Source organism: Rattus norvegicus, chromosome 13, assembly GCF_036323735.1.
Source record: "Rattus norvegicus strain BN/NHsdMcwi chromosome 13, GRCr8, whole genome shotgun sequence".
Taxonomy (NCBI): Eukaryota; Metazoa; Chordata; class Mammalia; order Rodentia; family Muridae; genus Rattus; species Rattus norvegicus.
The window spans coordinates 100,925,869-100,980,897 of NC_086031.1; the positions used below are offsets into that span (position 1 = coordinate 100,925,869).

The 55,029-nt window shown below is 43.5% G+C and overlaps 1 long non-coding RNA gene across 5 annotated transcripts; it reads left to right on the forward strand.

Moving 5' to 3' along the window:
- Positions 1-9,085: 9,085 nt before the first annotated feature.
- On the forward strand, positions 9,086-39,322 carry LOC103692383 (uncharacterized). 5 transcript variants are annotated; one of them, XR_010057129.1, is made up of 5 exons: positions 9,086-9,121; positions 9,419-9,630; positions 10,387-10,557; positions 17,193-17,320; positions 18,533-18,933. It is a non-coding gene; the product is annotated as an uncharacterized LOC103692383 (long non-coding RNA). The 5 variants fall into 5 exon arrangements; XR_010057128.1 differs by lacking the exons at positions 9,086-9,121; positions 17,193-17,320; positions 18,533-18,933 and adding exons at positions 36,429-36,545; positions 37,869-38,040; positions 39,198-39,322 and having other exon boundaries at positions 9,328-9,630; XR_595612.4 differs by lacking the exons at positions 9,086-9,121; positions 17,193-17,320; positions 18,533-18,933 and adding exons at positions 36,429-38,040; positions 39,198-39,322 and having other exon boundaries at positions 9,328-9,630.
- Positions 39,323-55,029: the final 15,707 nt, after the last annotated feature.

The window sequence follows — 55,029 nt, forward strand, 5'->3', positions numbered from 1 at the left end:
TCTCTTTTCCTCCAGTAGACCTTAGTAGAGTTAACTCTTTAAGAAGTATAGTTATTTGAGGATCTCAAACATGCATATGGTCACATTCTGCATTCCTTTATTTCCCTCCCATTTCTCCTCACACCCACACACACCTTTCCCCCTTCCAACTTCATGTCTTCATCTTTTAAAAAACAATCTACGCAGTCCAGTGTTTGCTCCTCATGTAGCCATCCACTGGGCTTAGCAGACTGCCAGGGGAACACACGCTTAAAGAAAATCCTCTCCCTGCTGGAGACTATCAACAGTCAGCGACTGCTCAGCTAGGAACAGAGGCTTCTGTGTCCATCGCCCCTCCGTCCGAGAATGCCAACTGCTTTGGTCCTGTGCAAGCTTTTGTGTTGGAGTTCACAGGTGCACTGTCCTGTCATGTTTTGTTCCAGTCCTCCATAAAACTGTGGCTCTGACAGTATTTCTTTTCCTTCAATAATGTCCCTTCCGTGGGCCTTGAGGGAAGAGAGTGCAACATAGGCGGCCTGTGTGTAACTGGAGGTGGGGGTACTATTTTTGTTTAGTGTCTTACAACCTTAATTTTTCTTTTAGAATTCCATACATGTATACAATGATATATCTACCCCCTATTTTTCTCCTGCAACTTGCCTGGGTCTCTCTACTCCTCCTATGTCTACCTCCTAACTTCATATTCTCTCTCTTTATTTTTTCTTTCTTCTTTTTTAAAAGTAACCCATTAAAGTCCATTTGGCACTGCCCATAAGAGCATGGGTTTCGGGTGATCCGCATGGTACCTGACGGTGACAATACTCCCAAAGAATAATGTTTCTCTCTCCCTTAGTATTAATCAACTGCCAATAGCTTCTCAGGTAATTCTGGGCTTCAGTTTCTCCCCTACCCGTGGGAGAATTTGTCTGGCTTGAACCTGTGCCTCATGCAGGCAACTTTAGCAGTTGTGGGTTCACGAGTCCCTGTTAGACCCAAAAGACATGACACAGCACTTTCCCACGTCCTCTGACTCTGAACTTTCTGCCCCCTTTTCTGAGATGTTCTGAGTACTGGCATGTATCTTCAGCTAGAATTTCCTCATTGAAAAATGTCATGTACATAGTAACGAACTATAGAAATGATCCCTGAAAATATAGTCTTGTACATAGTATTTATTAAAGTAAACTCACAAGTGACTTATTACTAGTGATAATCATGATTATGTGTATGTGTGTGTGCATGTGTGTGAACATGTGTGTTTGCATGTGTGTGCATGTGTGTATGTGCATGTGTGTGCATATGTATGTGTGTATGCACATGTGTGTGTGCATGTGTGTATGTGCCTATGTGTGTGCATGTGTATGTATGTGCATGTGTATATGTGCCTGTATGTATGCATATGTATGTGCATGTGTGTGTGTGTGTGTGTGTGTGTGTGTGTGTGTGTGTGTGTGTAGCTCTCCATTGACAACAAAGAAAAGACTTGGGTGTCTCTCTAAGAAAAAGATAAATGACACATAGGTAATGAGAGCTCAGGTGACCATTCAGCCCAACAGGTGAACATACATGTAGTCTTATTGTTGTTCCTTTAGCTAAAAAGTATCTACAAAAATTATTGGAGTTACTATCATAGACCACGAAAACAAATTGGGTGTATCTAGGCGGAGACTTGATTTTGCAATTGTACAGGTGAAACTTTGTTGTCTTAGTCACAACCTGGCTTGGGGTTAAAGACAAAACAAAGAAACAAAACCATGAGCAAGCATCCTACTGTTCAGAAGGAGATCTGGGGAGACCCGTTCAGAGCTGTGCTGCTGTAAGGGTGGATGGTGTGTGGGCAGCCTCTGCAACAGCTCACCTCAGGACACTAGCCCACACTCACAGGACTGGGAATCTACATGTTCATGAGGTCACAGCTGCTGTATCTGCATTGACAAAGGTAGAGAAGCTATAGCAAGCAGGGCCACTCTTTCTTGGAACCATATTTTCTTCAACTGACCAATATTTTCGAGAGGTTTTGACCAGAGAGTTTGCTGATTCAACATCTGAAACAGAAACATTAGAGAGATGAGGGATCTGTTGGAATTAAACTCATTGGTTATATAATTACCTAGAAGTCTCTAAAGCCTAGACAATGCCAATTTCCTGTATTCATTTTGACTGCATAAGGCATGAGCATGTTAAGTATCTACACGTTCATGCAATAATTGTTGGTCTTAACAACCATCTCCATGTCTCTAAGGACCGAAACACTAACCATAGTTTTTGAGGATATATCCTCGGCCTGGCTATTTCTCTCTCTCTCTCTCTCTCTCTCTCTCTCTCTCTCTCTCTCTCTCTCCCTCCCTCCCTCCTCTCTCCCCACTCTTCCCCTCCCTCTTTTAGGGCACATATGTGCACTGACACAGGAGTAGGCGTGGCATGGTGCACATGTGGAGTCAAGGAATGACTTTCTGGAGTCATTTGATACCTTCCACCATCATTTGGTTTCACAGGATCAAACTGAGGTAACCAGGCCTGTAGTGTAAACAGCTTTACTTGCTGAACAATCCTGCTTGCCCCACAAGCTGGTCTTCCTTTCCTTTCCTTTCCTTTCCTTTCTTTTTCTTTCCTTTCCTTTTTTCTTTCTTTCTTTCTTTCTCTCTTTCTTTCTTTCTTTCTTTCTTTCTCTCTTTCTCTCTTTCTTTCTTGTACATATTTGTCCTCACCCTGGATTGTCAAAGATGTCAAAAGAACTGGAGAAAATGGTCCGGTTTGCAGTGGTTTTTTTTTGTTGTTGTTGTTTTTTTGTTGTTTGTTTGTTTGTTTGTTTTTGTCAGGAATGACCTGTGATGCTGTAGTGCATCAGACAAGGCTGGGCAAGCATAAAACCAGCTAGGCTTGGTAACTCAGGTCTACTAATAGATGACCATTAGATGGATGGAGAGAGTTAGTAAAGATTTGTGTGAAGAACTTTTAAAGAGGGGTGTGTGTGTGTGTGTGTGTGTGTGTGTGTGTGTGTGTGTGTGTGTAAATATTCTATTTGGTGGAGGAGACCTCAGTAGCTCTTATACTGAAGCCACTTCTAATGGCGCAAGCCCGACCAGGAGCCACTGGCTGAGGAGGTATTGAGTTTGAGAGCTCTCTTCAGAGGCAGTGGCTTGGGCCAAGAGGAAAACCAGGAGCTGTGGTATCCATAGAAAACCCTCAACCTTCTTACCTATGGAATGGCTGCTTGAAAAAAAATAACAAAACTTTTTAGAAAGTTTGGCAGCATCTTACTTTACCTGAAATGAACATGGATTTCAAGACCATAGGTGGGCTCTCTGTTACAGATGGAAGGAAAGGGCCAAACACATACAATAAAGTTATTTGGCTTAGAGAACAAGTAGCCTTTGAATCGGCAAGGGAAGTGACCTCATTGTACAGCTCAGTAATTAACCAAATACCCGGATTCCTCTTCTGACTTCCTTTCTTGAAGCAACTACTCGCTGATCAAGACCCCTGGGTTTATAATGGCTTTACTCCCCGGCAGATTCTGGGCACATCCAGCAAGGCTATGGATGCCGGGAAAGAGCACACCTTCCCCTCACACTTCAGTAAAGACCGACTGCAGGTTCAAACCAAGCACTCAAGTGAGAATCAGCACAGCTAACGACCACAATGAAGCCTCTCTTCCAAAACAACCACGTTAGAGAGTTCCAGAACGATTTGGTGTCTGGGGCCACATCTGATAGGCAGACAAGTTTAGATTTCATGCGATAGGCGATGGGGCTGACTATAACCTTCCGTCGAATGGAGCAGTCACACAGTGTCACCACTGCTCTCATATTTTTGTTCTCTCTCAACCCGATAGCATGCAGCTTGGCGCTTCTCTCTGCTGTGATGTATGAGGGGCTCTTTACAGAGATAAAGGGCTCAGATCTGGCTCTCCCTAAGCTCCCTCCTGACCTAGTGTCATTAGTAACATCGATGCACATAGCAGATCTTCTGCAAACCAGGCCACTAATTTGATTATTAAAAAAAATACAAAAAAATGATTAAATGTAACTTTGTGTTCTGCTGGAAAATAATTATGATTCTCTAGACTTTTATGTGAAAATCAGTCCAGTTTAGCCACGGTGAAATAAAAGGCAAGATGCCCGACAAATGAGAAAGAATATCGAGAAAACTGAGCTGATGAAGAGAGCTGGGTGAGGGGAACCGTGAACACACGCTTTAAAGCAGTGCCCTCCAAAGGAAGGTGCCGGGCAGGAGCCCCGGAGTGCCCCTCCTAGGAGCACTAGCGACTGTCTCCCTTTGGGCCCCTGCAGTCTGGCTGCTCAGCTCAGCAGGGACGGGTGTCAGGGAGCTGCAGGTGTCGCTGAGGCGGTGAGTGATGGCCCCATCAGTTTCCCACCGAGATCCATCATGCGGCCCCAGCCGGTGAAGAATCACAGCCCCAGCAAGGTGCTGAGCCCGGCAACATATCATTAACCAAGGTTACCACCAGCAGATTTGTTCCCATGATCAATCTGGTCAATAACCGTTCCACCTCGTTGTACAATCCCTCCCCAACCCCCACCTTAAAACATAAACAAGCATTATGGAAGCGTTCGCAGAACAATGTAAAGCTTTCTGAAGTCTTCATTTCTCCCGTGGCATCCCCAAGCTTCTTGGAACACCCGTATAAATCATGAAAAATAACCTTTTCTACAGGATATACCCCCAGGCAGGCTCTCTATCCTAATTCCATATTTTATTGCCTGATACCGCCTGATTTTTTTTATTTCCAATTGATTACTGAATAGCAATGGGACAATTTCTTTTTTTATTTCCCCTCAAGTCTGCATAGCTCACTAGTTTCTTCCCTTAGGAGGTCCCAAATGAGATAGAAGTAAAACACTTAAAGCTTTTACTGCTCAACTTCAACTCTCGCGCTTTGTGTTAACCCCTTCGTGGGGTTCACAGAAGCATCTCGGCGGCATTGGAGCCTTGCCTCACAGGAACTGCATGGACACTGGAGAGCACGCTGTGGACTGGAGTAACCATGGACACGGAAAGGTTGGAAGGGGAACCGCGAGGATAAACCTGTTCGGGGCTTCTCCGTAGCTGTTGGTTTGCAGCAGGATCCCAGTTTACCTAGGACTTAAACATAAATCTTCTGGAAAGATCCGTCCAAGAATGATCCGTTCTCTCTGACCAAGCCCCTCTCAGTGGTTTCCAGCATTTTACATTTCTCTCATTGTATTTCGAAACAAGCGTAAGCTTATATGTTGAACGAAACGGAAACGCTAGGGGGAACAGCTCCCTCCTTGTTCCAGAGTTAAATTGTTTGTCACTCCAGCTACTCCTTCAGCTTGAGTCATTCGTGCTTGCGCGTTTATGTGCGTTTAATTGAAAAGTGCGTGTGCATGTCTTTAAACGGAGATGTACAGGTAACCTTGGCCTCGCTTGAGCTTGATTCTTTTGCTGAACAGAATAACTCTTTGTAGAGAAATGTAACTGTTAACACAAACACAAACTATGTAACAAGTTTTAAAACTCCCAATTACTCAAAATGTGATTTTGGTAGTCTTACCCTAACCCTTTAAAACTGTCCCAGATAGAGAGAATAGATTTTATTTTAGACTCTCCCCTGGAAAGGGCCTCTAAAAAGTCCCTCCCATGTGATATGTATATGTATGTATGTGTGTGTGTGTGTGTGTGTGTGTGTGTGTGTGTGTGTGTGTATGAAACTGAAGTTTCTCTCTCTTCTTTTCTGCTTTGAAAAATATTTATGAGTATGTGTGCATGTGTGCATATGAGCGGCCTGCGCCTGTGCATAGATGTGTGGGTGGCAGAGGTTACTGTCTGGTGTTGTCTTTTATTGCCTTCTATTTTATTTATTTGGTTTGAGCTGGGGTTCTCTCGCTGAACTGGATGATCACTATTTCAGCAAGGCTGCCTTGCCAAGAACACCCAGGGTCCTCTGTGGGTTTTAGTTTTATTTTTGACACCTCTAACAATAGGTCCACCACAAACACTTCACCCATTGAGCATCTCCTCAATCCTCCTTAATCTTTATTGTCAATCCACTCCTCCGAATCCCTTGTTTATCGCCTCAGAGCAGAGGAATCGTAGCAGGGATGCATCTCTGTGTAGCATGTCTGAGTATTCTTAGTCCTTCAGGATACACGGTCCTTCCTTCAACTGTCCATGGCTCAAAGAATACCATAGTCTCGTAGAGTGAACAAGTACTAGTGTTGTTCTCGTTGTGTGAAAATTCAGGTGTTTCTACACAGCGCAGCCCGTTGCTGGAATTCAAACATCTATCATTGTCAGTGCATGTGTACTTGACTGGCCACGCTGATACAGGTCTGTGATCTGAGCACTGGAGAGGATGAAACAGGAGGATCATGAATTTGAGGATAGCCTGGGTTGGAGAATAAGTTTTGGGCCAGCTTGGGCTACATAACAAGAGAGAGAGGAAAGAATTGTCTAATGTCTTATAATGGAATTCAAGTAATGTTTCTTTTAAAAAAAATTTATCCTTTGTCTACTTGTAAGTGATCTTAAAGTAACTCCGGTTAATAAAACCAGATTTTAGCATACTTACCTTTGTTAATATTTCTCCTAGGAGGGCACTTGGCCAGCGACATAGAAGAAGAGCATGTGTTGTTCTCAGAGAGGATGTATGGTAGCTTATTAATATTCTGGCTACTGTGAGTGCCACAGTGTCCTCTGGGACATCATTTCACACATCTGGTCTGATAAAAATGTATAGGTTTGGCAACTCTCGCTCTGCCAGTTCGCTTATAGGGAAGGTTTATAGCCTGCCCAGGTATATCTTTTTTTTTTTTTTAAATCTTTGTCGTGTGCCCACTGTGTGCAAGGCACTCGCTTTAGCTCCTCATAGGACCATCCCACGGCCGTGGTTGCACCGCTGTGTTGACAAGCTCCCAATCTGAGTCATGTGGTGGACACTTAATTTGGTTAAAACCGAGATGACTTATAGTCCGGACACAATATTCATGGCAGCTCCGTAATGGGCCTGGCTGGCTCTTACAGCACAGTAATGCAAAACTCGAAGGAAACCCTTGCTCCTGTTACACACTGTAATTTGACTTGGGCTCTGCTTAGGTACAGTCATCAATAACGCGGTAAAAACAATTTCAAATCTTAGCATCCGCTCTAATGACAGAAGCGCCTGAGCTCTGGAGAGGAAGGGGATGGGAAGAGTGTTTCCTTCCCGTTACCCATCAGCTTCCTTTTGTTCCTGATTTCACTAATGTCAGACTCAAATCCAAAAGGATGTAGTAAAAAAAATACGGAAATAGATTAGTTATGGGTGGACTTAACGTGTATCTTCATAGCATTTTTATAATCTTTATGGAATTAATTCACAAATAGCAAAACTGCTGGTAAATATGAGTGCTTTGTTTTTTACCCTGTCTATTTTCCACCATGTACATCAGGCTGGCCCTCTAGTACCAAGGGCCACATCTCCCGGTTTTCTATCTAAGAGTCACTTAAGGCCACCCTACCCTGAATATGAGTGTCCGGTGTGCAAGAGTGTTGGGATGAAGTTTATACCTTCCCAGTCTCTGCTGTAAGTGCCAGATCTGTCTCTCCACCCAGAGTGAAAGATAAGTACGTCTCAGAATCCTGTCAGCCCCGGCTTGTGTGAACTGTATTCTTGGTGAATACTGCAGGAGAACAGATTATATACGTTAAGTTTTTATCATGACATTTGTTACCTGTACTGCATTTAACCATTTTGAAATTTGTTTTAGATGTGTTTTATTTACCATGGGTTTGTTGTATGTGTGCATATTAACATGTGTGGGCACATGTGTGTGGCTGCATGTGTGCATGTTAACATGTGTGGGCACATGTGTGTGGATTTATGTGGAAGCCGAAGGCTGATATCAGGAGTCTGCTCTCTGCCTTAGTCATTGAGGCAGGGCCTCTCTTAATTCACCTCAAGCTTCATGGACTCAGCCAATCTAGCCTGCCTGCTTGCTCCAGGGACCCCTAGTCTCCTCCTTCCCTGCACGGGAATTCTGGGGGAGGTTACCACACCAGACATTTATGTGGGACTGGGGGCTTCATCTTGAATCATCACATTTGGATAGCACTGGCTCCTGGATATCCATTCTGGATATCTACTTATTGGACCACACCCATCTGTGGTTGCCATAACAAGGGTCAAGTAAAGGTCAAAGGGCAACCTAACAAGGCTCTTACCCTGCCAATAGCACCTACTTGAGGGGTCCCTATAGGTAATCTCCTGGATTTACAGTCCTTGAATGGCAACAATCTTCCAAATGTTGAGAACACAGGGTGAGAGCATGTTGCCTTTTCTATTACTATCAGAGGGACTCTGTAGCGTTTTTTGCTATTTCTTGATAGAGCTGTTCTCATCATGGCAAAACAAGACTAATTGAGTGTTTCCATGCGTCCAGTCAGCCATGATGCATTGAAGTGGCCAAGCACAAACAGCAGGAACCTGTAAGTTCAGTCCCTTGCAATTCATCTCGCTAGAGTGGACACCTTGCAGAAAATCCAGTCTACGAATGCACTAAACACTCTGGAGTGTACACAGGTTCCAAGTTTTGCTGGCTTACTTGTTTTATTCAGCAAACACGGTAGTGGCCATTTTAGGCTTCCTTGGTGACTAGAGATTCACAAGCATAGCCCAACACAAAAGACAAAACCCAACACATTATTTAGTTTTCTTGCCACTGAAACCAAGTATCTGACAGAGAGCAACATAAGGGGTGGGGGGCAGGTTAGTCTCAGCTCCTGGGTGAAGAGAGTAAATCCATCACAGAGGAAGGCATGGCAGAGGGCATGGGTGTATGAGGCTGGGGTTGCTTGAATCTCTGCAGATGAGGAAGGAGAGGGAGAGAGTAGATCGGAAGGGTTACCGTGTGTAGGCTTATGACCCACAGGACCTGTCCCTGAGGGATCCATTTTCTAAATATGCGATCACCTCCTAAGGCAGGTTCGATGGCAGGCACGCACATACCACACTCAAGCCTTAACAGCAGCACAGTGAGAAGGGATCATCACAGGATGTGTGAATGTGACATCACCATTGATGGGGTGTGTCCTGCTTGTAGCAGTAAAGGAAGCTATAATTATGAGGGCATTGGCTGAAGGTGACTTGATGGCCTGGAATTTGTGGCTATGGTAGCAGGTGATTTTAGAAATGGTAGAAAGGGCTAAAGTCCCTAGCAAGAGAGAGGGGGAGGGGAGGCAGAAGGGGAGGGGCGGGAAGCGGAAGGGGAGGGACAGGGGGAGGGGAAGCGGAAGAGGAGGGGTAGGGGAGGGAGAAGTGGGAGGGGAAGGGCAGGGGAATGGGGGGGTGGGGGAGAGAGAGAGAGAGAGAGAGAGAGAGAGAGAGAGAGAGAGAGAGAGAGAGAAAGTTGTCGGGAATGCTGCAGGGTATTTGGTGACAGTTGTCCTAGATAAGGACTGTAAATCTCAACTACAGTAGGAACAATGGTGAGCCGCTGTTAGAGGTCACTGGGTTTCAACTCCTGTTCAGGACCATCACAACTGCAGTCGGCAAAGAGAACAGTGAGTACCAGAGCAGAGGGCTGTCAGTCAGACACATCCCTGAGATCCTCTGCCTGCTGTACCTTCGTCTTCTCACTGCACCACAAACATTGCCCTGTGAATTTTGTTAGCAGCTCCAGAAATAAAGTAAGTTAAGGGAACTACAGAACAGATGTACTTGTTCATGTGTGTGAGTGCCTGCATGTGTGCCTGTGCTCCGGGTGCATATCCAGTGTCTGTGTCAGGCACGAGAGGGTGCTGGATCCTCTGGAACTGGGGTTACGGTCCACTGTGAACTCCCAAGTCAGTGCTTGGAGTTAAACCCTGCGCCTCTGCAGGAGCAACAAGTGTTCTTAATTGCTAGGCCATCTCTTCAGCCCCCATACTAAGGATATTTTTTGAACTTAAAACTTTCTATAAATGAAGCAATGCATGTGCACTGTTCTGAGATGGCCCAATCTGTACTATTGTATAACAGCAACAGACTAAAAAAGCTCACTTTTTTTTCTCCAAGGTTTATTGTTTTTGCGCTCTCTCTCTCTCTCTCTCTCTCTCTCTCTCTCTCTCACTCACACACACACACACTCCCACACACTCTCACACACACTCACACACAAACACACACTCACTCACACACACACTCACACAGACTCACACACAAACACACACACTCACTCACACACACACTCACACACTCTCTCACACACACTCTCACACACACTCACACAAACACACACACTTACACTCACACAGACTCACACACACTCACACTCACACTCACTCACACACACACTCACACTCACACTCACACACACACTTCTATGTATTGTGTACAATCTAATCTGTATGCCTTTCTAGTCTTTCAGTACTTTTAAATTTCAAATTAGTTTCAACTGTTCACAGGTACATGGACTTCCTTGGTTGGCCTGGAATTTGGAACCTGCTGTGTAGATCAGGTTGGCCCATGGATCTTTTACCCACACCACCGTTCCGTTTGGTTGACTGCCATTGCTAGTGCGGGGATGGGAAGGCATGCTGGGGAATGGAGAGGGCTGAGACGTGTGGCAGCTCCAGGTAAGGGATAACCATGGGCTCAATGTCTGTTCACCCTTCTGTTCCCTTAAAGTCACGGCCTCAAATGGGTGGCATCTGTGGGTGTAATAATAATTCTGCCTACTCTGGCTTTAAAGGTGAATTTTGCAATTTTTGAAAAGGTCCTTAGAATCACATTGCAGAATTAAAGGGTGTATTATAATTATCAATATCAATAGTAATAAAAGTTTATTAAAGGTCATTAAAATGAAAGGGGATGGCTCTAGATCCATCAATCTGAATTGACTCCCTCCTCGTGTGTTAATTAGAAACCTCAGATAATGGTCCTACGGGGGAGTCGAGGGAAAATTTAATTACGAAAGTTTAATGGGCCACTATCTACTTCCTGCCAGATTAAAAACTGATGATTTACACAATTTTAGATACTACCACAGGCTTCTCTAACAAAACATGTTGCAGAGTATTGGCAAAGTTTACCTAGAACCTTCTATTTGCTGTAAAGCAGTGCTAGCAGACGCCGCATTTGCGGGCTCCTTTAAAAATATTAAACCAGTGCGAGCTGTGTACATTCTCAGTCTACAAATACTCAACCTTAAAATGAGGCGTGATTAGCAGATGCAGGTTTTCTGTTTACATAAATTAGAAAGACAACCAGATCCTTTATTGTTATAGCCTGAGGAAAATGGATGCATGCTTTGGGGGAGACAAGTAGATTGTTTTCCCTAGGAAAGAAACTTCTTAATGCTTCCAACTTGGGTTTTTCATTGACTGTCCCCATCCTGAGTCCCAACACTGCCAGCATGGCCCTCACTCAGGGCTGCCTACCTCTCACTGAAGGTCAGGCTCCAAGGAAATCACAGCTAAATACCTTGATAGCACAGAGCGGATGAGATGGAGAGAGCTCATTCTTAATTCTGATTTGCTGTTTGAGGGATGTAGCACAGTGTCATTGAAAGATTGGTTTTCATTCTGCAATGAAATGTGGGCTGTCTGCATTTCCAAATGCACAGAAGGACCAGCGATACGGCCCAGTGGGAAAAGACATCTGCCACCAAGCCCGGAGACCTACGTTTGATTTCCGGGACCCATGGGTAGAAGGACAGACCTAAGTATGGTTGGCTGTCCTCTGACCTCCAGATGTGCATCATGGTATGTGTTCACCCATACATAAACACATACACACAAACACAAACACACCAACTAACAGAATCTAAAGACAATTAAAATAAGCAAACAGCGTCTCGCACATACAGTGATGAATTTGGGATTTGTTAGCCTCCTCAGTCTGTAGTGCTCTGTTTGGTAGCCACTACCTACCTATGCAAAGAGAACAGACGCTTAAAATGCCAATAGTCCTGTAGTGACAGCTTTAGAGTTATTGTTTCTTAAAAAAACAAAAAACCAAAAAAAAACAAAAAACCAAAAAAAAAACAAAAAACCAGAAATAGGAGCTGGAGAGATGGCTCAGTGGTCAAGAGCACTGCTCTTCCAGAGGTCCTGAGTTCAAATCCCAGCAACCATAGAGGCTTACAATCATCTGTAGTGGGATCCAGTGTCCTCCTCTGGTGTGTCTGAAGACAGCTGCAGTGTACTCATATACATAAACTCAATATGTAACACAGAAATATGAGGAAATTTTTGTTTTAATCCCAGGTGAGGGATATCTGCTGCTTTAGGTCTTTTGTCCACAGCAGCTGACTGTGATTTGCCTCATGCTCTAGCAGAGGCGTGGTCTTGCCAGCTGCCGATAGTTTCTGTGACTGTGTGACGTTTGGAGTTCTGGGGACTTTTCGGAGGGTCTCCCAATACCAGGGCCCTGAGAGGCAGGGTGGTTGTTGGCTGTTGTTGCTTGTGGCTTAATAAGGAGTTGTGCTCAAAGAAAGGAGGAGGAGGAGAGATCAGATATCCTGGTGGTGAAGCTCAAACTTAGCCAAGGAACTTGACACCCCCAATCAGCAGGGAGCAGTCTAACAATAATCACCCCCATTCTGACCCCTGATTTTATTGGGATCTCTTTCCTTTCCTCTCTACCTTTTTCTCTCTTTCTAGTGTTAGGATGTTGAGAGGATGGGCGTGAAGGGGTAGAAAGGGATGGAAGAAAGAAGAACCCACCAAGTAGCAAAAGCTAATCTGTGCCCTGATTATCAAGCAAACCCCAGAATTTGAAGACTTTGTATTTTCAGCACAGATGTCAAATAGCCAGTTCACAATTCTCTGCTCCTCGCCTGTTGAAATACTTTACCTGTTGGGTTAAAATGCTATCTTTTAAATTTTTTTTTAAAGATGGACTTATTATATATAAATACACTGTAGCTGCCTTCAGACACACCAGAAGAGGGCATCAGATCAGATGGTTATGAGCCACCACGTGGTAGCACATGTGAGAAGAAGAGACAGTGTTGGCTCTGGAGAAGGGGGCTGCTGTGTGGACTTCAGGAGATGCTCTCTGCAAAAGAGCTTCCTGCCGTGTCAGTGCCCCCTCATGTAATGACTCACCTGCGTGAAAAGTTCCTGGTCCTCTTACACTATATACTGAGCTATACATTAAATCCATTTAGTTCAACCCGAAACACAGAAATGCTTTTAAACTGTACTAGAATACAAACTTGAATATTTCCCCAGACTTAGGTTGGAAATTCTCTTTTAAAAATGTGTACAAAATGGACAAACCTTCAAAAGAAAGCGTGGATGCATTTGAGCAAATAGAGCTGTAAAGACATTTGGTTGGAAGTTAAACCATTAAAATGAAAGAACTGTTTAAAGTACATATGGCTGATAGAGGACCAACTCTTTACTCCAAAGAGCTGCTTTGAACGAAGAAAAATTAACCCTACTGAGAAATAGAATAAACTGATAATCCCAGGAAGGCTTTCAAAATTCAACTTGACACACAATCAAATAAATATCAATTAGATAACGACTAAATGGCATTATTTGTTTTTTAAAAAATGTAACCATTTCCTCAACAAGAGGTAGATGGTGTCAGGCACTGAAAACATAGCCAACTGCCCAGAGACAGTGTGTGATAGACCTTGGAGAAGAACCTACAGCCCGCTCCTTACTAAGCCAATAAGATCCCTAACTACGTTCTAAACCTGTCCTTATACCCACAGATAAATGTTCTCCTCACTCCTCTCAAACCATTCTTTGCAATACATGGAGACCATTACCAAAAACCACAACCAATCAAAATGCAGAGTTGTGGAGCTCACTCCCAACTAAACATCTATAATACAACTCCTGCACCCAAGGCTCGGGGATCGCTGCAGAAGAGAGGGCTGTGAAACGGTAGGAGACAGAGGAACAGGGAGTTTGCTGTGAGACTGTGTCTCCTAGTAACATCAGAAGCTCTGCCCAATGAAATTTCATCAACATGACAGCCTAAAGACGCACTCCATAATGACAGCACCATAGGAATACTAATGTGGATGGGGAGAGCCCCAGAGGCCTGGACTCTGGTCTAAGGACAACAGGCAATAAAGGAATGTGAGAATTGGAGAAATAGTCTTCCCAGTGAAGGAGCACACCGGTCACCAGTTACTTATCCCATGTCAAACGATCAGCCCCGGAAACATGCACATGCAGTAACACTACACAGCCTGAGCTGTTTGTGTGTGTGTGTGTGTGTGTATGTGTGTATATGTATGTATAGGTGTGTATTTATAGGTGTGTATGTATGTATATGTGTGTATGTATGTATATGTGTGTATGTTTGTATGTATGTATCTATCTCTCTATATCTATCTATCTATCTATCTATCTATCTATCTATCTATCTATCTATCTATCTATCCATGATGTAGTTATATGTAAACAATTACAGAAAAAGAGGCCATGAATTTGAAAGAGAACAGGAGCTATACATAGGATGGATTGGAGGAAGGAGAGGGAAAGGGAAAATCATCTAATTATAATATAATCTCAAAGAATTAAAAAATTATTTTTAAAAGGTAAATTATTAAAGTACACTTGAGAAAGTTATTAACAAAACAGAATTGTTTTATTATTCTTACTTGGAGTGTAGGAAAAAGATGTCACGGTTTGGGGTTTGAAGGCTTTTAAAGTCCTGTTTTCAAATACATTTTAAGGCAAGGAAAATACATGTAAGTACAAACAGGCTCTTAAATTACATACACGATATGGCCCAGGCTTATAAATATTAGTAAGTTTTATTGGTGAATATTTGATTGATGAAAGACAGAAAGCATAGAAAAACTTTCTTAGTTTCATAATTGCAAGTGTTTTTTATTTATGCTGCTCTGTTTGCCTTGAGTCCCGTGATGAGACTCTTCATTTCTTTCATGTGAAGTTACAGAAGGAAAATAGACAAAGGTGCTCGGTCTGTACCTGGCACACGCCTGGCTTCCTGGGTCTTGCAGGGCTGAGGCAGGGGAACCAGAGATCAAAGCTAGTGCAGAACACCAAGTGAGCGGAGCCTCGGTGTGACCTTCTCTCAAACAACCATTTTAGTTGGTAAGATACAATTGGTGGCAGGAGTGTGCTTCCCTTCTAGATGATCAGGGACTAAGAACCAGTGAGTGGCTGCGAGGATGATGAGACACAGTGACTGGAAATAAAGAGTCCGCGTATGGACAGCCACCCAACACAGCCCGATAGAGCATGCCAACTCTCAGAAGCACGTCTCAAGGAATCCACCTAAGCTTGGACAAAGATTTGTTGTACCAAACACCCCCTGAAATTAGAACAGGATGTGGGGAGCAACAGGGGTGACTTAATTCAGTAAGAGTCAACCATGCTATGGGCTACCAGACAGCCACCAGAAAGAAGTAGGGAGCGTCTAACAGCAGGGAAATACCAACTGCAGTAGTTCACTGACTGCAGGACTTGGAATATAAAACTATGTACGCTATCTAATTCTATTAGGCAAAATAATATGTTCTATAACGAAAAAAGAATGACGTCAACGGAGTGCAGGTCAATAGTTATTGTTCATTTACAAAGTTAATTAACATTACTCTTCACATTTACTTTTTATTGTGCTCCGTGTTTTCCATGGAAAATATGTTTTTGTATTGAGTTTACTGGGATATTCTCTAGGATGCTCCCCAAGGGTCAAGTTGAGTGGTCCAGGGATTTAAGAATCATGAGCTATAAGACAGAGAAGGACTAGTGGCTGTAGGAGCTGGGCTCCAGGGCTGCTGGCCAGAAGGGAGGTGGCTGTGTGGACACCTTCCCGAGGTGTACGGGAATGTCTCCTCACCCGAGACGGGGCAGCCACAACACAAGCAAAGGAAGGGTTCCAACCAGATCTAGTCTGAAGGAGACTGAGTTGACTGAGGTTATTGGCAGAAGCCTGGCTGAAGAGGTGCTTATAGGAGTAGGGGCTGCTTGTGGGCATCCCTCTCCGAGCAGCGCCATTCACTTCTTATGAATCTTCAGGAAGGGTGAGACCTTCCTGAAGTTAAAGGGCCCGCTCTTGTTCAGATCTCCTGGGGCCAGTCAAGCAGCTGGTGGCTGCAAGGGAGACTGCTATGTCATGACCAGGTGACAGGGTCTGGGACAGCAGCTCTGTCCAGTTGTTGCTTTTGGGAACAGCTCCTAGAAAACTTCTTTTTCACTTTGGAGAATTGCCTGGGGAGCAGCACGTGTGTTCTTCATACAGGGAGGTGACCAACACTCTCCAGTGGTTGCCGTCCTTTTCCTGTTTAATTTGTCTGTTTCAGAAGAATAAAAATTAAAGAATTTTCATGATAATATTTCTCCAGATTATATGATCTACCTATTAATCATCTCTCTATCCTCTATCTATCTATCTATCTATCTATCTATCTATCTATCTATCTACCTATTATCTATCTCTCTATAATCTATCTACTTATCTGTCATCTATCTATCTATCTATCTATCTATCTATCTATCTATCTATCTACCTATTACCTATCTATCAATCATCTACCTGTCATCCATCTATCTATCTATCTATCTATCTATCTATCTATCTATCTATCTATCTACCTATTACCTATCTATCAATCATCTACCTGTCATCCATCTATCTATCTATCTATCTATCTATCTATCTATCTATCTATCTATCATCTATCTACTATCTATCTATTATCTATCTCTCTATAATCTATCTACTTATCTGTCATCTATCTATCTATCTACCTATCATCTATCTGTCTCTATAATCTATCTACCTATCTGTCGTCTACATCTATATTCTGAAATCTGGAGATATTTTAAGTCCATTCAAGTTGAGGTTTTCAAGACGGATGTATCTTGGCCTTCAGGTACTAATAAGAATTTTTTGAAAAGAATGTTGGAGGAAAGTTACAAGTTTTATATATCTGCTAATTTTAAATCCTCCCGGCTTTCTAACTTGTTTATAAAATACACACCAGCAGTCTTCAACATTTTTTCCATAGTCTATCAGCCCCCAAATATTGAAAAAAACTTTTAAAAATCATTCTATAATAACATAAGAATGTTTCCACGAAATATATCTATATCTACACAATACACACAAATCTACATAAAGCATACATAAAATAGGAATATAAGGGGTCTTGTGAAGGTGTTTCTTTAAAAGCATTTATCAGTTGATGGCAGTGAAGGCAGAAGGTCACAGGGGCAGTGGTTGAGCTCACTTTGCTCATTTTGAACATCCTGGTTCATTCTTTGTCATGCAGGGACTAAAGGTTTTGTTCTCAAGTCTTTAGTTCAGTAAAGATCTTTAAGGATATCATCATCACCACCATCATCACCACCACCACCACCACCATCATCATCATCATCATCATCATCATCATCAGGAAAGGTAGGCCTCTCAAAGAAAGAGAGATCCGAACAGAAGTTTATTCTTGGCCATCTTACTAACTCATGGCACTCATATACAACCCCAAAGCCCAGTCATGCAAAGGCATCCGTTGTTGGCAAAGTTGTGGGCACAACAGAAACCTCTCACACCTTGCTGGTAGAAAGGTAAATTGGCACACCATTTATGAAGACAATTTGGCACTAATCTCTTTAAATTAGAAGTGCACCACATGTTTTTTGATCTAAATATTAGACCTCTTTAGAATTCGAGCAGCATTTATATAAGCATATGTGAAAACAGCACGTAAAATATGGTTATCCAATGTAGTGTTCTTTCCAATAGCCAAAGACTACAGTAAACCTAATCGACACTTGGGGACCGAGAATCCAATCAGGGATCTATACATGAGAATGGTGTAAAGCTACAAGACAGAACACACCTTTATGTACAGGTGTGGAAATGGCTCCATGACATAACAAGTGAAATATACTAGGAAAGCATGCTTACAGGCTATAGTTATTTCTCTTACAGAGGTTGAGGATGAGGAGTTACATGTAGCTGTAGCAGGCTGCTACACATGCGGGACACAGCTCTGTCAGGACCGTGAACTTCTGGGACTTCTGCAATCCCCAGACAGAGAGAGCTGGTGGTCTTGGTGGTTCCTGTCTGTCAGCTCAGCACTTGGGAGGTAAAGGCAGGATCACCAGGATTTCAAGGTCATCCTTAGCTACACAGCAGATTTTGAGGCCAGCCTTGCCTACAGGAGATCTCAAAACAGACAAACAAATAAGACAGCAAAACAAAAAGACAGACAGAGAGGAAGGTAGGAAGGACGGAAAACTGTGAGGGATTCAGAGGGGGACGTCAGGAGCGATACCTCCCTTCCGTCCCTATACTGTTTGCACATCAGGGATTTGAATTTCGTACAATGAAAGATTATCACGTATTTAAAAATTTGTTATATTATCATGAGTAATTTTTTTTTACAATGTTGATAATATCCTGTTGTGTGTAAACAGACACACTGTAGCCAAGGGATTTCATGTCTGCTGTGAGCTTCTCTCACTCAGCATTCAGCAGGTCTCAGGCGGGGGAGAAAGAGCCAAGAGTCAAGTGGTATCTGTCCTTGCCTGGGAACAGTAACCAACATGCTTTCTTAGAATTTCTTTGCAAAATATACATGAATAAAGTTGAATTATTATCATTTCTCAGCCCTCCAGGATTCCTTTCAATCCTCCTCATCCAGCCGTCTCGCTCAGAGAACTGACCATTGGTACGACTGTACAGCCGCAGTGTTAACTGACAAATCAGGCTTTAGTCCTGTGTCTGCTCACCAGCGATGCGACATTGCACCTGGCATAAACTCCGTGCGGTCTTTGCCTCAAGCTAAGTCAGTGAGAAGAGGAAGTTCCCTGAGAAGTCTCTGTTGTCTTCCTTTCGCACTACAGACAGTATGAGCTACATTCTGGTCACTCTGCACATTCAAATGAGATGCCCGCTTCTAGTTGTGATGACTATCTCAACATCTGAAAATTCTCTTTTTTTAAAAAAAATAGACAGTTATGCAAAGGACAAGAAGTGCCCAGAGCAAAACAGAGAAGTGGAAAAAGCCAGTTTGCATCCTCGCCTTTCTTGGCTTGCGTCTGACATCCCACACTACAGAGCCTCACATCAAACTGGCCCGGGGTCACCAGCCATGAACCCTTCTTTCTGAAGCAGCTCTCTTGCCCCAAGCCATCTGTCTATCTGACATCTGGACACCACTGGGTCCCATGCACACTCTTGAACATTTCAGTCCACACCAAAGTCAAACGCTGAGAAGTCAGGCTCTGAGCAGGTGGAACCATGCGACGGCCACACATGTGCATAACATCCTGGTCTTAACGTGTCACGCGTTCAACAGGGCAGAAGACAAACGAAACAAGGGTTGAATAGAAAACATTCCCAAAGCATTTTAAATGTGTAGAAGGGAGGATCCGTGCAGGGGACAGGGAATGGACAGTAAGGAAAAGCACTAGCCACCATCACAGAGGCAGCCAAAGACACACGGCCCTATGAGCTCTTCCTGTTTTCTTGCAAATATTAAACCAGATGTGCCCTTCCCAGAGTTTCTAGTTAATTTGTTTATGTGTGGAGGCCAGAGGTCAACCTCAAATATTCTTCTTCAGCCATTATTCACCTTGTGTCTTACTGGCTCGAAGCAACCAATTCAACTTAGCAGGACAGAAAGGCTCAGGAATCCACCTGCCTCTGCCTCCCAGGAAGGCACCACCACATCAGGCTTTTTTTTCTTTTAATTTTTATTTTTTGAGATTACAATACGATGACCTCATTCCACCTTTTCTTTTCCTTCCTTCGAACCCTCCTTGTGCTTTCTAATTCAGGGCTTCTTTTTCAATCAGTTGTTGACACATGTGTGTGCCTGTGTATATTCCTAAATATATAAATACAGCCTCTTCAAGTCTGTACAGGGTTCGTTGTAAGTACACATCCTCAGGGTTCACCATTTGATATTGAACAATCGACTCATGTTGTCTTCCCTGGGGAAGACCATCTCCTCAGCTCTCTACATCATTTAGTCGCCTGTAGTTCTCAGTGTAGGGTTGAGGCTTCCCGGGCTTCCTCCCCCACAGTCAGCCCCTCCCCACTCCTGTCCACATGAGCACATCTGTTGTTTCTGCTCACTTTTCCAAAGTGCTCTTGGTCAGACTTTACGGGTGTTGTTGCACCTATGTCTGGAGACACAATTTCCACAGGAAACCCCCAACCACCGGGCTCTCCCAATCTCCCCAGCCTCTCTTCTGCAACGAGGATACAGGGCTTGTTCTGTACATGCATCACATGCGACTGGGCTCCCATGGTAAGGGCCAGGATCTGAATTTTGATTGGTTGTGGATTTTTGTAACGGTCTCCATTTTGCAAAAATGTTTCCTTGATTCAGTTATGGTGAGCTTAAGAACAAATATTTAGGGTGTAGTTTTGGCTTATGCTGGTTAGGTAAAGTGGCATTCGCCGGGCCTCTTCATATATGGATTTGAACTCAGGTCCTCATGCTTGTGAAGCAGCCATATTGCAGACTGAAGCATCTCCCAGAATCCAGGCTCCTTAGTTATCAACGTGATTCATCTCGACCAGAACCCTCTGACTCTAGCTTTTCCGAAAACCTTCAATTCCACCCCAGATTAGCTTCTAAGAATACAGAATCAAAATCTCTTTCCTCCTCCCAGAATGTTCTTGGGCAATGTTACACGGGCAGATACACACTTGAACACGTGAACATGCATGGATACCCACAGAGCAATCTGGGACATGGGCAAGTTTGATTCTGAGTTTAGTGTTTGTAAAGAAAACCATGGAAAAGCTAGAACATGTGTCATTTGATCCAGTTCACGTACAGTAATTTTGGGGGTGTTTTGGGTTTCATGAAATGCCTAATTCTTTCTTAAATTTTATTATCTTTTAAAAACATTTTGTGTGAGTTTGCATATGTATATGTATATATATATACATATATAGTGTATGTGTGTATGTATATATAATGTGTGTGCGTATGCGTGCGTGCGTGTGTGTGTGTGTGCATGCGTGCGTGTGTGTGTGTGTGTGTGTGTGTCTGTCTGTCTGTCTGTCTGTCTGTTGGGGAGCGCCTATGCCATGGTGTGCGTGTGGACAGCTTGATGGAGTTCATTCTTCCCTTGCACCGTCATCTGGGACACAAGGATGCAATTCCAGTTTCAGCCTTGTTCAGCAAGCATCATTACCCACTGAGCCTCCTGCCAGCACCTGTCCAACACCCATGACACTTTCTTCTTGCTTTCTGGCTTAGTCTATGTGCCCGATTCTCCCGCTTAGAATGAAGTTCTCCTTTGAAAGCCACGCCCCCACCGCATTTGGATGAACTTCTCCAGCTAAGGCCTCATCGTCACGTTTGATTAGTGTTTGCTCTGCCTTACGGTTTTGGGTTTTGGGTTGTACAGGAAAAAAGAATTAGTGTGAGTGAGTTGTAATTTGATTTGATTATATAAACAGAGTTCTCTCCTCTCTGGCAGCGTGTTCCTTTCTTTTGTTTTCTTTCAAGCAGCGTCTCCCCAGCTCCTGACCCCTGCAGTCTCTGCAGCTGCAAACCCTCCATGCTGTGGCTTCGTTTTTGGACTTTATTTCGACTTCAGTTGAGGCAATGATTGGCACATAATTGCCAATGACCAGAAAAGAATGGACTGTGATTTCAGAATCATTTTCTCGAAGCTATTGAGTGATTTTCATCAAGAAAATTTCCCAACTGGGGGATCTATAGTAAACATGTGATGGTAACCAAGGACAACACGAGGGAAAACTGAGTTGGTAGGGTAGGTCCCTTGTGCCTGTCTTCCCAGATGTTTTCCTCTCAGTTCGCACAACTCCAACTGTATGTTATATTCTTTGTCTTGTCCTCGAAGTGATTTTTACCTATCTCAAGGTAAAAAGATGCAAAGGCAGTGAGGAATTTCATTTGAAAAGAAAAAAGCCCGCCTGACAACTTTAAAGAGTGATTTGGAGCTTCAAGCTCCTATGTGAATCAAAGTCTTTGTTGGACGAATGAGACTCTGTGGTCCTGGAAAATAAACCCGACAGGGAATCAGGAGATTGGAGTTTTCCTCTCAGACTTGCTCATTGCTGTCGTTTGTGTCTTGAGACAGGATTGGACGCTGTGGCTCAGGGTGACTTCGCACTTGAGGCAACCCTCTTGCTGCATCATCTCAAAGTTTAGAATGCCTGGCTCATGGTCTCCTCACGCTATAGATTGTTGGTACAAGTGGGTAGGCAATCTGTGTCCTCCCCTTCAGTAGAGTGTGTTGACACCCCAATCCCATTCTAAGATAATTGGGGAACAAAGGCAAAGTCCTCACAGATGATATTAATGCCCTTCTGAAGAAAACACCAGATGCTAACTAACTAGCCCCTTTCCTGCATCACCAGGAACCGACAGTTTGTTACTTGGAAGAGAGTCCTTGGCAGAAAGGTCAGACTGGCACCCTGACCTCAGACTTCAAACCCTCAGAAGTATGAAGATAAATTTCTGTTTGTTGATAAGCCACCCTGCCTATGGCATTCCTTACAGCAGCCTAGACTAAGTAAGATACTTGGGTCTATGCCGATCTCAGATATGAGGGGTGCACCATAATTGAACTGACAGGGTTTTTTTTTTATCAGAGTTCATAAAAATAATGGTTCATAATACATCTGAAAATGTGCATGGCATTTTAGAATCACTAAAACATATCAGATGTGGTATTTGGCAATTTACATAGACACATGTCCAGTCCTTCTTCACATCCCTCTCTACCCCATGTACAGAAGATCATTGCAGTCATGGTAGATTGGACGGTTCACTGCAGATGGCCTGGGGGACTCAAGTTTGAAATCATGCAAGGAAGGGGGATTAAGATTTTTAGGCAAAAATGTTTCTATCCAAATGGATGACTTCAAACATTGGCTTTAACATTTTATTCATCTTGAATGAATTCTACAAAAGGCCTTGGTTTTTTTTTTCCTGGGAAAACAATTTCTACCTCTAGCAAACGTCTAGCGGTGAGAAGCACACCAGTTTCCCTGTGCACCACTACTGTGATACCTGCTTCCCCTACAGTAATTTGCTTAATTCTGGTGCTCGTAGGGCCCTGTCATCATCACCTTGTCAAACAGCATATCCTGCAGTAAATCTCAAGAATCCGCAGGAATAGTTTAGTAGCTAATAGGCGGGGTTATCGAGATGCTATGAATTCTGCAGAAAAGGGATAATTTCGAAATTCTCACACTAAAAAGGAAGCAACCCAGGGAATTAACAATGGCATTCACCACAGATGGGGCAGGAGAGCGTAACACAAAACAGGAGACGTCTCCTGAGCAGGAGACGCATTAAGGAAAACGAGCCGAGCCTGGGGACGCTGACGGACAGTATGTGGGCGAGTGGGTCCACGTGGCTCAGGGGAAGGCACTTACAGTCGAGCTGACAACCTGAGTTCCATGTCCAGGATCCTCCTGGTGACAAACAGGAAATTAATTTCTGTACGCTGTTCTTTGAACTCCACAAAGGCATTACGGAGCATTTGTGCACACATGCACAGACACACTAGTGTATATACAACTAAATTTGCATAGTCTTTACAAAACTGAACCCCCTAATTGGTTATCCAATACCAATTGTTCAGTCCTGAAATCACGTACATACAAGCTACACTAAAAGAAGGAGCAAGTTATATGGTTATATATTTATATGTGTGTGTGGTATGTGTGAGTGTGTATGCACACAGTGTGTGTATATGTGTGTCTAGGTGAGTGTATACATGTGCACGTGAGTGTGCTTGTGTGTGCACAGAGTGCATATGTATGTGAGTGTGTGAGCTTGTGTATGTGTGTATGTGAGTGTATATGCACACAGTGTGTATATGTGTGTAGGTGCATGAGTATATGCATGTGTGAATGTGATCGTGTGCACAGTGTGCTTATGTATGTGAGGGTATATGAGTGTGTATGTGTGTGTGAGCGTGTGTATGTGAGTGTGTGTGTATAGTCTGTGTATGTGTGTTCATGTGTGTTCACAGTGTGTATATGTATGTGTGAGTATGTGTGTCCACAGTGTGTATACGTATGTATGTATGAGGATGTGTGAGTGAGTGTATTGCGCAGTTGCACAGCATGTGTATATGCATGTGAGGGTGTTTGAGCATGTGTGAGCATGTGTAACAAAAACAGTTAAAGCACAGGGAGCTCACACAATGGGAGCCAGGGGTCTGCTTTCCTGCAGAAGAGCTCAGCACTTGCCAGCCAGAGTTGGGAGCTGGTTCTGTCCCTCAGGGCCAGATCGCTTGTTTTTATATGCTAGGCCCTGGGTTTGAGTCTCAACATTGAAAGATAAGCAAACAGTATGAAACCGAAATAATCAGATAAAAACATGTCCTACACTCATCACTACAGACTGAGTGCAAGAAAAACCCCTTTGAGAAAGATAAAGTCGCCTCAGACACAGTGATAGCACACGCTCAGACACAGTGCAGCTGAAGAAGATTAAGTGCGACAATGTGCTACAATCTATGGGGGAGGGGGACACTTTTTCATTGCTTGGGGGAATGCAAACTGGTACAGACCCTATGGAAACCTCCACTGATGTAAAGGGTCCTTGAAGAACTAAAAATTGACCACAAGATCCGGCTATCATACTCACGGGCATATTCCTAAAGGCGTCTAAATCTCATTATACAGATTCTTCCTCATTCATGTTCACTGACACCCATCAATGACAGCCAGATATTGTAAAAGGCCTAGGTTTTTATCAGCTGGCGAATGGATAATGAAGATGAGGTATATTTATAGACTGGAATATTATTCAGCTGTTACAAATACAACAAAATTTGCAGATGAATGGATGCAGGTATAAATAATCATCTCGAGTGAGGTAAACCAGATCCCAAAGGACAAATACGGAATGCTTTCTCTCATATACGGATGTTAGCTTTGAAGTTATAGATGTGTATTTTAATCAGAATAACATAGAGTTTAGGTAGCTAGTAAAGGACTTGGGAGAGAGGGGATCTTCTAAGGAAGGAGAAATAAAACAGTGTTACAAAGAGATAAAGGAGAAAGTGGCTAAGAGTCAAGTGGGGAGGGAGAGGGAAGACCAGAGTAAAAGGGGAATATGGGAGGGGCAGCTAACATTAAAGGCCACATGGAAACCTACTACTGTAGAAACTTTCTAAACTATGTACATATATGGAAATAATTTTAACGGGCTCACCATACAAAGAGGGAGACAATGCCCCAACTACATGTCCTGTGCCACTAAGTAAAAATCTCCTGTGCCAGGAACGGGTTACATCGTTAGAGTCATTGGCCACAGGGATCCATAGACTCTCCAAACCTCACAGACGATTGCTGAGCTTACCGATGGCCTTCCACAACCGCACGGTAGAGCCTATGGCAGAGGATACCACTTACTTAACGATGTCAAACATAAAGAAACTGAGTTGCTGGCAACTAGAAAACCCAAACCCTCTGGACCGGAATTCACAGTGCTGGAAGGTACTTCGAATTCTATTCTACAGGAGGAAAATAATTAGCATCGCCCAGCTACAAACCCTATGGCCTGCTTACAAAATAAGCTGGTGTGGTAGAGGCACAAGGGTTGTGGGAGGAGCCAACTACTTCTTGATTGGATATGAGGCTCATACCTGAAATGAAACTCATACCTGACACTACTAATGTGACCAAGAATCTGATCCTAGTTAGTCCACAGGCACTGGGGGATAACCCACTACCGTTATTCTGCTAGAGGAGCATAGCAGTCAGTTGACTCCCAGTGACATATCATTGTACCCATAGATCAATGTATCACTCAACCATCATCAGAAAAGTTCCTTCTTACAGTACATGGTAGTGAACACAGACACAATGTGACAATCTATAAATGGTGAGAGACTTTGGAACACTCGGCCCTAAGTGAGGGGTCTTTATTAAACCTCTCCTCGCACACAGCTCAGAGGTCTATGTGGAAGAAGAAATAGAGTCTATGATCCAGAAGTGGTGGATGACTCCAAGGAAAGAGGATCTACAAGACACAGCATGACTGATATCAACTTACAGACACTATGTACGCATACACAAGACCCACACATAGTGAGGCCAGACAAGTTCCCAGTACAGAAAAGGGGTGGTGAGCATCAAGTCCCAGCCTTAACCAATAATCTACCTGACAGCCAGGGCTACACAGAGAAACACTGTCTTGAAAAACCAAACCAAACCAAGCAACCACAACCATCGAGCAAAGCAACTGATACCTGCTTCGAGAAGAAGAGTCAGTTTTCCTCAGTGAAGTGACATCGCACACCAGCCACGCCCTAAGGGAGGCCACATACCCAGGAGCAGTTGAACAACACAAAAATCACTCCATTGCTTTGTCACATTTTTGCATTTGGTTTTGTATTCTTTGTCTTATTGGTTATGCGTTTGTTTTGATTTTTTTGTTTTTGTTTTTTGTGTTTCATTAGAGAGAGAGAAAGAGAAAGCAGGTGAGTACGGAGGTGTAAAGGATCTGGGAAGAGTTGGAGGAAGGAAAGGAATATGATCAAACCATATTATAAGAGGACATTTTGATTAAAATACATAGACAAAGTAAAGAGTAGATATTGCTGAGCACGAAAGCGAGAGCCACCGTCATCAGATGGCCTGAGCCGTGCACTGCTCCACACTGCTCGCGCATGGCTCTTCAGGCTGAGTGGAGCATCTAAGACAAGGAGGCGTGAGCAATGGATGAATGTGTAATTATGATATCATTTTTCTTTCTCATTAATTAAATTTCTTAAAATTGAGTAGAGTATTTGCAACAAAATAATGACATCACAACGTGAGGCTTAGAACATATGTAGGCAGCATATATAGCAACGGTTGCACAGAATTTTTGAAGAACCTAAAACCAATATCGTCTTTGAGATTCCTACATTACATTTGTAGTCAGTAATATCAGGTCCAGGTAGACTATGAATAGAGATGTAAGTGGAAGTCTCTAGAGAAATCAGTGCAAAACAGAACAGAGGAGTGGATGGCACGGAATACCAAAATACTACTTGTTTAACATAAAATGACTGAAAAGGGGGTGATACGTAAGAATACGGTCAACAGCAAAATGATACAAACATAAAATCACATATACTTATAATATTACAAACCATCTGCAAACAGAATAAGCACTCTAGTTCCAAGATGGAAATTACCAGATAATAAAATAAGACTGATTTATTTCCTTCACAATAAAATAACGCTGATCCTCCAGACGTTTCAGAAATTCAAACACAAACAGACTGGAAGCAAAGGGATAGAAAATGTTATACAAAACCAGTCACAGGGACAGTGTCATAGTGAGGATCCAGTTTATCCAGAAGACGCCAATCTCCAATGTGTATGAATCTAATAACAATCTTCACAAGAGAGTGACGCAGAAAGACAAGATTCGCACCAGAGTTGGGAATTTTAGTCTTCTTTCTCAGTAACTAACAAAGGGAACACGCCTATAAAAATACAGATTCAAGAGATATTCTCAATTTATTTGATCTAAGTCATCTACAAATATAGCTGTCCACTAAAGAACGCATGGTTTTCAAGAGTTCATATACTACTCATACACTTATTAGGCCATGAAATATGTCAGTAAAACCATATTAATTATATGCTTTACACTTACTAATTAAAAGTTGATAATAAATACCTGGGAAAACTTGGAACCGATAACATGTACTTTTAAGTAATGTATGGGTCGAAAAAGAAATAACAAGAGAAATTAGAAAAGGTTTTACTGAATGATAATAAGAATGTATCAAAATGAGAGAGAAATTCCTGAGAAGTATTTAAAGGAGAGATTTTGCTTTAAAATGTTGATAATGGATAAAAGTTCTAAAACTATTCTTTAAGCTGTCACCCTAAGATGAAAGAAAATAAAAGACATTAAAATTAAATCCAAAGTAACTAATAGAGAAACCAAAAGCTACGAATTAAAATCAGCAAAATGTAAAACAAAGAAAAAGAATCAAGTAGTCCAAAGTTGATGCTTTTTATGCAGTGAAGTCGTTCAAGGTCCAGGGAGCAAACATTTAAAGCTGTCAAAGGTTAAAGAACATGTATCCCCTCGGATCCTATAGGTCTGCTTGTATTCATTGTCCTAGTGGTTCCTCTAGGAAGTGATACACAGTTACCATGTCTATACTGGCTTATTTCTAATGAAATGCAAAACATTATTCCAGTATGCACCCCATTTCCTAACCTGTCAACATGCTATCATGATGCCTACCAAATGTACCAATATATTATAATTATATAACAAGTATATATAACTTGCTACAGTTACTGATATGATTTTATATCTTTTAAAGAGAGCATAAGAAAGATCAAAAATTCCTATGTATGAATATAGTAAGTTGCCTGTATTCTGTGTTTTTTCATTGAGCAAACACACAGTCATCTTTATCTCAGCTCTTTGTTTTTGTTTTTTAGTATGGATTCGAGTTACCGAGTGGTATCAGTCTCAGCTTGAGGGAATTCCTTTAGAACATCATTTTAGGCGGTCATACTTGCAAAGGGTCCTTGGGCTTTGTTTAGGGAGCAAGTCTTTATTTTAACCTTGGGAAAAGAGGTTTGCTGGATATGGGTTTCTGTTGGCAGGGGTTGGGTTCAGTTCTTCAGACATCCCTTACTGGCCCTCCAGCCCCCATTTGCTCTGATGGGAAACCAGCTGTTAACTCCTTCTGGGGTTTCTTGTATAGAGACATTGTTTCCTTTCATGGCTCTTAACAGCATCTCTGACTTCCAACAATGCGTGTCTGCATTATGTAAGGTTTCCCTGAGTTTGTTTCACTCGAACCACATGCTGGTTGAGCCTTGTGAACGTGTAGATTACTAATCTCAACTTAATTTGGGAAATTTATAGCCATTCTTTCACCATATGGCTTTCCACGTTCCTGATTTCTCTCTTCTCATACTTCTATACCCATGTGCATCTCACCGTATTTTGGAGTTTCTGATGGTTTGGAAATTTCTCTTCTTTTTTCTCCATGTTCTTCAGTCTATATTGATCCACAAGCTTATTAATTCTTTTTGTCAATTCATATATATTGCTGAGCCTTCTTATGGGATAGCCTCATTTAGACTATTGCAATTTTCAATTGTGCATATAGTTCTTATTTTAAAACAAACTTTTCATTATAAAAATGCATTTAAGGCACACAGAGAAATTACAGACAGCACCATGAATTCCCAAGCATTTCCCCATTATTAATTTCTAATGTTAGTAAGGTACACTGATGATGTCCTACTTCTGGTCCTTGTCATGAATGGTATCTTGAGTGGGAAGCTGAGTGTTTTGTGTACTATATTCCAGTGACTGGGTGGTTGATTCTGTCCCTCTGGTGCTGGTCATTGTTCGGGTGCTTATGGCTTTAATGGACCCATCTGAAGACATCTTCAAGGTCTGTTTTCTCTATAGTACTCAGACCATGGTGTTTCCGCTCAGGTTTTTGCCTCTGTTTTACCCTTTAGTTTTTTCACTCACTGCCTTAGGACATCCTAAGTCACTGATCAGAGTATGTACTTGAGTCTCCACAGACCATTTCTATTACACATGGTTGTTTTGCAGACTTCCTTCATGGTGTGCGTGGGGTGCTACAATATCTGACTCCCTTCACGGTGTGCGTGGGGTGTTACAATATCTGAATTTAGCCAGAAGTGAGTGCCAGCAGCTCCTGGGTGCTTTTTCGTGACCCCCCTGACAGGATCTAACACTGAGCTCGTGTATGTCTAAACCTTCAAGATGGGAGGTGTTTTGCTTTCATGTTTATGTTTCCTTCAGTGACCCTGCAGGAAAGCTTACTTATGGTTCAGCTAATGGTGAGTCAAACTTTCCACTAAAGTTCCTGGAACCAGTAAGATCCCCCAAGATTTTTTTCTGATAGGCTTGAATGTGACATAGACCTTTAAAATCTGCCCTATGACTGATTGGATTAGGGGTGTGCCCCAAATCTAGGCAAGCACTCGTCCTTGCAGATCACAAGGTGGTCTGTGATTCCGGCTGGACTTCCCACAACCACTGGCTTGTCACCATATGTCTCTAAATACTGTCTCCAGAAGCTAGAAGCCTCTTCTAAGTTGCGCTTATCAGAATATCATTATTTTTGACAAGAACCTTAAGCATGGGACTCTATATTCTGTTATGAATAAAGCTCATCTTCTTATACATAGCTCTGGAACTTTCCATACAGAACACCATGATTTCCTCCCCGGTGCAGAACTCCCCTATAGCTGAGGGTGGGTGTCTCAATGTTCGTGTGTGTGAGATCTGGCAGAGCTCTGGAACTTTCCATACAGAACACCATGATTTCCTCCCCTGTGCAGAACGCCCCTTTAGCTGGGTGGGTGTCTCACTGTGTGTGTGATCTGGCAGATGACTGTGGGAATGGATGGTAACTGCTAGTCTCTAAGGCTTACTTTTGAGACCTATAAGCAAGAGGGAGCAGGGACACAAGATAGGAGAGGAGAGGCATTGTTGGGTCACCAATATAAATAGGCCTGCTAAAGTTGGCATAGCAATTTGATCTGAGTGGGATATACACAGGCCTCTGGAAACAGAACCTGTGCTACCATGAGCTAAGATGAGGAACACTGGCAGCCGTCTGTAAGGATCCACAGATCTGGGCGGAGCTAAGGGAAGGTCCCCAAAAGAGAGACAATGAAACAAGATGGAGATCAGAGCCTGGATGTTTACAAAGCTATGAAGATCTGCTTGAATGAGTGTTTCTCTGTCTGCTTTACACTCAGCGTCTTGGCATGGCTGCTTTACGAGGAAGAGGTTGGCCAAATCCTTCAGAGAACTACTCCATAACTGCTACGACATGTACAGATGTGAGGTTTCGGTAATGGATGTATTTGACGATGACTTCGGGCCTATGAAATTGTTTAGAATTCCTTGAAAGCACAATTTATCAAGCAACCATAAGACGCCAAGGACCCTACCTCTCCTTTGAAAAATATAATTGGTACAATATGATACTGTATTCCTTTAAGTGGATCTGGAGAATAGTTCTTACAAACATACTTTGGAGCTGGAATGATACTTCACCATTTGAGAGCATTGGCTTCTCTTCCCAAAGGACCAGGGTTTGATTGCCAGCACCTTCATGGCAGCTCATAACCGCCTGTAACTCCTGCATCAGGGGATCCAATGCCCTCTTTCAGCCAGTGAGGACACTGAGCTCATGTGGTATGCAGACATAGATATAGGCAAATGCTCAAACATATACACTTTCTAAAATTAAAAGGAGTTGCTTCATGGTTTTGCCATTTAATTTCTATTTTGATGGTCACCTTAGAGCCCTGATCTCCAGGCTTCCTCATCAATAACATTCATTGTGGGACACAAGGCCTTCTATCTTTATGTTGTCATAAAACTTCTAAAGGTTTCACTAGGCTTATTGACTAAGTGGAACAGAGATGGTGAAGAGAACCGTATTCTAAAATACGCTTCTCTCTGGTGAAAAGAATTCTACACAGTTTGTTTCACAGCCTATCACCATGGCGTAGAGAATTACTACAGCTTTGTGGACTTAGTCACCAGTGGTCCAGATGCTCCCATTTCAATGATGTGGATGTTTGTGCTGAAGTGGCGTTGACCTGGGATAGATTCCCTGCTCCGCTTCCATGGGGGAGACACCACCTGTGAGGCGCTAACTGAGGAAAGACTCCTACAGGTTCCACAAAGCTTCTCTTGCTCAGTCTACAACCGGAATCATTAAGATGATGGATGAGAAAGAAGAAGGGCAAGAGGTGTCCTTGGCAGATTACCCTGGAATACGGCAATGGAATGTTCTAATCGCTCTTGGATCGGCCTCAGCCACTCCATGTGCAGAAATAGCTGATGCATCGGGTGCCAAGCTGCTGACTTCCCTCTCCAAGAAGGAGTGATCTTAAAAATCTACCTGGCGGGGCTGGGGATTTAGCTCAGTGGTAGAGCACTTACCTAGGAAGCGCAAGGCCCTGGGTTCGGTCCCCAGCTCCGAAAAAAAAAAAAAGAACCAAAAAAAAAAAAAATCTACCTGGCTTTGACAGCCAGTCAGTAGGTTTGGCAGACTTTCCTTTAGGTCAAGCGGCACCACTGTATCTGGTGTTTAGTAAGTCTTTAAGAGAATTACTTTCCTTTTGTAAATGTCTGCCAAGACTTTCCGTGTTCTATAACTGAATTTTTCATCCATTATTCCAGTCTACTGAGCCCTGTTGAAGCCTGCTTCTGTGATCCAACAGGTAATTAAGTTCAGCTTTATGCCATCTCAGAGTGCGACCCACATGTCGTCAGACCCATCAGGCCCCAGTTTTCTCATCCACGAAGTGGGGATAATCACAACGCCAAATCCAAAAGTTCCCTACCAGCATCAAACGAGTTAATTGGTGGAAATTTTGTAGTAAATTCTCGGTACCTTAAATACCATGCTATTAAAATTATCCAAGAATTTATTTAATATAAAGAGTTTAAGCCAAGACCAAGTCCTACATCTCAGCACCTAAGCAGGTATAAGCCTCCCCCATGGACCAGTGGGCTCATCATCAAAATTATTAAGCTTTCTTCTTTATCCAGGGGCATTACTGCTGCTGGATACCATATTTATCCTCCTTGTGAGAATGAAAATGAGAGATTTTGTTCTATATATTCCTCAACTAAGGTATGACGCGGATTCTCATGATAAACCGTAGGTAAGTAGAATCTGAACATGAACTTTGCACTGTTGCTTCCTCTGTCAGCACCTGACACTCGGAATCCTTACAGACCCTGAAATTTCCTGTTTCTAATGCGAACTCCCTGTGGGCTCAATAAGTGCCATTGCATTAAATGGAAGTGAACCAGGCATGCATGCTTTACTAGAACTCTTAAAGTCTAAGGGAATGCATAAGTAGATGGTTCACAGGCCAAGAAGAAGGTTCGCCAAGGCATCCCCAGGGACAGGCACTGGGCTGAGTAGAAACATGTCAGCACTGGTAGAGGGGACCAGTCGGGCACTGGAAGAAGTGAGCATGTGTGTGATGGGATACAGATGTGTGCATTCAGTGAAATGCAGGGAAGAAGTGTGTGTGTGTGTGTGTGTGTGTGTGTGTGTGTGATGGGATACAGATGTGTGCATTCAGTGAGATGCAGGGAAGAAGTGTGTGTGTGTGTGTGTGTGTGTGTGTGTGTGTGATGGGATACAGATGTGTGCATTCAGTGAGATGCAGGGAAGAAGTGTGTGTGTGTGTGTGTGTGTGTGTGTGTGATGGGATACAGATGTGTGCATTCAGTGAGATGCAGGGAAGAAGTGTGTGTGTGTGTGTGTGTGTGTGTGTGTGTGTGTGTGTGTAATGGGATGGGATACAGACATGTGTATTCAATGAGATGTACGGGAGAAGTGTGTGTATATATGTGTTTGTGTGTGTGATGGGATATGGACATGAATGTTCAATGAGAAGAGGTGTGTGTGTGTGAGTATGTGTGTGTGTGATGGATTATGGACATGAATGTTCAATGAGAAGAGGTGTGTGTGTGTGTGTGTGTGTGTGTGTGTGTGTGTGTGTGTGATGGGATACAGATGTGTGCATTCAGTGAGATGCGGGGAAGAGGTGTGTGTGTGTGTGTGTGTGTGTGTGTGTGATGGGATGGGATACAGACATGTTTATTCAATGAGATGCAGGGGAGAAGTGTGTGTATATATGTGTTTGTGTGTGTGATGGGATATGGACATGAATGTTCAATGAGAAGAGGTGTGTGTGTGTGAGTATGTGTGTGTGTGATGGATTATGGACATGAATGTTCAATGAGAAGAGGTGTGTGTGTGTGTGTGTGTGTGTGTGTGTGTGTGTGTTAGGACACAGACGTAAGTATGTATGTGATGGGATGCAGGTACAGCCTAGTGGTATCTGCTGAGGTCAAGGAAGTAGCTAGTAGACCTGCCCTTGTGGAACTGGCAGTGAAAGCTGAAGCCCTGAGGAGTACGTGTTCACGTTAGTGTTCCTTCATACTGGTTGGCTGACTAGAACTTTGAGGTTGTGGAATGCCGGAATATTACAGGTTGAGAGCCAGCATCATCCTAGGCTACCTTCTTAACAGGCATTCATTATCAGCATTTGCATCCAACCTAGCATCTTTTTGACTTTCAGGAAAACCTTTGGGATATATTCACCTAGCAGACCACTAGCTTCTACAAACTCCAGCTCTAAGATAGTATCCTCAGATCGTATCTGAAACCCAAGCAGAGGTTACTCACATTGCTGGCACCCTGCCTCTTTGAGGTCCTTCTCAGAGGTATTTGGTAAACTTACTGATTTATTCTGTGAGAGTTAAAGTTCATGTTGGACCAGGAGATGTCTCCATGGATAAAAGCCCTTGCTGCAAAGGCTGGTGTCCTGAAATCAGTTACTGAGCAAGGAGAGGACTGTCTCCTACAAGCTGCCCTCTGACCTCCACATGTACACCGTGACATACATACACCCATGTATGTACACGCATGTGTGCACACACAGTGAAAGAGAGAAAAACAGATTTTAAAATAAGAATGTAACCATTTCTGCTATGAAACTTGGGATCCAGAGCAACCTTAGTCTATATTCCCAACCCGTGGTTCTTAACATTTGGCTCAAAATAAACCGATTCATATTTTCTTTGAAGCAAGAACTATGTTTTACCTCAATCTTAAGAACTGTTGGCATTGGTCTGGTGCTGCTATGTATTCAAATGCTAAATTCCATACCCCCAAGATCTGGTTGCTCCAGGACTAGAGTTTTCTCACATACACCAGCTTTTGTTGTTCAAACCTTGCCCCCCAAGTTATTGGTCAATAAAAGGTTAAAGTTTGTGATTGGTTAGTAGGGACAGAAAGGCGGGACTTCCTGGGAGGGAGAAAGGAACTCTGGGAAGAAGAAAGGAGAGGAGTCGGACCTAACTACGGGCCTGGAGGGGATAGCTAGCCACGTGGGCTGGATGGGGCTGGTTGAGAGTCTGCTCAGTTAAGGCCTAAGCGTTGAAATATTATTAAAAGGTGTCTGTGTGGTTACTTGGTGGCCGAGCTGATATTAATTTGCAGCATTGATTAATATGCGCAGAGTATTGATAGTCATTTTACAACTGATACTAGAGAGGTAGTGACGGTGGGTTGGTGCGAGTCCGTGAATAATACTATGTGGTAGTGGAGTCAATACCAAGTAGCTTTATTAAACGGATCGCCGCCTATTTTAACTGCTTAGTAGAAATTGGGAGGAAAGAAAGGGAGTGAGGAATAGCGAAAAACCGAGCAATTCTCTAGACCAAGAAGGCAGACCGCATATCGCTGTTACTCTGAGTCTCTGTCATGGTGACTGGGATGCGGCTGTTCTTTGAGACCCATTGACAGACTTTATGACCGATCTGTTATCTCCTTCCTGGAAGCTCCCCTTGCTCCCAACATCAGTGCAGACCAGGAGACCCATGACAGCCCCAGGGTCTGTGATGCCTCTCACCCAGCATGCTTATGGGCAGTGGGGCAATGGGAATTCTTGTCCCCCTGACAGCTCACAGTGAAAATAGACTATGCCTCTCCTTTCTGTGCGAGAGCAAACATTAAATGTAATTTCCATTTTAATCCCCTTGTGCAATGTGTGCAAGCATATTTGTTCTCCACACGTCGGAGTAAAAGAAAAACTTGGCAGGGTGATTAACTCTACAATTGATATTTAGTTCATCCCATTCTCTGTGTGTGCGCACGCGCATATGCGCATGCATGTATACATACCTATACTGCGTGTTCATGCATGTACCTGGTTCTTCATTGTCTGAGCTACCTCCTCAGCTCCTTCAACCTATTCTTGACTCTCAGGCTCAATTCTCCTCCAACAGTTTACAACTTGAGCCTCGGAGCTTTTCAAAAGTACCAAAATAGGGCTGGGGATTTAGCTCAGTGGTAGAGCGCTTGCCTAGCAAGAGCAAGGTCCTGGGTTCGGTCCCCAGCTCCGAAAAATAGAAAAGTAAAAAAAAAAAAAAAAAAAAGTACCAAAATAATGAGAATAAAATTTATTTCATATAGAGATTATGATTCAGTAACTTTTACTGGTCCCTCCCCACTACAGCAAATAACATTTCCTACATTTTGGAACCCGGACTTTCAGCGAGGGAGGGCGTACTCTACTTAGGGTCAAGCAGTGTCAACCACCGCTTTGACCAGTTCTTGCCAATGTAATCGCAGACTGATTCCCTTTCCAGAACCCCAGGAAGTAACCAACTTCTTTCCTTCGTTGTCACAAAATCTTAATGGTCCCTTCAAACAAAAATATACCTTGCAGGCCTAGTAACTGACCTATTTGATTCCAACATAGATCATAATAATTTACCAGTGCCACTCACTCAAGAGTCTGATTGCCTTCTTCGCCTCCGGGCGCTAGACGAAAAGGGCTTTTGCGGCTGAAAGGGTTAAGTGGATTTTATTAGAATGCGCTCCCGTTTCATTCTCTCCCTTCAGTTTCCTCACAAAAATGTTAATCTAATTGTGATACTATCAGTTTGATGACAATATGACAAGACAGACAAATTTGATTTTATTCTCCACAGAGCAAAGCATATGCTGTCTGGAAGGCCTCGACAGAGAGAAGGGCATAAAACAAATGGAGTTCATGAATATACAATTTTTATGGTACACAATAGTGACATCTAGACTTCAGAGACTAGGTGGGTGAGCCTGAGACTTTACTATTGAGATTAATGGGTACGTAAAAAGGTGCCAACAGAGGGTACTACAGTTTATGTTAAAAATGTCGATGTGGATAAGAATAATTTTCTTCTCAAGATGGATGATGTGCTTAATGGCTGGGAGACATTTGGGCTCAGTAGCAGCGCCTCCAAAGTAATTTTTTTGTTGTTATTGTAAATTATATAATCTTAGCTGCAATTATAGTTCTGCTCCAGTAAAGGTCAAGTTAGCGCCGTAGATGGTTATGAAGCAAAAATGGAAATTCCAATATGGATTCCCTTGGAGATAACTTATGAATGATTTCAAGTAAGATGATTTTTTTGGTAACTCTATTTCTCACTTAATGTGATACAGCAAGTAAAGACAGCACACATTAACAAAACACAAATTAGATTTCTCTAAGTAAACATGTATCTTGTGGACTACGTGGGGCTGCTGGAGAGAGGACAGTATGAAGGTTAAAGGCACCAGGCAAATGGGGACAGTTTATGTTGAGGAAAATCAGAAGCAGAAGTATCAGGGAATTCTTCTATTCTTCGATGGGTTTAAATCCCTGCTTGGGTTTGGTTTCCAGAACACGAAGTCCGACGTGGCTTCTGCCCTTGGCTCTCTAAAGTTTTCTCTGACATTGAGACTTAGCCCACCGTCTGGAAAGGCGTGGGCGTGATTGTCTCAATCACTGGTTGCTAAGCAGTAGGTTCTGGATCTTCCTGTGGTAATGAGTTTGAAGGGATTCCATCCAGGTCCAATTTTAATCTCAATCTTTTCCTTTATGTCACAAAGAAATGTAAATGCCAAGCTCACAATATGAAACACGTGGATGAAGAAGGTGCCAGACTTTAAAGATTTCTTTCTTTTAATATAGTTCAAAACTCTACAGCAATATTCTTAGAATTAATTGTGGCGATGCATCTTGAGAGCTTCGAGTTTTAATTATGCAGTTTTTATCTACTAGAACTTTCTCATGGTTCCAATCCACAGGAAAGTTTACAGGATACATTAAGAAATAGATGTGGCCAGAGTGACCTTTCTACTTTATAGATCACCAGTGATTAGAGTTGCAGTTTCTCCTACAAGATGCTAGTCCCGGCATCTCTCGGGAAAGAACTCTGCTGCTGATCCACCGCCCATGTACCCCTCCTTGTTCCCTTTCAAATTCATGGCCCCCTTTTGTAAGTACACACACACACACACACACACACACACACACACACACACACACACACACACACACGTATGTCCCTAAATGCATAAACACAATCTGCTCCATCTGTACAATGGTACTTGTATTTTTTTCCCAGAACTGACCATTTGGTATTGGATGACCAGTTGGTACCTGGAGAAGACTATTTCTTTGTATTTCAGCATTTCTCCATCGCCTTTATGTAGGGCTGAGGCCTCCTGGATCCCTCCACCCCCAGCCTCTGTCCATGTGAACATGTCTTTTGTTGTCCATGTTCAACAACCTAGGAGGTAATGTTGGCAAGATGCTGGAGAGATGGGTGGCTAAGATTACTCTCTACTGTACATGTGTATGAGATTTTCAAAGAACACATAATTGCTTAAAATAGATGGTGGAGACAAAAGGAGAAGTAACTTTCTCTGATATTTTGCAGCAGCTGGGTGCTCTGGAATTTTGCTCTTATGCTACCTGGCACTATTGTAAACAATGCTATCGAATAGTTGTCATTACGGTTTGTTTGTTTGTTTGTGTTTTAATTTTAAAGAGAGAGAACAAGTAGAATGTCAACTTCAAAGATATGATAAAGCCAACATGGAACTCAAAATAAACTTTAAAGAAATCCTGAGATTATTCCGCAATAACTCTCATGAAAACCCATCTGACTTTTTCTTTGAACCTGACTGTCATTTTACCTACAGTCCACGATAGCAAAGGGACATGCACTTTAAACCCAGCACAGATCAGATCATCCCAGGTCTAGTAAGATGGGACAGAAGGAAACGGTGACTTTCTGCTAAGCATGGCTGGAAAGGTGTTTGGTATGACAGGCTGTGTAACATGTTCAAGAGTACATCCATATTCCATCTGGTATCCCTTTGTGACAGGAAGCATGACTACTTGGAGGGTACAGTAGAGCTGTAGGGAGCTGGGATCTGTGTGTGATGTCTTGACTCTGTTAGCCCTGAGTTCTGGACAACACAGAGCATCAGCCTCTTTCCCATCACACACGGTGTGCTCCGCTTACTCACACAGAGGATTGTCATACATACATGCAAACACACAAATGCACACATATAATCATATTTGCATACACACATTCACAAACATACATACACATACACACAAACACATGCACACACTTGTATATTGACGTCCACAGAGAACTTCCTACAGATATATCTGTACAAATATTAAGTAGCAGTATTTTGCTCTGATGGAAGGATTAAAATAGGTTAAAAAAATTCTGGTTTTTTGTGACCGTGTTAGAAAGCCTTATGCTAAAGCAACTGAATTATTTTGGCTCAGTCTTGTTACTTGGGAAATATGTGAGTAGATGGATTCATATGTAGATAACCACTTGATCATGAAGCAATTTCTACCCCATCTCAATCCACTGTTAATTGAACATAAATCAATTTTATTAAATACAGTTTTCTTCACATTGCAGAGATGGAGTCATTCTTTGGAAGACATGTGATACCATCTCAAGCCAAATGTGTGTGCCTGTTCATGAACACATACGTGTGCATCTACACATGCATATGTATCCATAAATATTCTCATGATTTTAAATGCATGTGTAAATTGGTGATGTTACAGGCTCGGATCTCCACCATAAAGGCATGTCCCTTCAGCTGTGAATTTATCCTGTGATGCAGCCTCATGGCCTCAGTTTCTTGAGTTAGAAGATGACATCGAGGCACTGTACAGCCTTCAACACAGAGAGGAGAACTTCCAGTGTAGACAGCGGGGAGAATGGACGGATGAGTCCTCAAGGCCCCGGGGTTGACAGAAACCATTGGAGGTTTAGAAAGAGTTCTGCAAAGATTCTTGCTAGAACTCTCCAGGAGAATGTGGCCCTACCCCCACCCCAGGTTCACACTTTTGGGTATTAATATGGGAAGAGAGTGCATTCCGACTTTTAAGCCACCCAGGCTCAGGTAACTAAGAGGGCCATGCCCATACATGACATAGTCTTTGGTGTGACTAGGAAACATTCCCCAGAGGCTAATATGTTTGGACACTTGTCCACTCCAGCTGCAGGTGTTTTTTTGAGAGGTTGTGGAACCTTTAATAATCAGGACATGGCTGGGAGGGTGGGTTACTGTGGGGAAGGTGGACACAAGGGTGATGGCCTGGCGTGCTTCTAACCCCAGCTCCCAGCTTCCTGATTGGGGCCATGAACTGCACAGAACAAGCCACTTCAGCCACCATGCCTTCCTCGCTGATGGATTGTAGCTCCTGAGTCATGAGCTAGACTACACCTCTCCTTGCTTAAGTTGCCTCTGTTGTGTATTTTATGTCTCTGCCACATAAAAGTAACAAATGCACCTGCCAACAGGGGTCATTCTTTTCCCTCCTATTTGGTCTTCAAGTTTCTAGGAGTAGAGACATAGTAAGTTTCAGCCCTACTCTAGTGGGGTCTGAGAAGCTTGGCTCTGTATTTACGGAGCTAGTTTGATGGTATCTCTTGCTTCTCACCCACTGCTTGAGCCTGACTGCTGCTGCTGCTCTTTCCCTGGGAAGCAAATTGGTCTCTTCTCTCTTGAGTCTAAAACTAATTTCAAAAGGTCCCTGTTAAACCAGGCTCTCTCCTGTGTCTCCTGAGGGGTTAGAGTGAGCAAGCATGAGTTCAATACTCTGGGTGGGAAGTGGCCACCTTGAGGTATTTGTGATGTCTCTGAGGGATTCGGGGAGTCATTAAAAGGCAATCATATGGAGCAGACACCATCACAGACCATGCAGAGGAGCTGGGAGGGGTGGTCCTGTGAGAAGGTCCAACTTACATTTTAAATGGATTCCAAGGAAACAAAATAGTGCATGGTAAGTAAATCTAGCTAAAAATAAAAACATCCTTTCTGATCCACCAAGATGGCAAAAAGATCCACCATTTACTCCCACCACCATATACACAGCTCTCAGCCGATCCTTCTCCATCACAATGGACAGCACCTTCTACTGTCCCTTCTACTGTCCCTTATACTGCGAGCCAAAGCAGACTCTCCCTCCCATACACTGTTTTTCTGAGTCCGGCCAGCGCTCTGCTGAGTCTGTTCACATTGTTCTTGAGCCTTTGGATCTGGTTTGCGGGAGGAATGTGGAGAAGTTTTGAGCTTCAAGCTAGAGGATGTGTAGTGTGTTGTAAGTAGAGCTGGGTGGACTGCTGTGGTTTAAGCTCTGCAGTCTAGAATATAGACAGTCACGTTTCAGATAGGAACAAGGGCCTTTCAGAAATGGTACTCTTGTGATGTTCCCTGTTGACAAAGAACCCAGCTACACTTCACCCGTGGCTTGAAGGTTTGAGTGAGACTGCGTGCAGGACCAATGGACTAAGTTAATTTGGTGGAGGATACTTCAAGACAGCAGAAAGCATTCAGGTTTCAACCTAGCTGCTGCCCACTGATTTTATAGACTTTAAATGAGTGGTGTGTGAAACAGAAGTGTGAAAAACCGCTGGTGTGGGTAGGAAAGGAGAGTGAATGTGGGTAAAGTTGCACACAGGAGCAGAGGAGCAAAAGTCAGTGGGTTCAGGCCGTGAACAAGAAAAATGCCCTGTGTAAGAAGACAAAGTCCTGATGCTCGTGACGTATGACCAAGCCCCAAGTTCTCTGTGCTGACCAAAGGATCGCGATACAAATCGATCCATGCCTTCCGATTCCTCTTATTTGGTTAAAACTGCAAAGAGCCAGTGTTATAAATCTTTAAAGATCAATCATTAGGGCACAGTGAACCCTTTGTACAATTAAAGGAGATAACTTTTTTTTTTGTGGTGTTGGTTTGGGGGATAAACACAGTATCAATGATTGTGGGGACAGACCTAATATTGAGCTTATTGAATCCTATATTTAATGTATATTTTACACGGTATTGTATGACATGTAAGTTTTCACCCCAATGACAGGGAATGATGAAATATTTCATTAAGATAAAATCAATAAAATTTGCAATGAGTTTAAACAAACCCAAGCCAATAGACCATTCGACCAAGGCAACATGAGGCAATTCGCATGGGTACCCTCTGCTCATGGAACTTAAAAAAATTTTACCTACTAACAGTTGGATGATGTTTGTTAACTAAAAATTACCATTTTTGCAATTCTCAAATGTATAAAAGAGCTGAAAGATAAATGTCTTAGCATACTTATTTAATTTCTGATAATTTCGTACATTTATACAGTATATCTTGATCCTATCTGTCCTGATTCCCCCTTCTCACTCCCTTCATACATCCCCTAACACAGCCTTTCCCAACCTTACTGTTTCTCTCTCTCTCTCTCTCTCTCTCTCTCTCTCTCTCTCTCTCTCTGTCTCTCTCTCAGAATACCTTGAGTTCTGTTAGTGCTGGTTGCTGGAGTGCTATCTTGCTGGCTTGCTCTTGTGGAGGTCTTGTGCTGGTAGCCACGGCTGGAGCAAGTTCATGAGTGCATCGGCCATATCTGTGAGCATATCAGCCATGAAGTTCTTATCCAGAGGAGAGCATTTCACAGCCCTCTCCCCTCTCCTTCAGCTCTGACATTGAGGGGTTTACCACTCTTTTTAAGTGGATGGATGTGAGAGAGGAGGATAACACAGACAAGGCTAGAACGATTTAGCTGAAGTTGCTACACTGCCAAACCACTAACGGTCTCCAGAGATATGGAAATAAACTTGTTTCAATATATTTCACTACGATCTGATTGGGAAAATGAGTAGTCATTTTAAAACATTGAGGCCTTTTTTAAGGACAACAACGAATGCCAATGGTTCTTTTCCATGAGAATTCCAGGGTCCCCCTCCCCCGATTGTTAACGAAGCTTGTGCGTGAGAGAGCAACCACTTGGTCCCAGTGCTTTCTTCAGATTCCTGGGTACCACATCTGCTTGTTTCAAAAACCACACTGTAATTTCAGGGAACATGTGTGGACTGCACTTTTGCAGTATGATATGTTGTCCAGAAAGTCCCTGGCCAGCATCGTCCAGGCGGCAGAGATCCATCAGATGGTGACTGTGGCAGATGGCAGCTTTTGTGGAAATCTAGTGACATATGGTCTGCATTCACGGTGCTGAGGTCTCCTTGTCACTCTGTGGCCGGATTGCAGCAAAAGTCCCAGTTCTCCCAGCCTCTGGTTTGTGTTGCCTAGACCAGTCCCTGTAGCTTCCGGTTTAAAAGACCACACCCCTTCAGAGATCACGTGCCACACACAAGCCGGGTTGTCTGTTCCCCGCTCTTCCCTCTCCTATGATCTCTCGTCTACTCTTTGCAACATGCCCATGCAACACTCGGGAGTCTGTGGTGACTTCTAATTAATAATGAGATTCCAAGCCAGGCTTGGCTGTGAGTGTGCAGGTGATACGCCCCTTAGAGAGCCAAGGGGACCTCCCTGACCCTCTTTCATCTTCGTCAAGTAGCCCTGTCCGTTTCTATCCCTTTCTATCTTTGCTCCATAATTTTTTCTTCTTGCCAGGACCCCGGCCTTAACCTTCTCCACCGCCTTCCTATTCTCTGCCTTCCTCTCCCCTGACTGAGGTCTTCCACGTATTTTACACCATCTACCTCCTCCAGGACGCCGTCCTCAACCTGTTCCCTTCCCAGAGTTGTGGCAATCTGGACTTTTTTTCATCAGTCTCTGTCTTGTTAAGCAGATCATAAGCACTTCAATGCCTTATGTGTGTGTACATATGCATATGTGTTACTGGGGTGAGTGCCATGAGGAAAAAAGTTATAATTAATTTACTTCCAACCTCTTTTTAAATTGTCGTGTATTGCGATGTGTGTGTGTCCGCGTGTGTGTGTCCACGTGTGTGTGTGTGTGTGTGTGTGTGTGCGCGCGCGCGCGCGCGCACGCGTGCATGTGTCTATGCCTGTGTGTGCACTTATGTGCCCGTGCCTGTCTGTGTTTCCTGTACCCCTTCCATCATTTGGGTCCCAGTGAATGAACTTGGGTCTTCAGGTTTGGTGGCAAGCACCACTGAGCCACTGATTAGAGAATTGATTTTATGTTCACGTTTCCAAGACTCTAAATCTAAACCTGACCATCTGAATCCGGGCGGGTGATTCTCTTGGGTTCGGTGGGTTTCCTGATGGCAGATCTCAGGTAATCTGGGGGAGTGCCATTGCCCCAGAACTCCTTCTGGCCCATCATGAGGGAGGAGACCATCCTTCTCCTTCAAGGAGAGCATGATATCATAAATATGGTTTAGGTGCTCTGTCTCAGAATACTACAGAGAGTGCCAAGTGCATAATCCGAACAAATACTTCTCTAATGAAATACATCAAAGGCTCCTAGTGTCCTGGTTATACTACCAAGAACAGACGTTTTTGGTCAACATGCTGTACTTTCTTGAAATACCGTGTACCTTGTTAATAGGTGTGTGCTGTTAGAGCCGTAGGGTGCTCAGTCCAAGAAAGCACTCACCCTCACAATCTCAAATTTCAGTTCTTTTGCACCAAGGTGGGGGGGGGGGTGCCATATGCTCACCCTTCTCTCAAAGGCCGTTTAAACGATAGCGTCTGCACTTCAGTCCTACTGCATATGAGTGAAGCAGGTGTGGTGTGGCCCTCAGAGCATCCTGGCGTGTTCGAGGGTGAGTGCTATCTCTCGTGGGCACTCTCTCCGGGATTCATTCTCACCTCATTTGCTGAGCGCTCTATCATTAAAGTGTCATTGAGAACTGACACCACTTAATTTTAGCAGCCTTCACTTCTCGTTTGCAGCTCTAAATGGAGAGGGGTGCACGTGACCGAGAGGGGGATATTTTTACACCTCGATCAGCATTTTATCTAACAAAGCAGCCTCCTGAGGAATAGAGGATGACCCATCACCAAACCAAACCTTCCTCTTATGCCAGCAAATGGATGTGCCCTCTTCGGATTGCAACATCTACTCAGGAGCCCGTCATGAATATACGGGTGGGCACATTCTCCAGATGCTCGTGTTCTCCCACCTCTCAAAATACCCTTGGATTTTTATATCGGGCGTGGTCAAATTAGAAAAGAAAAAGGAAAGAGAGTGGCTTTAGAGACCAGCTGTCCCCTGCAGGCCAGAGTGGAGCCTTTTTACCTCTTCACAAATTACAGAGCTCTGGAGATTTCCCCCCTATTAATTGCATAATTGCTTTTCCTGCCAAAGTAATTTGAACCCTTGGGGGTTAAGAAAATCACTTACTGTGAAATAGTGGCAGTTTTTAACCCATTCAGCTGGCAGTTCTTCGCCCAATTAAATGTAGAAGGGACTTTGATGCTGCCCAGGGTGTGTGGGTTTCTGTGGCTGATCAAATCTGCGCACTGGGAAAGGAGAGCCTCTGAACCCTGATGGAGTCATTACCCTCAGTTCCGCACATCTTAGCTGTCTGCACTGCTGTTTTGCACAGGAGAAAACTTTATTTAAGCGTTAGCTGATCTGTAATACTTGTGTCTATCTGTGCATTAAAAAAAAATCAAAACTGAAGACATCATTGGTTTTGGAGAATATTTGGCTGCTGGGAAAATATCTTGTTGCATGCTGACTTTCAGAGCCGATCAAAGGCTTTTCATAGAAATCCAAGTTATTATCCTAAGGTATGAAAACTTGGGCCTAGAGACTTCATAACTTTGCCAAGGTCACACCTGCAAGTCAACTTCTGGATCCCAAATTATCCCTGCCTTTCTTCTTCTTTGTTTCTTGCTTTAGTACAAGTCACATTGCTACCGTTGTAAATGATTTGTAAGAAGCAATTCAGCGCAAAGGTTTATAGTTCTAAATTGTAGATACTCTTGGAGTTTGCTGTAAGTTAGACAACTGACCTATCGCAGACACTCCTTTCTCAGAAGAATACTTTTATTGCTTCAAAGAAGTGGGGTCTAGCTGGCCACAGACTGGCCTGAGAGAAACATCAAGGGGTATTGACTTTTCTCCCACATACCATCTAGATACAAGGATTTCTCACTGTTTAATTTCGAGGTTAACTGTTTTAGTCATTTCTACTCCCTTTAGAATTTGTCTTAATTGTATAGTTCCTTTTCCCATACATTTAATCATCGGATAAACCAATTGACAAAATCACATAAAGTTCTAAAATTAAACTAAGCCCTTCAAAAGCTCAAATGCATCAGCTGTAAAATGAGTAAGGCTATCCCATACTCACAGTCGACATGTTTCCTCTTAAAGAATCTCGTCCGAAGACCTGGGACAGGAGGTCCATGTCAGAGCAGTGGCTGTGAGTGGTGCACAAAACCCTGGGCCAGATATCAGGCATAGCCAAAAAAATAAAAAATAAAATAAAATCATAAAATGGGAACTAAACTTTCAGTGGGTGTGACAGGATAAGGTGGAAGATTCTGGCTTCAGGAATGCGAGGCTTTAGGGGTGGAACAGGTGCAGAGGGAGGGATGAGGGAAGGAGGGATGGAGGGATGGACAGATGGAGGGATGGAGAGAGGAGACTGGGGTATCAGACTGTTTAGATGCACTGCTCAGCTACTCTTTATTGGAGCATGTGCAAATTGAAAAAAAGACATGTCAGGGTGTCCAGGACAGAGGGGACTAAGCCGGGACCAGATATGATGGCCATATGCTTTCCTGTCCTCTGCATATAAGGCCAACCTCTGGACACAAAAGTCTAGTCATTCTCTTTCAAAACCCCAAATATCCTTACCCATCTTTCTTCCTTGTTATCTTAAGCCACATTAGCAACTGCAAATGGCAGGTGCAGGGTAGGTGAACTTTTCAACTGACTTTAGGCTGTTTCTGTTACAAACAAATTCTCAACACAAACAGTCGTTATTCACCCTGGCAATTTCTTGACCTTCTTTAGGGCACAGAACCATGTCATTAATCCAGGCCGAGTGGCACTCTAAGCCACCGTGCTCTTTTGTGTTCTTGTCACCGACGAGATCTAAAGTAATTGGGTCCACCTTTCCATCTGTGATTGTCAAGCGGTACTGCCATACTGGGGACGCGCCCCAGCCTTGTTCTGAACTCTCACTCAAGGTGTCCACTCAAAACGGACGGGCTGGAGAGATGGCTCAGCGGTTCAGAGCACCGACTGCTCTTCCAGAGGTCCTGAGTTCAATTCCCAGCAACCACATGGTGGCTCACAACCATCTGTGGTGGGATCCAAAGCCCTCTTCTGGTGCGTCTGAGGACAGGGACAGTGCACTCACGCTTTGGAGACAGGTGGAGTCTGGAAGAAGATAGAGAGGGAAGGAGTCCAGCACGTGGTCTGGGATGTTAAAGAGCTGAATGGCACTCGTGTGTAGCACTGCAAGGAGTCAAAGACTGGATTGTGGGGGTCCAGGAGTCCAAGACTGAATTGTGGGGATGCTAAGCTGCTGGCTTTGGGAATGAGGCTATGAGGGTAAAACATGATCTTGGGGCTCACTCTTCAAGGTGAACTAGAGATGAGGAGACCGGTGACAGAGTCACCTGTATGAAGCAGCTCTACCAAGGCACATCGAGCAGTCAGAATAGGTTTGCAACAAGAGTGGGTGCTAAAGGCCAGGGTGCTAAGACCAGGCAGCTTCTTCCTGGATCCCTGGGCGAGAGAAGTCACGTGCCTAGCTGACTGTTGGGGTAGCAAAAGAAGGATACAGTTTTTAATTCTGCATAATTTACATTTATTTGTAACGAATCTGAGACGCTTTTATAAGTCAAGTAGTGAAGTCAAAGACTCTTCTTCTGCATGGTGGAGTAGGGGAGTTGAGTGGTTATCAAAAGAGAAAGACTAAAGGAAGAACTCGGAGGGTCGACTCTTAATGAGAGTGACAGACAATGTGTTAGGACAGCGAGGACAAGCAGACAGGAAACTGAGCCTGGAGCCTCAGAGGCCTTAAGGAGGGAGGGTTCTAGAGAAGGTGGCCAAGCTATCAGGGACCACAGGGAACTGTTTCCTAACTGAGGGAATCAAGCCACTCACCTGAGGATAACAGAAAAAGACAGACCGGTGCTCTAATGAAGGCAAGAGGGTTATTTTAACTCAGAGTTTCAAATGATGACCGAGGGCGATGATGTCCTTCTTGCTGGTGAATCACAGGCAGTACAGGGCATCACTGCAGAGAGAGAGAGAGAGAGAGAGAGAGAGAGAGAGAGAGAAAGAGAGAAAGAGAGAGAGAGAGAGAGAACAGGCAGACAGAGGGAAAGGGAGACAGAGACAGACAGACACACAGAGACAGACACACACAGAGAAAGAGAGAGAGAGAGACAGAGACAGAGACAGAGACAAAGAGGCAGACAGAGGGAAAGAGAGACAGAGAAAGACAGATATACACACAGACAGACAGACAGACACACACACACACACAAAGACAGAGACAGAAGGAGAGGGAAAGGGAAAGGGAAAGAGACAGACAGGCACACAGAGAAAGACAGAGAGAAACAGAGGCAGACACACACAAAAACAGAGACAGAAGGAGAGGGAAAGGGAGGCAGAGAGAAACAGAGAGAGACACACACAGAGAAAGACAGAGACAGAGAGGGAAAGGGAAACAGACAGAGACAGAGAGAGAGAGACAGAGGGAGAGGGAAAGGGAAACAAAAGATACAGAGACAGACAGACACAGACAGAGGGAGAGGGAAAGAGAGACAGAGACAGCGGCAGACAGACAGAGACAGACAGACACATGCACAGAGAAAGAGAGTGACAGAGACAGACAGACACAGAGAAAGAGAGACAGAGACAGATACACACACACAGAAAGAGAGAGAGACAGAGACAGATACACACACACAGAAAGAGAGAGAGACAGAGACAGATACACACAGAGAGAGAGAGAAACAGAGAGAGAGAGAGAGAGAGAGAGAGAGAGAGAGAATGAGCCCATGCTTAGGTGCTCGTCTCTCTCATGAAGCCACTGGCATCTGGGTGTGAGTGTCCCACCACAGTGACCTTGTCTAGACCTCTGTACCTTCACAAATAAATGGTGCTACTGTTACACTGGAGTGGATCGGATTTCCACTTTCTTAGTATCCTACAGTGCAGATTGCACTCCAACACAAGTTACAAAGATACAAACCCTGTGGTAACCAAGATACTCAGGAATCTTGAAGGAGCCTGGCCCAGATAGGAAGGAGAAATAGGGGCATGAGGGGTGTTTGAGAGAGAGAGAGAACCAGCCTATTCTTATGAGATCAGTGATCAAATCATGAGGAAGAGAGAGATGATGGAGCAAGGCTTAGGATGGGTAGCCATGGGGAGACAGAGGCCTGGTGGAAGAAGGCAGCCATGACAGGTGGGAGTGGCAGTCCCTTGGGAACTTGCAGGAAGGGGGAAATGCTGTCTGCGATGAAGGGGAAACTGAATGGCCCCATGAAGAATAACAACAGAGAATCTATCAGTAGCTCTCACCCAGCACAAAAATACTCAAATAGAGCAAAGACACTTCAGTATAAGACCTGAGACTCTGATACTGTTATGGGAAAATGGAAAATGTTTCCAGACATAGGCATTGGTAACAGCCTTCTGAAAGGGGTCTCCAGAAAACCGTCTCAAGGGTTCACAAATAGGTTGCATGAAGTTCAAAAGCCTAACACACAAAACGACCAATCACCAGAGAGGAGAATCAACCTTCAGGATGGGCAAAGTCTTTACCGCCTTATGTCAGACACAGGGTTGCAGCTTAGAATATATAAAGAGCTATAAAAATTGAACAACAAGAGATGGAGAGGCAGCTCAGTGGTTAGTGACCAGTAGCACTGGCTGTTCTTCCACAAGACCAGCACTAATTTCTGGCTCTCACCTATCTGTAATTTCTGTTCCTGGAAGAGGACACCGTCCTCTGGCATCCTTAGGTACTAGGCGTATTACAACATGCACAGCTACACGAAATTGAAAATAAAAAATTAAACACCAACAGCCAAATCATCTATCCAAGGAATGGGCTAAATGCACTGAACAGACGACTCTCAAAAGAAGAAATCTAAAGACAAGTACATAACTTTAAAACTGTTCAACATCTTCCCCACCAGAGAAACATAAATTAAATCTACTTTCAAATTACATTTCACCCAAGTTAGAAGGAACAGCATGAAGGGCTAAAAGAAAAAAAGGACAGCAAATATTGTCAAAGGAGGAACACTTACTGTGTGGGTTAGGAGTGGAAACTGAAGCCACTACAGAAATTAGAATCAGGGGTCCTCAAAAAGCTAAACATACAAATAGTGCATGTTTCAGACATGTGACTCCCGAGTATACTCCAGGATTCTCTGTCAGCGTGCCCCAGACAGACTTACTCATCAGTATTTGCTTCTGCCTGACTCACAGCCACCAAAAGGGGGACTAACTTCGACATCTACCAACAATCTACACACACTGTGGAGTTCTATTCAGCTATAAAGAATATAATATGACAGTTGCTGGGAAAAAATGGGTGGAACTGGAAACTGATAAGTACAATATGTCAGATTTGGAAAGACATGCTGCTTAGACGTGTGTGTGTGTGTGTGTGTGTGTGTGTGTGTGTATGTGTGTGTGGTGTGTGTATATGTATATATATATATATGTGTGTGCATGTTTGTGTATGCATATGTGTGTATGTATGCATGTGTGTGTATGTGTGTGTGTGTGTGTGTGTGTGTGTGTGTGTGTGTGTGTGTGATGTAGAAAACAGACTATGAGCAGGGAGAAAGAAATCTTAACCAAGGGGCAATGGCAAAGAGGGTGTTGAAACTTGAGTACCATGAGAACAGAATGGGTGGGGACATGTGGATATAGGAAGGGACCAGTGAGAGAAAGATTTGGGGACAGGAGAGGTCATCAGGGGAGAGGGACAGACTCGAGCACACTATATATGAAAATGTCCTAATAATGCTCACAGTCTAGCCTACTGGGAGCCCCACACCAGAGAGAGAGCTTGCCTCAAAAAGCAAGTAACACCACATCTGAGGAATGAGAGCTAGGCTATCCTCTGGCTTCTACATACATGTGTACCTGCACATGCATGAACACACTACATACAGCAGGAGAGGAAGCTATATCCCTTACCCAAGAATATTCATGTCACGCCATAATTCCTTTCAGAAGTGATTGGGAAGTAGAAACATCTTCTCACTTTTGTTTTCGAAAGACTTTAACATCTGTTTTCCAAATAGTCACACCCCTCCAAGGCCAACAGTGTAGCTGCGGTAAATTTATGGGCAACACTAACACATACATGCCCTGCAGTGGAGGACCAGTCCTGCTTCAGGGCTTCTCAAGGGCTGAGAAAAGAACAGATTTGTTAGTTAATTTGTTTTCATTCCCAACGTGCTGTGAACAGATCCTTTGTAAAGTGGAACAGAAAATGAATCGCTGGGAGATAAATTCTGAAACCCAAATGCATACAAAATGTAAGTTCAAGTGTTTGTATTGCCAGATTCAACAGACGTAAAATTACACTGTCGAATTGCTGTGGTTAACAAACACCCTCAAAGGCTGTATCCTGACGTTTCATCTGAAACCAGCTGCAGTGCACGGGCTGTGCCTTTAGTAACCACAAGAAGCTGTTTCCCTTCTACTCAGACACATAAATGTTCTTTTACCATCTCTACAAAAGTCCCTGCATACCCGGAACCCCAGAGCAGCTACATCTTTAAGGGTCCATGTAAAATGTCAACAGAATCCAGGGAACTAAAGAGATGAAAGTCCAGCCTCTGATAGGGCTCACTGCTCTCACAGAGGATCTGGATGTGATCCCAGCACCTACACTGGGTGTCTCACTCTGTAACACCCTCTCATGTCCTCTGAGGGCACTTTCACACACACATACATAAATTAATGTATATATTCAGATCTATCTATCTCTCTATGTATTCAGATATATACCTGAATATATTCTGAATATATATTTATATAAATCTTATTTAAAACCAAAACATAAAGTCCAGTTTTCAGAAAACAGGGAAAACAAGTGGTGTGGACAGTTCAGAAAACCCATTCCCCTTCTGTAAGTCTCTCTCAACTTGTCCTGATGTTTGTTATTAAAAAGCCATTCCATGTAAAAATAATTTTAAGTTGTGACTTCCTGACATCGGGGTCACCATTCATCCGGGTACCACACAATAGCGGTTCATCTCATTGTGTGAAGAACTGCAGAATTTTGCATTCTATATTCCTTGTCTCCAACACACAAGACATCCCTCTTGACAGACCATGGGAGGACTTTCATCTCAAGCCCATGACATGAACATATTCTGGGGTAACCTGCACCCTTCATGTGGAAGGGGAACAGGAAGGGAGTGCAGAACTTCCTGGCAGAGATAACGGACCGTGGGAGCCCTTTCTTTATTTTTCTTTTCTACTATTTTCAGCCTTAGAGCAATGTGTGGCTATAGCTCAGACAAGGATGCCCCAGGTCATTGACGCAGCCGAGAATGCCACTGAGATCGCCCAATATTCTTGGCATTTCTGGCTCAGCTGCAGAGTGGCCTCCTGTAGCTGTCCATTCTGCACTTGCTCGTACACACAGCACAGCCATCTTGCTCGTTTTAGATATGGCTGAACTCTTACCTGTCAGGAACCCACAGGAATCCTGTCCTCACGGGGACTGCAAAGGGATGTCAGAAATGTAGGCCTGCGTACCAGGTTCTTCTCTGCTCACACCCATGTTCTATTGTCCAGGCAGACTTCATCACGAACCGCTACTTGCTTTATGTACATAACTACAGTAAAGTTAAAATTTTAAAGCAGGCCCAGTAAAAGATTAATAACAAGGCTGGAACAGAGTAGTTGGATAGCATGTGTGAGACCCTGAGTTAAGTTTCTAGGGGCAGAGACAGAGGCAGAGACACACAAGCATTCATTTATACAGCAGAAGAGTTATAAACCATACAAGCCTCATTGGAATGCTCTCTGAAGACCGGTTATCACCCTGCACCCGACATTTCTCGGTGTAGAATGATGTGAAATTGTACAATGCTTCTCGGGGAGACAGTGCGAGGAGCTTGGGGTGTCACTGCGCCTGGCATTAGGGCCCTGCTGACCTTCACATGGTACCTCTTTAAGGGGAAGGCGGAGCCGTGGCCAGTAAACTGCAGGTTATCAGACTAAGGCACTAAGGTAATTCCCAGAAAGGGTTAGTCCTTCCGCCAGCACCTCCTCTGCCTCTCTTCCAGGGATTTGCTCTTGTGAAGGAGACTGCATGTGCACTACACTCATGAACTACTTGATTAACCAGAAAGTCCGAACGACAGGTCCCCTGCTCTCATCCATTGCTTCTGCATAAATATAACACCGAAAAAAAGAACCAAAAAAAATATATATATATAACACAGTGCCTTCACTCGTCACCTGGGACTGTTTCAGCCAATCAACTGGTGCCCTCCGAAGTTCTCACCACATGGAAATTACAGTCACGAAGTCTTACCCAAAAATCATTTTATAACTCCCCTTGGATATGACTTCTCTTATCAGTCGCGATGACTAGAAAAACTAGTAGCTATGTGTTTTTAAAGTTAGACTTCCGTGTTTGAAGTATCCACAGGTCATGTGAGGGCACAATTGAATAGATAACTTAGCTTTGGGTTACAGAATGTCAATTTCTAAAGGAAATGGGGCTAAGAAATCAACGTCACTGATGCCTGCCCCACTGCTCGATCCGTGCCTGTAAAGCCAGGAAGAGGATCGCTGGAAGGTCCACGTCAGCCCGGTCTACACAGTGAGCTCCGAGGATGGCCGGGCTACAAAGTGAGATGTCGCCTCAAGAACCCGAAAGTACACAAGCAAATATTTCTAGAAACGTCACTGATGTTAAGTCACTTTGGCTAGAGTTCACGCAGGAGTGTCTGAGTGCCAAGTGTTGTTGACGCAAGCGATCAGAAGTGAGCTTCAGGAGGCAGGCCACTGGCCTCCAGTCCACATGGCTTCCTGCATCAAATGGGGAACCTGACCTACCCAGTAACCATGCTCTGGAATCCTGCCCTGGGCCCCTGCAGCGTCTCCACCTTCTGCTTCCAGAACTTGCTCTAGCCCATACAGCCTCCTGCAGCGGGGAGACCCCGTTTAGGACCACCCTCGCTGCCCGGAACTCCCTGTACCAGCTCCACAGGAGAAAGTGGACATCTCAGCCCTGCTACAACTTAGTTCTCTCCTGATTATTGTAAATGCCTCCACCCAAAGAAGAAAGTCAAAGTGAATAAAGGAGGAGAAAGAATAATAGAGCCTGTCTGTCCTGAGAACACCTTTCTTAAGTCACCCTGCTGCTGCGTGAGTTCTCTGAAATTATCACAGATCCTTAAAGGAAGAGCCTGCACTTGAAAGATTTGTATTAATCACCTTTCGCTGTGGTAAAATGTCCAGAAGGAACAATTGAAGGAAGGAAAGACTTATTCTCTGACTCGTGGTTTGAGGGGATACAATCCATCTTGGTAGGGAGGCCCAGTAGTAGGTGGTTTTCTGGGGATGTGAGCATCTGGCAGTTTATGAAATCACGCCAATCAGGAAGCAGAGGGATGCGGCAAGAAGAAAATCACTTTTTTAAAAGAAAAACCATAAGAATAACAACAGCAACAACAACAGCAACCAACAAAGAGAAACAAAAATTCAAATGTGGGAAAAATAATATGAGAGAAGACAGCAAACAGGGAGCCTGGTGTCTGTGATGTCTAAAGGAGGTTGGAGTCAATGGCTTCTGCCAAAGCTGGCTGCCTCTGTCTGTCTTCTAATGCTAGAGAGTATAATGGTTTACAAAGGCAATGGGGCCAAACCTCTCAACCCCGCCTCATACACACACACCTCACGGCTCCTTCCAGAGACGCCCAACTTCCAACAATTTTACAGCCCCGGAAAAGAGGACCAAGAGGAGTTCAAAGAGTTCAAGGGGTGTTCTGCGTTCAAACTGTAACACTACCAAAGATGGCTTACTAAATTCTGCTCGTCTGACAATTCATTGTTCATTTAAAATTTTACCCGTATCTGCCAATGCGTGACATGTAAATAAATGCAACTTTCAAAGAACTAAATTTTTTTTATTCAAACTGAATATGATACAGATAACTGATGGCTTCTGGAGGAGTCGGAGTTCCCAGTAAGGACGTGGCCATTGGTCAACTGCTCCAGTGGACCGCCCCACGCCCAAAGTGTGTGCACTGTACCGATTGGGCTTAACGGGCTTTAAACATAATAAATTGCGGGACTTAGTTGGTGGGGTAGGAAAGCGGGGGTTAATCTGTGAGGAGTTGGTAACAAATATGATCAAAGAACATCGTACAAAATCCTCAAAGTTGATAAAACATTTACATTTTAAAACGTACCTATGCCTGGCAGTGACTGCATTTTGTCTAACTTTTCACAGAATAGCTACTATCTGCTTAAAATGTTAAATAGGTACCATTTTGCTTAAAGTTTGTCACCA